Source organism: Rattus norvegicus, chromosome 10 (genome assembly GCF_021556685.1).
Source record: "Rattus norvegicus strain SHRSP/BbbUtx chromosome 10, alternate assembly SHRSP_T2T, whole genome shotgun sequence".
In the NCBI taxonomy this organism is placed as follows: domain Eukaryota; kingdom Metazoa; phylum Chordata; class Mammalia; order Rodentia; family Muridae; genus Rattus; species Rattus norvegicus.
Window position 1 is genome coordinate 13,039,360 of NC_141543.1, and position 71,190 is coordinate 13,110,549.

Genomic DNA, 71,190 nt, shown 5'->3' on the forward strand with positions numbered 1-71,190 from the left:
CACCACTAAGCAGACCAATTTAATTAAAAGAAATAATGGGTAGTAAAAATAGCAGTCATGTTTACTGAGCATTACTGAGCTTCAGGTCTGCTTCTGTTCCCGAGGCCTTCCCGTAAATCCCTCCTTTAACTCCCTCGACACTCCTGCATCCGACACTTCTGCATCCGTATGACTGTTGGCCCATTTGACAAAGGACGTATGCAGAGGTTCGCCAACCCGCCCAAGGTTTCTCTGCTAGGAAGCAGCTAAACTGGGATTCGAACCTGTAAACTGGGTTTAAGTGGTGCTCAGAAAAATAAAACCGCGGAGTAAGTGCCGAGGGAGGAACTGCAGAAACAATGAGCTGCTTAAACTCTCAAAACCACGTGGTTCTCCGTGCTGTCCTTCCCCGTCCCACAGAGGCAGATTTTAGGATGTCTCCCGCAGCCTCCTAACTCCTTGCCTCATAGCTCCACCTCACTCTCCACAGCCTGTCCTGCAGACTGGAACTCTGAGTGGTCCCGAGCCGGTGCTGCCCTCTGATTTCACTTGCTTCCCAGTGAGATTGATAACTGCTAAAACATATGCAGGGTGGGAGCTGAGAGAGTAGTAGATTGCGTACGGTGTCTTGAGTTTGATTCCAGCACCACTCAAAAAAAAAAAAAAAAAAAAAAAAAAAGAAAGAAAGAAAAGGAAAAATCTTCAAAAGAATAAATTCAAACCAAAAACCCTAAATATGCACAGTACATATGTGTAAACTGGAGGGAATCCCATTGACAGGCAGTTGTATCAGGGTCATACTAGCCCAACTAGTGTGTTATCTATGGGTTAGTGAGACAGGGGTCATGGGGAAACAGTGGACAAGGCACATGGGGTCTCTGTATCTCTTACACTTTCACGGCCATCTCAGTGTAACAAGTTTATAAGAAGGGCAAGTACTTGAAGAACATTTGGTGAAGGGCACACGGGGTCTTTGTACCTCTTATACTCTGATGGTCATTTTAGTGTGAAACACTTATAAGAAAGGACAGTACCGGAACGCAGTGATTCACACCTATGAGCCCATCTGACACTCGAGAAGCAGAGACTGCAGCAGGAATCCAAAGCCAGCCTTGCCTACAGAGCACGTCTGAGGCCACTGTGTGCTACCTGAGATTCTGTCTCAAAACAACAAGAAGAGGAGGAAAAGGCAGGCAAGGTGAAAGAAACAAGAAACAAGCTTGTCTGAGCAAACCAGGACAGCAAACATCAGAAGCATTAAATAACAATGTTTCCTGCTCATCTCAGTGATACTTTGACGCAGACCCTAGGAAGATGCCAGAGACATAGAAAGGGCTCAGACCTGCTGAAGCTTAACCTAAGAGATGTGTGGTCTCCTGCTAGGGACAGAAATGGACGAAGGATTATAACAGAGTGCTAAACTCACTATAAGGGGTCTGGGGAAATGACTTCCCCTCAAACCAACCAGGGTGGTGCTTCTCTGGACTGACATGCCTATTGTTTCTCCCAAATCCCTTGTGTTGGAGGATCGCCACCCACAGCCTTACTTGAGGTAGCTCTAATATTGAGTCACAGGGCCAGCCCTGCCCTTGGGCCATCTCTAATCAAATAGTTGGGGATTACAGAGATGTATAACTCAGGCTTCATATACGCCTCACTTTCCTTGCTTGTAGAACACCAACGAGCACTCTGGGCGTTGCTGCCGGGTTCAATGATTAATAGGTGTAAGGCCCCAAGTGCCCTTTGGCTCCCTATTAGAAACACAGTCTGATGTTCCCTCCAGATCCTGGGTGTGGCTCCCAGAGTCAACCTGCATGTGATAAGTTCCCATGTGAGGGGCCTCTGACTCCTGCAGTTTCCTTGCTCTCCTAAACCGAAGGACAGAGGGACAGCTGCAGGTCTTAGCTGACTCTCTGTAGGGACTTGACTGTCAGCTCAGGGGCAAAGGAATGTTCCCCCACTGTATGCTTTCCCCAGTTAAAGATTAGCAATTGGTGAACCCCAGGCGTTCTACAATCGCTTAGGATAAAGTATCTTTGGATCCTGAGCAGTTCTGTCTTCCCAGGCATTGGAGGAAGCGTTCACTTACAGAGCAGGTAGCAAAACACAGATCGGGAAATTAAAATACAAAAGGGAAGATGTGTGTGCTTGCTTGGTGCCCCCCACCTTGGTACAACTCTAATTAAATAGTCACTGAGAATTGGGGTGAGGAGGACCAGTTACCACAGCAAATAGAAAAGTAGACTCCAAACAGGGAGCTGACCTGGATAACAGCAGTGACCTTTTGAGCCATGATAAGCAGCGAGAATGCGAACTGCTGAACCTGCTCCATTCCAAGAAGGACTATCAGAACATGGCAGCTGCTACGGGTTTCTAGTCTCTGTGGGCACGATGTTCCTCTCAACCAATCTATCTCGGAATGGCAGTAGGGGAAATGTCTCAGAAAGCAGCATGCAGGAGCCAAGTCCCACTAGCTTCCTCCTGAGTGTTTGTGTGAAGGCTTTGTTTGAGATACAGTCTCACTGTGTGGTTGCAGCTGTCCTGAAAGACACTCTGTAGACCAGGCTGGCCTTGAACTCACAAAGATCTGCCTGCCTCTGCCTCCTGAGTGCTGATATTGAAGGGGTGGGCCACCAAGCCTGGCTGTTTGTTTTAAGTAGTGTCTTAGTCTGTGACCCAGACCATCCTGAGACTAAAGGTGATCCTCCTGTCTCAGAATTTTGAATGCTGAGATTATAGATGTGAGCAAGCATGCATGGCACTCACCTTTCTGCCTCTGTCTGTCTGTCTGTCTCTGTCTTTCGGTCTCCGTCTCTGTCTGTGTCTGTCTGTCTGTCTGTCTGTCTCTCTCTCTGGATAGGGTCTCGCCCCTCTCAAATTAACCTCAAATTTGCTAAATAGTTGTAGTTGAGGATGACCTTGAACTTCTTATCCCCCTGCCTCTACCCTCTGGTGCTAGCATTACAGGCGTGCATGCACCACCGTGTCTGCTTTCCGAGGTGTGATGTGTGTGTGTGCTGTGCTCACCCTCTACTGAGGGAGCTGTACCCTCAGTACACACCCCACCCCACCCCCATTTTATTACCCAGCCCAGGCTGGGTAGAACCATATTCCATGCTGACTTCCAACCCACAATTCTCCTGCCTCCGCTTCTGAAACACTGAGATTACAGCCATTCATCATCCCACGCAGCGGAATTTTTAATTACAATTTTTAAATTACTCGATATACTTGGAGATGCACATGGCATCGTGGCAAGCGATGGAAGGCAGAGGGCGACTGGCAGGCGTTGGTTCTCTGCTCCCGCTATGTTGGTCCTGCGGATCTAACTCCACCCTTTTTAACTTGTTGAGACATCTAATCTCACCAGCCCCATTTCTTTTTAAAATATTTTGACTCTACTTTTCTATTTATTGTAGTAGCTGGACCCCTCACCCCAGTTTTCAGTGACTAGAAACGTTCTTGCTTGAACTGACGGATGGGTGCCCTGAAGCCAGGGAGCTGCAAGATTGCCCAGAGGCATCCGTGTGGCTAGTGGACAGTGGGCGCTGCTCGAATGAACAGCCCTCTGTGGGGTCTACTTACTGAGTCTGTTTCCCAGGTTTGCACTCTGCTCAGTCCTGCCTCATGGGATGCACAAGTTCAGGGTAGGTAACCCTTAGGATGTCTGCCCTTTTATTGTTCATGAGTTACTGCCATGATAATGAAACTTGGTCTGGGTCCTTAGAAGGTTTGCTTCTCTTCTCAACCTGACAGCTGGCTCAGCTTGGACGCCTTCCTCAAGCCTGTCCCTAGATCAGAATGTCCACAATCTTGTGTGTGTGTTCTTTGAGCCTGGCTTGCGGCTCCTGGGAGGGTGTTGCACGCAGGGCTGCGCCGGGGCAGGCTGCCAGGTGTACACTGTGCGTTCAGCAGTAATTTGCACAAACACTTCTCGGGATGTTCATTTCCAGCCTGTCCCCACAAAGGAGCTCAGACTGCAGGGCCAGCAGAGAGCTATTTACAGCTGTGGACAAGGAGAGGGGAGGCTGCCTTTGTTCCTACTTGGGAACAGGCCTGCCTGTGCGGTGGTGCCTTGCTCTTTTGGCTGGCATTCCGCCAACCTTGCCCCCAAGGCGCTTTAAGGTCTTAAAAGCTCTTGGTACAAGGCCAGGATTGGCTGGTTCCAGTGTGGAACCTGGGCTCAACGGTGGAAGAAGATGGGTTGCCCCTCGCTGTGCAGTTACTTCAAGTGCTAATGAAATCACCTCACCACCTTGCTCAGAACCCCACTGTGATCCCCAATGGATCTCTGGGTCCAGTCCAAATTCATAAAGGGTCGCCCGGCTGGGAACCTCTCCTCACTGAACTCTCCTGCCTCTGTCCCACCAAGAGACAGAGAGAAATTGTTCGTCAATGACAAACTACACCAGCCTTTGGGTTATTTGATTCCAGTCTTGTTCCTTGCATCCAAGCTAGCTTGGTTTCTTTTTAAACCCCTTTAAGTTGCAGGAAACTGACAGATAAGCAAGTTCTGCCCCATCAGGACCATTTCTGCCTCCTCTTGTGATCCACGCCATCATTTCTCTCTGCATGCACGGCTGTGCTGTATTTGGCTTTTCCTTTGAACTTATAACATCTGCTTGTTAACCCAAGGACAAGTGTTTGTTTTTTTCCATTTCACAAGAGCCATGATTTTTCACCCTTCTCCCACTGCTTATTTTTCTGTTGTGTGCACATGCACATATGAGAATGAATGGGTAGGGCAAAGGTCACCTTTGAGTGGCATTATTTAGGAACACCCTGCCTTGTTTTGAGATACATTCTTTTTCGGGAACTTGAACTTGCTAGTCAGGCTATCCTGGTGATCGGTGAGCACTAGGGAGCCTTCTGACCCCACCCAGTGCAGGGGTGACCAGTACACCACGGTGCCTGCTCTTGATGCTGCGATCAAACTGAGGTCCTCATGACTTTGTGGCAAACACTTTACCTACTATGTGGAAGACCACATAGTAGGACTTTCCTCTCCCTCTTTTCCTCCCTCCCTTCTCTCCCTCATTCTCTCCCTCCTTTCTTTCCCTCCTTCCCTCCTTCCCTTCTCTCCCTCCTTCTCTCCCTCCCTTCTGTCCCTCTTTCTCTCCCTCCCTTCTCTCCCTCCTTCCCTCCCTTCTCTCCCTCTCTGTCTGTCTGTCTGTCTGTCTCTCACTGTTTCTTTTTCTTTTTGCTCTGAAGAAAGTGCTGGGCCTACGCAGGGTCTCTCATGTGGATGTCAGTGCTAGTGTGGGGCTCAGAGAACAACTTAGTGTCAGTCCTTGGCTTCCAACTTTAGAGTCAGAGTCACCTCATTCATTGTCATGGTGTTGTTGTTGGTGGTGTTTTATAGGCTCACCAGGCTGGCTGGCTGGTGGGCTTCTGGGATTATCCTGACTTCATCTCCCATCTCCTCAAAGAAGAAGCACTGGGATGCTTCTGACTTTTACATGGGTTACAGGGATTTGAACTCAGGTCCTTGTCTGGTATGACAAGTACTTTTATCCCCTGAGCATTATCTCCTCAGTCCAAATAAAGAGGTTCTAAAGCACAGTGGGCCCAGGTAGAAGACTCAGTGCAGCTGAAGGACTCTATGCTGTCAGCATGCCTCCTTTGTGATGTCAACATCTAATGAAGGGGTTGGCCGAAGGCAATGGGACTGCTGGGAATTGATACATTGGTAAGGCAGGGGTTGGTCAGGATTTGCAGAGGGCTTTGAGAGTAGTCTATCAGCTGGTGATTCTATTAAAGCTCAGATTCTGATGCGTAAGCTTGTGTGTTTTACAAAGCTTTCCTGGGTGTGCCCATGTTAAAAGTGTGAGGACTACCATGCCCAAAGTAGCATGTTTCAGTAGGAAAAGTGGATCCTCAGTACAGCCTCAGGAATATGTCCAAATATTATAAAGTACAGTCAGTTATCCATCCACCCATCCAACCATCCATCCATCCATCCATCCACCCATCCAACCATCCATCCATCCACCCATCCAACCATCCATCCATCCACCCACCCATCCAACCATCCATCCATCCATCCATCCATCCATCCATCCATCCATTCACACATCTATCCATGCATCTGCTCATCCCCTGATCCATGCATACAAGCATCCATCCATTCATCCATCCATCCAACCATCCATCCATCCATCCATCCATCCATCCATCCACCCATCCATCCATCCACCCACCTGTCCAACATCCAACAATGTGCTTCAAGACAGAAATTTTGGCTATCTATGTTTGTTCAGCCTCTTGAGTAGTTGTTTCCCCTCCTGAAGCAAGGACGAGGAGACTGATAGGACTCCAGGCCAAGGAAACTTACAAGCCTGTGAAAATTATTAGGTTCATGAGGGCTCTCCCCAGGGTTGTAAAAGCCATAAACAATTGCTCAGAAGACTGGTGAAACTGCAAGTCAGGCAGAGAGCGCCTTGGTGCTGCTTCTGTGAGTGTCACCCATGCTGGGGTGCGACTTCTCAGTGACACAGCTGTTTCAGAGCTACCCACCCCATGGAGAGAATCCTGGGTAATGTATTAGTTTACCAAGATTGATCTGGGCTAAATGCTTTCTTTGGTCTGTTGGTTGGGTGTTCCAACATGTCTCCAAGGAACACAGCACCTCTAAACTGGTGATTCTCAACCAGGAGCAGTTTTGTTCCCCACAGAACATTCGGTGACAGAGAGGTTGTGGCTGTCACCACTTGTGTGGAGGTATACTACTGACGTCTCAGAGAGAAGGATTAAAGCAGATGGCTGCCCCCTCCTATGAAGCCAGCAGTGTGGAGGCAGCAAACCTGATTTACACAGTGATTTCCTCGTGGGCAGGAACTGTTCTGAAGTTGCCTGTGTTCCAAGGTCACAGACAGTTCCTGACCTATACAGGAACTGTTTAAATGGACCAGGAAATAGCGACACAGATCACAACTTCATGGGCCAGCAAATGGCCCAGTGAGTGAAGGGGCTTTATGCCAAGTCTGGTAGCCTGAGTTCAATGCCCAGAACACACATGGAGGAGAGAACCAACTCCCAAGAGTTGTCCTCTGACATCCATATAAGCATGTGACCTGTATATACATGCATGCACACACCAATCAACCAAACAACCTAAATATAAATAATTACAACTTCAATCTAGAAAGACAAACACAGTTGACAAGCAAGCGAAGGGAACACAGGGGGCCTCAAGATGACTTGGTGGGTAAAGGCTTTTGCCACCAAGCCTAACAACTAGAGTTTGATCCCCAGAATCCACATGAAGTTGTCCTCTGACCTCCACAACCACACTACATGTGTGACCCCACAATAAATTAATGTAACAATTTTCTTTTGTTTTATTGAAACTTTAGCTTAATGAGACTAGCCTAGGCTGGCAGCTCTCTATTAGTCCAGGCTGGGTTTGAGCTCAGATCCACCTGTCTCTGCCTCCGGAGTACTGGGATTAAACAGGTGTCCCACCATGCTGAGTCTGTAACATTTTTTAAGAATAAAAAGGACTTGAAGAGACATTAACGAGCAGCAAGCACAGGAGCAGCTGATACTCAATGTCACAGTGAGAGCAGTTACCAAAATATAGGTCAACGCAACAATGTAGCAACATCGCCGTGCCCAGACAGGCTAGGATAAGACAGTAATTTACCGAGGATGTGTGGACACTGGAGCCCTCACACATGCAGGTGCGAATGTAAATCCTGTTGTCCAAGTTCCTTGGGTCCAACAGGGAGTCAGCCCCCAGATTGTCAGTTTGGCTCCTGTGTATAAACTGAAAGCAGGTTTTTCCTTCTCTTTTTCTTGCATGTCTAGGGTGTATGTCTAGTGTGGTGTGGTGGTGGCGGCAGCAGTGGTTCTGATGGTGGGTGTGTATGGGTCTAAAGTAGATGGGTGTCTTTTTGCTAGCCAGTTTGTTCCACTCGTCTGTTTGTCCAAGGATTACAAGTGGCCAGCAAGGATTACTGCCTGGCTTTTATAGAGGCTCTGGGGATCCAAATTCTAGTCCTTATGCTTGCAAGTAAAGCACTCTCCCGGCTAAGCCATCTCCCCAGCAGATGCTTTCCCTCCCTTTAAAGACATGGTCTCCACATACCCCAGGTGGGCTTCAAGCTCATTTGTAGCTGCAGATGACTTTAAAGTCAGAGCTTTGTACATGCTAGGCAAGCACTGGACCAAGTGAGCCGCATCCACGGCTCAAAAGCAGGTCTTTAAGCCAAGACCTGCACATGTATGTTCACAGTAGGCAAGATTTCTATCACCTTCTCATACCTATTGGCTCGCTGATAAAGGCAGGAGCAAGTCACGATCAACCTATATAACGGAATATTGCTAATTTCTAAAACAGGAAGAAGTACTGTAGTATGCGTAGTCATGGAGAAGCTAAACATCAACAGGAAGTACTCAGGACAGGCCAATCTGCAGAGACCGGGAGCTGAGGCGTGAGGAGTGACCACTTAATCTTCCTTACAGGGTGACGAAGATAGCTTAGAGCAGCACTGGAATATGTTTAACGCCACGGATGCTATCCTTTAAAGTAGTTTAAACACTTGCTTAAGTGTGCTGTCTGTTTTCTCACAATGAAAATTCAGAGTCCGACTCACCCTGGCCCTGGAAAGATGGCTCAGTGGTTTAGAGAACTTGCTGTTTTGGCAGAGGACCTGGGTTTGGTTTTCAGCACCCACATGTCTACTCACAACTGTCCATCCAGGGTACCTAGTGCCTTCTTTTGACCTGCTCAGGGCCCAGGCACACATATTACATCCATATATACAGGCAGGCAAAAACAGTCATGCACATAAATACAAAGAATTTCCCTTTTCTTTCAATGACTTATTTATTTTTATTTTATGTGCATTGGTGCATTGCCTGCATGTATGTCGGTGTGAGGGTGTCAGATCCCCTGAAGCTGGAGTTACAGAGACCTGTTACCTGCCATGTGGCTACTGGGAATTGAACCTAGGTCCTCTGGAAGAGTAGACAGTGCTCTGAACTGATGAGCCATCTCTCCAGCCCACGAATAATTTTTCTGAATGCAGAGACTCATTCAGCAATGTCGCTTGCGCTAGAAACTGGGCAGTGCATTTGGGAGGTGGGCACAAACAGGGCTGTCACAAGCCGTGCTTGCTAGGGAATTAATGAAGGGGAGAAAACCAGGCAGCAGTGAAGGAACCAAGGGAGACTGGGATGTGGGTGGGGGGAGAAATAGGTTTCTGGCTCAGGGTAGAGAAGGGTTAAAGGAATTTTCCATAAAAGTGCAGAATCTATAGCTGAGGACATGGAGCCTGAGGCTGGAGGACTGTTAGGAGTTTTGAGATCAGTCTGAGTTGACCAAATGCAAGGCTGGCCTGGGCTACATAGCGAGGACCAGGCTAGCCAGAGCTAATAGTAAGGCTTTGTCTCAAAATATTAAGGGGTGGGGGAAAGGAAGTGAGGGGAAGGAAGGGGAAGGAAGGGAATGGGGGGACATGGGAGGGGATGGGAAGAGAGAAAGGAGAAAAAAGGAAAACAAGATGGATCTTGAAGCCGCCTTTGAAGGACAATCTGCCCTTGGAGTTGGAGTTACTGAGGGAATGTGTAATTGGAGGCCAGTCATTAGGAGCTTAGCTTGTTAAAGAGAAGATAGTCAGGCACGGGAGGAGGAACTGGAGCATGGCTCCCCTCAGAGTCCTCCCCTGACTTTCAGCCAAGAACCCCGTCAGGCATGGTGGTGCATGGGGCTATCGATCCACTCTGCTGAGCGCTCTTGCAGGCCCCCAGGCTGCCCAGCTGTCACTTATGAGGGTTTTGTGGTCTGTCTCTAGCCAGGGGACAGGCAAGCAGAAGGAGGAAAGAGAGGAGACTGACAGTGGCTACATAAATTAAGCACCGACTGTTTACCAAGGGTAGGAACACAAGGTCCCATTGAATCCTCACCCTAACCAAGTCGGGTCACTTCTATTGTCCTCCCAACTCAGATTTCACTGTGTTTTTTTTTTTTTTCTTTTTCTTTTTACTGACACCTCACGTAAGGACAGGAAATCAGGGTCTGAGAGATCAGAGTGGCTGATATCCACGTGAGAGGTCACAGGTCTGGTAACTCCAAGATGTACTTCCATATCCTCAGCCAGGACAAATGATAGCTTTCTTTTTTTTTTTTCGGAGCTGGGGACCAAACCCAGGGCCTTGCGCTTCCTAGGCAAGCGCTCTACCACTGAGCTAAATCCCCAACCCCAGATGATAGCTTTCATACCTGTTTCTTAGCCTCAGAAGCCCCTGGAAGCTCAGAAGGTCTGAGCCTCTGCCATTGGCAACTTCAGGTATATATCAATTATCAATATCAATATCAATAATTAATAGTGGACACACAAAGTGTGGGCTTTGCTTGCTCCAGCAGGAGCCGCTGGCGGGCTCGTCCTCTTACCTCTCTCGAAAGGGACTGCCCCCCCCCCCCCGCGCCCGGACTTCTTCCTATCTATCGTTTTTTCTTTCTATAAGACTGATGAGTCGTCTTTAGTGCTCATCGGTGCTAAGAAGGTGATTCATCTTCTCAAAAATTTTAAATACATTTATCTGTGTGACAGTATCATGGTGTTCTCTCGGGAGCCAGACGACCAGCTTTTAGGAGTCGTTTCTTCCTTCGCTGTGTAGGCCCTGGGGATGGAACTCAGGTCATTGGTGATGAGTCCCTCCACCCACTCAGTCATGTCACTGGCCCCTAGCTACCCATTTTCTGTGTATTTAACTATGTTTTTAAAATAAAACCGTCCTCTCTGTATTGTTCCAGTGACTTTATTTCACTAAATTATACATCTCCGAGACCTTCCCAGGCTCAGGGCCTTAATCTACTTTATTCTAAAAAGTCACTGAAACATACCAGGATGCTGCCCCTTCCCACACTGGGATGATGTGTGGGTGCTCCTCAGTCATCCGCGTACATGTGGAGACATTGCTGGGACAGATTCCCTCATGCTGGGTCCCCATGGAGTTTAAACTGTATGAGAACCTCACATCCTTCTGAGAAAGTCTCTCAAACAAATTGTTCTTTCAAATTGCATTCAAAGCTCAGCAAGCAGGTAGAGGCACTTGCTTCCAAGACTAAAGACCTGGGTTCCATCCTGGGGGACCCACCAATTACAAAAGAACCAACCCTAAAAGGGTTTTTCTCTGACCTCAGTAGGCACATTATGGCGTGTACAAACCCCCTCACATTTAGAGAAACAGAGGTAATCAATTTCAAGCGCCTTCCCCTTGAGTCTCTCTTTGGCCTCTGTGGGGAAAGGTGTGATGCTCTCAGACCAGATTTCTCATCTTCAAGGTCTGTAAAATATGAATCCTAATGGTGCTCTGTGAACCGCAGAGTTCTCCTGAAAGAACAGGGACTGAAGGGACACGGATGTTGGGAGGCTAACCCACAGGGAGCCCCCTACCTTCCCATCAGGGAGAAACCACAGTGAGGAGCTGGTGCAAGAGGAGGCCTTAGCTCAAACACTGGCCATGTGTGAAGCCACACTAGGACAGCTGTTCCCAATGAGGAAGGACAGGAGGAAGACTTTATCCTCTACCAGATACTGAGTCATCTGGAGATGGTGTGTGTGTGTGTGTGTGTGTGTGTGTGTGTGTGTGTGTGTATGGTGTATGTGTAGTGTGTGTGTGTGTGTGTGTAGTGTTTGTATGGTATGCATGTGGTGCATATGTGGTATGTGTGTATGTATGGTGTGGTGTGTATGGTATATGTGTGGTGTGGTGCGTGTGTGTTGTGTGGTATGTATATGGTGTATGTGTGGTGTGTATGTATATATGGTGTGTATGTATGTATGTATGGTATGTGGTGTATGTGTGGGTATGTGTATGTGTATGTGTGGTGTATGTGGTGTGTGTGTGTGTGTGTGTGTGTGTGTGTGTGTGTGTGTGTGTGTGTGGTGTGGAGGCCAGAGGTCACCATTAGGAGTCTTACTGCTATTACTTCTTTGTGACAGGTTCTCTCATTGAACTGGGAGCTCATCCTTTTGGCAAGACTGGCTTGCTAAGGATCTACCTGTCTCCATTCCTCAGCTGCCTAGCCTGGCTTTTAGGTGTGTGCTGGGGATCCAAACTCATGCTCATACCAGACATTATACCCATGAACCCAACTCTCTATCCTAACGGGAGATATTTCCTTTTCTATCAACTGAAGTAGTATTACTGGCATCAAGTGTGTAAAATGCAACAAAGACGATAAAACTCACAGCTGAGAATCACCCAACTCAAAGTGCTAGTGGGGTTAAGAATAAGAAACCGCAATGCAAGCTACCCCTTACCAGATGCCCACCCCTTACCAGAAGCCCACTCCTTACCAGATGCCCACCCCTTACCTGAAGCCCACACCTTACCAGACGCCCACCCCTTACCTGAAGCCCACACCTTACCAGACGCCCACCCCTTACCTGAAGCCCACACCTTACCAGACGCCCACCCCTTACCTGAAGTCCACACCTTACCTGAAGCCCACCCTCCAGGCTAGAGAGAAGGAACAGAGGCTCAGATGAGCCAATGGTTGTATATATTGCTCCAGGCAGAAGTAGCCAATAGATGCTGGCCCTAGGTTCCAACTGGGTTTAAGGTCTGTGCATACACTGCTCTGTTTCCCTGCAATCCTAACTTTTCTCCCATGGCCCAGGGTTCTCGGCTGCCTTTGTCCTGGAGGACTGTCTACAGCACAGGTTCCCAGGCGCACCCAGAGGCACTGCTGGCACACTATCTGTTTTAGCTGACTCTTTCTGGAGGGGATGCTTTCCAGACTCTGTGTAGCTCTGGCTATTCTCGAACTTGTTCTGTAGACTAAGCTGGCCTCAATTCACAGAGATCTACCTGAGAATACAGGCATGTGCCACCACCGCCTGGCTTGAATGGACTCTGTAGTTGAAATCGTGACCACTGTTTCTACTTATTGGCTGTGTTATACTTTGAGGACCAACTTATTCCACCTTGAGGATAACTAACAGAGAGAGGACTTTCCCAAAGGTCAGGGGATAGAGCACCGCTGGTAGCGTGCCTGCCTAGCATGTAGCAAGCCCTTTGCCCTGGCCTCAGCCCTGCATGGACGCTGGCTGTAATGATGTGGTAAAGTCACACAATCCCAGCATTCAAGGGGTGAAGGCGGAAGGATCAGAAGTTCAAGGTCATCTTCAACTACGCAGTGAGGTAGAGGCTAGCCTGTCCTACACACTGACAAAAATAAAGAAATAAATAAAATAAAATAAAGAAAAGTAAAAGGAAATCTTCCCCCAGATCACACACCAAGAAGCAGATGGAAACCACCACTCTCTTGTCTACATTTTCACCTTGAACTCGGCTCTTGGTATGACAGCTACCCTCCAGCTGAGAGCTAGACAGAGAAAGAAGCAAGGAGAGTTGGTACCCCAGACTCTCCCATCTATGGGGGTCTGGTCACTGCTGCTTGGTGATCTCTAAATGGTCCCAGAAAATCGCCCATGTGCCAGGAAAGGGTGCAGGAATCTAAGCAGGGTCAAGCCTTTGCTGCAGAGAATGGGAACCAGAGAGAAAATGGGTGCACCCTCCTCAAGCACCCCTTCCTGGAGCAAACCCAGTCTGAGGTTCTCACAGTACTTTGGCTCTAGCATACTGTAACTGATAATATCCATTCTAGTGGCTTGGCCCGGATTTTGGCAAGTTTTACACAGTAGTAGGTACAAGACAGAAACCCTTAAGCCCCCAGGAACAGAAGCCTACGGAGTGTTACAGACATTTTCCAAGCTCTGCTCCTTCTGAGTTGACTTTCTCGGTGTTGCTGTGTCCTGTGATATGTGGACATGGTGCCCAGAGTGCCCACTGTCCACGTGAAGACTGGAGCTAGTGTTGGGGAGCTCCGGGGACCCTAAGGAACTACGCAGGTTTTGACTGACTGGGTGACCTTGAGCCAGTCCCTTTCTCTCTTTGTGCCTCAGTTTGATTAAGTACCAAACAAATGGTCAGTCTTAATGTACGTGTTCTTTTACATCGTAGGATGCAGACACCGTCATCTGTCTCTCCTGGAGCTGTCCTCTGGACTCCAGGAAATACATCGCTCCCCATTCCACATCCCAGTGTCCAGATCCAGAGAACAGGCCAGGATTCAGTGCTTCTCTGTCTCCTGATCTGACCCCGCCAAACCTCCTCGGGCTAGTGTGAGGGAGGCACACAGCTAAGCCAACAGTGTCCCCAGACCAGTGGACAACCCCAGCAGCATCCTTCTCTTGGCCTAATGCCCAGGGAATTCCATCAGGCAAGAGCCACAGGAGTTGATGGGGGCAGACCCAAGAAACAAACAGAGGACCCTTGGGAGTGGGCCAACGGCTCTTCTCTAGGTTGATAGCCCTTTGTGCGGGAGAGACCTGCGTCTGCAGGGTAACACTGACTAACAGCCTTTTATATTTGTGTTGGAGGTGGGGGTGGAAGGGGGTGCCTGCTGGTCCTGCAGTGCCAAGACCATCTGTGTTCTTAGAGTTTGGAGGCTCCTGGAAGAAGCTCTAGGCCTGGGAAGGAGAGGCCCCTAAAAGCCTTTTTTGGGGAGTATGGCTTCTATGGGTGGGAAAGGGTCTTCATAGGGACAGAAGAGAAGTCATCTGTCCCCAGAATTCAGAACCTAATTTCTGGGATAAATATTTAGGTGATTTGGCCTGGGATGTCCTTGTTGAAGGGAGGGTCTTACTCTCCGGGACTTTCACAGTCAGGGAAGGATAAGACCCTTCTATACGAGCTGTGACCTCAACATTCCAAGGAGACAAAAATGAGAGAGAAGCAAGAGACCCTAATTTAACTTAGATATTTAAGAAAGGGAGGAGATGGGAGAGGGTCTAGAAATTTGCGGAGGCAGGACTCCACTTTGGGGGTTAAGAGGGGCATTCTATTCCAAGGGCTAAACAAGAATGGGATTTTCCCCTCCAGCCAGCGGCCAGGGCGAACGGCCCCGTTTTTGAAGGTTACAGAAGCTGTTTTGCTTTCTGGGGCCTGGGAAGTGGAAGACCCTTTCCTTTCGGAGCAGGAGCCCGCGTCCTGATTAGATGGAGGGCCCGGATTCTAGAGGAAGATGCCCGTCTCTGGCTTCTCGGGTGCAGGGCTTCCTTCAGAAGGGCCGGCCACGCGCGTGCACACGCGTCGCACTTACCTCCAGGCCCGGGCCGCGATCTACAGGCTGTGATCCACGGGTCCGACTTGCGCGATCACCTTCCGATGCTCCCGGCTGCGCCTGGCGTCTGCTCAGCTTCCCCCAGCGACTCGCCAGGCTCCTAAGCTTCGCCGAACCGCCCTGGCCAATCAGCACCACAGCCTCTGGCCCTTGCTTGCGCCTTAGCCAATGAGAGCGCCCGCCATGGGCCACCGCCCCCGGGGGGAGGGGGAAGGCGGGGCGGGGGCAGAGTCCGACCTCCGTGGATAGGATGCGCCTGGGGGTCTCAGAGGAGGGTCTCGAGGGCCGGAACAAGGGTCTGGGGGAGAGGCAGCGGGAGGATCCCCCAGCAAGTCAGATCGGGGCTAGGAGTCGTCTCCTTACGGGCGGGAGAGACTTTAGAGTCTAACGCGAATCTTCATTGTACCCCCACCTCACATCACTGTTTTAAGATCCTGGGTATTGCTGATGAAAGGAGCTGACCCCCCTTCCCCCCAATCCTGAGTCCTGTGCTTCGGATCTGGTCTCCGGAACCTGAGAATCCGGGGCCTGAAACAGAGGGCTAAAGCACCTGTCAGCAGCGGCTCTCCATTCTTCCTTCTGGTCCATCAGTGATGCACAGAACGGGAACTCAAGGCAGGTCTCTTCCCCAGCCCCTCCCTCCATTTCCTTAATGGTAAAGGAAGGCAGAACTGCTTGTATCTCTTTTATGAGTAGAAACAAGATCTTTGATGTAAAATTGGAGATGCACTGAAAACTCCTTAAAACGAATATGCGAGTCCCGCACCTTTTCTTTCATTAAAAATGAAGATTTATTTTAATCATGTGTCTGTCTGTGTATATTCGTATGGATGTCCAAGGAGGCCATAGGAATCCTGGGATTGCCTAGAGCTGTAGTTACAGGTGGTTGTGAGCTGACAAAATGGGGCGCTGGGGATAGAATTCAGGGCTCCTGCAAGAGCAGTGTGTGTCCATAGCTATTCAGCCATCCACCCCCCACTTTCTCCTTTTCTCTTTCTTGTTTCATTTACTTATGTTTGTTTATTAGACAGGGTCTCTCTTCATAGCCCTGTCTATCCTGAAACCCACAATGTAGATCATCTGGCCTCCAGGTCATAGAGATCTGTCTGCCTCTCCTTCTGGAGTGCTGGGATTAAAGGTGCCACCATGCCTGGTTCTTTTTTTCCCCTTTCTATCTTCCTTCCTTCCTTCCTTCCTTCCTTCCTTCCTTTCTTTCTCTCTTTCTTTTCTTTCTTTCTTTTTTAAGGAGCAGGAGGATTTATTTTGGTTTGATGGGACGGAGTGTGTTGGGACTACAGTTGCTCACTCATTTCTAACGGTCTCACGACTTTCTAAAGTTTTCTGGACAGAAGGTGTAACCACTCATTGGTAAAATCAAAGAAACAAACATCTGACCATCTCTAAGCTTACCCCAGGCAACTGTGTCAGGGTCTGGTCAACTCTTATAGAGCCTGGGGGTCTCTCTTGAGTCTAGGAATCCAAGCAGCTTCATATCTAGTTATTATGGATTGTAAACCTAGAAATAAGGGGATCAAGACAGGCTTGAAATAAACAAACAAATAAAATACCTCCAAGGAAGCAATCTACTGTGCAAACCCTAACGGAACCCCAAGGAGACAATGCCTAGATTAACTGAAAGGCGCAGGTGAAGGCCCAGATTCCTGGTCCCTTGGGAGCCCAGGAGGTCCTGCCAGTTGCTTTGTCATGTTAACCCTGTCACCTGACCTGAGGAATTTTCTGGAGGCTGTGCTGTAAACCTAGCAATTTCTCCCTAAAACCTAAGCCTGCAGATGATCCATTTATTGCTTGCCCAAGATTGCAAACGGCCCACGAATACTTTGCAAAGGAAAGCAAGTTAAAGCAAAAGGACGGAACGTCTGGTTTTTTCAGCCCCCAAGATGGCTCCAGCCTCATCACTGTCTGTGAGCTTTCGAGGAACTGCACAGTTTCATCTACCGCTGGTTCGGCCTCATCTCGGTTATTCTTGAGAGAAATTGGATACTTCAATCTTAAAAACTTCCAGGTGTGGCAGCACCGGCCTTTAATCCCAGCGCTGGGGAGGGAGAGGCAGAGCTGCGTCAGGAGACCCCATCTCCAAACAAACAAACAAACAAGCAAGCAAGCACGATCTTATGGCGCATACCTAGAGTCTCAATATTCATGAGGCGGAGGCAGAAGGATCAGAAGTTCAAGGTCATCCTTGAGGAAAATCGAGGTTGAGGCCCACCTGAAATACATGAGATGTTCACTCAGTGAAATGAGTTTATACCTATAACCCTACCTCTCAGGAGCCTGAGGCAGGAGGATTGCCTCGAGTCTGAGGCCAGCCTGGGCCGTTTATCAAATTCTAGGTCAGCATGGCTACAATGCGGGATCCTGAGACTCTGTCTGCAGCACCGCCCCTGTTGCCCACTGAAAAGAGACAAAAACACAAAATGGGTAGCTGTCATATTAGACAGAAACGAAGCAAGAAGGTGGTCAAAGAGGCAGGATTGGTAAATAATATCACTAGTAGAAATAGATATTCTGCATATCAAAGTCATGAATTACTCTAATTTTACTTTGTTTTTAAAGTCGCTATTTATTGTTAGCCGTATAACCCAACCTGGCCTTAAGCTTCTGGCAATCTTTTTGGTGTTATTTTGAGGCAGGGTCTCTCTACTTAGCTCTGGCTGTCCTGGAATTTACCCTGTAGACCAAGTTGGTCTTGAACTCAGAGATCTGATTGCATCTGCCTCCTAAGTCCTAGGATTAAAGGTATACGCCACCACACCGGGCTAAATCTTGCTGATTCAACTTCTTGAGGGCTATAAAGTTACGTACACACATGCAGTTCTTCCTTTGCTAAGAAAAGTTAAAATTAAAAACAAAAAAACACCTAAGCAAAATCTAAGCATAGGTTGGCAAGCAAGCTCATGGGCCAATTGGGTCAAGAGATACTTGTGTGTGCGTGTGCATGTGTGTATGTATGTGTGTGTATGTGTGTATATGTGTGTGTATGTGTGTATATGTGTGTGCATGTGTATGTGTGTGTATGTGTGTTTATATGTGTGCATGTGTATATGTGTGTATGTGTGTGTATGTGTATGTATGTGTGTTTATATGTGTGCATGTGTATGTGTGTGTATGTGTGTCTGTGTGTTTATATGTGTGCATGTGTGTATGTGTGTGTGAGTGGGTGTGTATGTGTGTTTATATGTGTGCATGTGTATGTGTGTGTATGTGTGTCTGTGTGTTTATATGTGTGCATGTGTGTGTGTGTGTGTGATGTGTGTGTGTGTGATGTGTGTGTGTGTGGTTTTTGAGGCAGGGTTTCTTTGTGTAACAGTACTAGCTGTTCTGTACTCATTTTGTAGACCAGGCTGGCCTCAAACTCACAGATATCTGCCGACTCTGCTTCCTGTGCGCTGGGAATAAAGGCTTGCACCACTATGCCTGGCTGAGATAGTTATTTTTGACGAGGTCTCATATATTGTCCAAGTTGGTCCTGAACTGATTCCTTTTGCCTCAAACTTCTTAGTGTAGGGACTAAAGGCTCAGGACTCATCTATTTTTGAATGAAATTGAACTAAATCTAGGCTTTATATTTTAAGTGGCTGGAGAAAAATCTAAAAATAGCCCCCACGAGATCAATCGGGGATAAAATCTTCAGTGAGCAAGGCTTTACCGGGACATGGCCACCAGATCCATTTCCGCTTGGCCAATGATACTGTTATGGCAGAGCCTAACCGAGCAGCTGCAGTGTGCTCTTGGTCGAAAAAGTTTGCTTCATCCAGAGCGAAGGGCTTTAGAGGAAAGAGCCCGCGCCCATCTCATTCATCTGTTCTGTTTTCACTCAGCCAGGTCTGGAAGGCTCTCTGGGGCCTACCTCAGGCCTCTCTTGGGAGCGAAGCTTTCTCTCTGGCTAAGCAGGAGTGGGGAGGAGGCGTGTAGGGCCAGGTGCGTTGCAAGCTGATTCTCAAATCGCTTCATTCCGCCAGCTGTGAAGAAAACTGTGAGCCGCTGGAAGCAGCCCTTTGCACATTTACTTCAACAGTCCTGCAGGTTTCCTACCACTCAGGAAGTGGATGTCTTGGGGGTGCGAGAGGATGCTGAGCCCTTCTTTGGGCCTCTGCTATGCTCAGCGGCTGTCATGGAAGGCCACTCTAGCTGTGGCAGTGGGGGTAGGGGATGGGGAGTAAGGGTGAGAGGGTGGGGGGGTGCAGCACTGTGGAGATGCAGGTGAAGAGCGCAGAGAGTATGCTGGTTAAAGGGAATGTGGGTTCCGATCAGAGATAACTACCCCCTCTCCCTCAAAAGAAGAAGAAACTGAGGCCTGAAGAACTTGTCTGGAGTCAAGTTACAACACCCGTCTGTTTTCCAGCCTGTGCTTTGCACAGCACTCACTCCAAAGGCTAGGGGATCAGGGAGAATGCTCAGCAGTAAAGTGCCTGCCTCAGAAACACAAGGGCCTTAGTTCGATCCCTAAAACCTAAAAAGATCTAGCATAGCCTGGGATTCATACCTTTAATCCTTGCACTTGGGATACAGAGACAGGCAGATCTCTATGTGTAGGAAGCCAGCCCCGTCTTACACAGTGAGGTCAGGCCAGTTGAGGATACTGTAGTCAGGCCATGACTCTAAAAACAAAACAATCACCAATGACAGAAGTCCAGGTACGCTGTGTATGCTTGTAATTCCAGTACCAGGAAAGCAGAGGCAAACTGATTTAGGATCTAAAATGATACACTCGTTAGGGAAACAAACCAACAAAAGGGAAGGGCCAGATCTTCATGACTGAAATGTGAATTTGCAATGGTTTCTCCTGTTTCTCTACTTTCTTTTTCTCCATCAGTACCGTGAACCAAACTAACAGTATTACACCGTGAGCGCCAGACAGACACTCTAGCACTAAGCCTTTGACTGTGTCTTAGGTTTCTACTGCTGTGATAAACACCATGGCCAAAAGCAACCTAGTAGGAGAGGGCTTATTTCAGATTACAGAATAGTCTGTCATGAAGGGAAGAGTCAAGCTGGAACCTGGAGGCAGGCCCTGAAGCAGAGGCCATGGAAGAATCCTTAGAGGCTTGATGCCCATGGCTTTCTTGGCCTGCTTTCTTACAACACTCAGGAACACTGAGTGTCCAGAGATGGCGCTCCCGAAGGGCCTTTCCACAGCCCTCGTTAACTAAGAAAATGCTTATGTATGGGCCAGACTGTGACGGAGCGATTTTCTCTGGTCCTAGCTGGTCTTCTTCCCAGCAAACTCAAGCTTTTGTCAAGTTGACACAACAACAACAACAAACTAAAAACCTAGACTTCTGTTCTCATTGCCTCTACCAAGTGTTGGAGCTACAAGCACGCACCATTTCACTGGTTTAATGTGGTGCTGGGTATGAACATGGGGCGTCATGTTTTTGAAGCAAGCCCTCTACTAATTAAGCTACACCCATGACCCAATTAAAAAACAAAACCAAGGGGCTGGGGATTTAGCTCAGTGGTAGAGCGCTTACCTAGGAAGCGCAAGGCCCTGGGTTCGGTCCCCAGCTCCGAAAAAAAAGAACCAAAAACAAACAAACAAACAAACAAACAAACAAACAAACAAAACCAAAAGCATGTGTATGGTTGGGTTTGCCTGCATGTATGTCTGTGTGCCACGTGTGCACTTGGTGCCCAAGGAAGCTAGAAGAGGATGTTGAATTCCCTGGTATTAGGTTATGAGGCACCTTGTGGGTGCTGGGAATTGAATCCAGGCCCTCTGGAAGAGTAGCCAGTGCTTTTAACTAACTGAGCAAACTTTTACCCTTACTCTGCCTGTAGTAACTGCGTCTATAGTGCTCTCTCTCTCTCTCTCTCTCTCTCTCTCTCTCTCTCTCTCTCTCCCTCCCTCCCTCCCTCTCTCCCTCCCTCCTCTCTTCCCTCCCTTTCTTCCTCCTTCCTGTCTCCCCCTTCTTTCTCTCTCTCTGTTGTCTAGGGTGTGTGTTTAGAAATGAATAGTTATAGCTCGGTGCACAGCATTGTGATGTTTACAGAGCTCCACTGTATACTTAAAAATGATTAAAATGGTTAATATTGTTGCTTGTGGCAATAAAAAGTATCCAACACAGTGGGCCACTGATATAAAAGAAAACTATCTCCTGGCTCCTGAAGGACACAGACACATTGTAACTTTTGAGACAGGCTCTCTTTATGTAGTCCTAGCTGGTCTAGAGGCTACTATGTAGCTCAGGACGGCCTTGAGCTTGCAATGGTTCTTCTGCCTCTGCCTCCTGAATGTTGGGATTACAGGGGTGGACTTCCCCGTCTGGCTTCACACTGTGCACCTTTTGTTTGCATAGTTCTTCTAAATTGTCTCTTTGATTGGGAAAGATGACTAGAGTTCATTAATTAACTCACTGTCTTTGTTACTTTTTTATTGCTGTGCTAAGACACCATGACCAAGGTAATTTATAGAAGAGAATTTATAGAGAAGAGCTTCCTATTTCAGGAGGTTAGAGTCCGTGACTGTTGTGGCAGGGAGCATGGCAGTAAGACAGGCAGGCATGGTGCTGGAGCAGTAGCTGAGAGCTTACATTTTAAGACAGAATTATGAGGCAGAGAGAGAGAGAGAGAGAGAGAGAGAGAGAGAGAGAGAGAGAGAGAGAGAGAGAGAGAGAGAGCTAACTGGAAATGGCACGAATTTTAAAACCTCAAAGCCCATCCACACACCTCCTCCCATAAGGCCACACCTCCTAATCCTTTCCAAATAGTTCCACCGACTGGGGCCCAACTATTCAAGTGTATGAACTATGAGGCCATTCTCATTCAAATAGCAGCATTCACTTATAATTATCTTTTACTTTTCTGTGCTAGGTGCTAACCTGGGGATTTGAGGCCCTGCTTCCAGAAGCCTTCATCAGGAGTTGGGATACAGTGTGTTAAAAGTTAGAATTTTGTAACTAAGGGAAGTAGTTTCTCCTAAGTACTCAGAGGGACAGCTGGCTATAGTGGTACACTCCTAGCACTCAGGAGGCAGGAGGATTGTCTCAAGTTCAAGCTATGTAGTATGTTCTAGGCCAGTCTGGGCTAGAGAATAAGACTGTCTTGAAGAGCAAACTAAATCCAAATTTTAAACAAGTGCTCAGGAGGAAGAAACGATAAGAACTTACTTACTGGAGCAGTGTGACATTTTAGCTGAGGCATAACTATGAAGAGAGAGCCTTGCATGGGTTTCCCCTTCATTCCCATGCATCTTGCCTCTGTGCTGAGGTACTAGGAGATGGGGGCTGCCTCTCCCTTTCCTCATTTGAGAGATCCAGTGAGACCCGACACCATTTATAGTTGAAACTGCTAGGCATCTGACATGGCACCAATCTGGCATAACTTTCTTTTGCTGTCACTGTAATGCGAGAGGGTTTTCAGAGTTCCAAGCTTGAGAGGGACAGCATGGCAGGGGGCTGGGGGGCGGGGGAGAGGGAATCAGATGGCAGAGTCCTTCCTTGTCTAGCTTGTGTGATGGCCTGGGTTTGATTCTCAGCACTCTGCAAACCAGGTACATGCAATTCAACCACTCAGGAAGTGGGTTTAGGAAGTGCAGGGGTCACTGTCGAGTCTAAGGCCAGCCTGAACTACATGACACCTTGCTGAATTCCTCTTTCCTCTCCACTCTCCACCCAAACCTACAACTTGAGTGGTACACATTTCCTATAGTGCTAGAACTTGGGAGTCTGGAGCAGGAGGATTTCCATCAGTCCCAGGTCAGCCTGGACTATTGAGAGCTTCTTGAAAAGAAAGAGGGGAGGAGAGAGCAGGATGGGGAAGAACTGTGCTGCCCTCAGGCCAGCACAGAACACTCTGGAACAACTGCAGTTAGGCCGCACCAATGCTTCTTTCAGGCAGACAATGCACACGGCAGCCATGGCTGTCTTGAAACGTCAGTAAGCAGGTGGAAAATGCACATCAGTGTGTATGGAACATTGAAGATGCTGAACACAGCCTACGTCTTTTAGTCTTGAGCCCTGGGATGTCTTCCCCACACCTACCACAAATTCCTGACACTGCCATCAGTCTGCAACTTGCCATAGTTCAGTTTATAGTTTTTTAGCTTTATGGTTGGGGTCAAAGAAATGTGGATCCAGTAGAAACTGTAGCTCAGTTTTTGAATTTTGATCTATTTTTTTTTCCAAGTTAGCATGGTGTAATGGTCTCGTGGAGCTGAGCAGCTCCCAGACAGGATTGATGGCCCCATAGCTCTGACATCCTTGAGTCACAGCCAGTAACTTTAGTGCCTTTGACATTCTGCGTGGCAGGTTCACGCCAGCCGTGTGTGCTGAGGGTAAGCCCAGCACAGCCACACTTCACACTCAGTGCGATATCAAACAATGAGATGAGATAGGCAGCTCTTGAAACGAGCTTTGGGTGAGATGATTACCTGACTGTGGTCTGACATAAGGCTGAGATGTTTAAGGCAGGCCAGGTTTGGCCTCAGGCTGGCTAGGATTGAGGTGTGTTATTTTGGACTTATTGACATTTTCAAGTTAAGATGGGTTTATCAGAAGGTAAAACCCTGCAAATAATAACTCAGTGGAGGAAAATAAAATTCTCGGTTTATCTTTAAAACACTTACAGCAAACTGTGTGAAAGACTGATATCCCCAAACTATGTGGCTTGGAATATGGGGGTACAGGAGAACCCACCACACAGGGTCTGAGAATAGGTTTTTGTAGTTGAGAACAGGGCGGGGTGCGGGTGGCTTTGATAGGCCCAGAAACTGCTATTTGGGTGAACTGTTTTTCCTAATGTCACGGTGGGAGGTCAGTCAGATCGCCTGGTTTTGCAATCTCCATGCTCTGGGGTTTGTGACATTAGGGAGGCTGTTCTCCAGAACTCCACCAACAGCAGTTTTCTTGAAAAGTTGGGCTTGTTTCGTGGCCCTGGAGGTGGGGGTTGGGAGGAGGGAGTCGTCCTTTAGACCCCATTGTAAGTCTGGTGCCGTCTTTACATCCCCCTGGAAGTCTCGGGTCGGGTGGGGCATGATTTCCACTCCCACCTTCACTGCTGCAGGGCTGAGCAGGAGGCTGAGTGACAGAACATTTGTCTGGACACTTGAAGATCTTCCATCAGTCATTAGCAAGGCAAAACCAAGACTCAAAAGAGATGCACCACCATCCTCGCTGCTGGAGAGAACTGCCAAGCTGATGTGTCTGTGAGCTCCTGGAGGGCCTTGTTTCCGATGCCATTTGTCCTATATGGAATGGTCTATTTATGCTCCCCAATCCGTCTGCAGTCTCATCTCTCCCCTCCCTGGGGAGCCGCTGCCCCGAGGAGCTGTCCAGAACTACGCTTGCTGAAATTTCACCGTCGCCAAGATTCAAACCAAGTTGGAGCTTTTATTGCATTGGATCAGAAAATCCAAATATCCTTTCTTCTCCTCTTCCTCATTTTTCCTCTTAACAGGCAAGAAAAGACAAAGCACAAACAACCTCCCTCTTCAGAAAACAGCGGGACACAAAGGATATGCCCTCAAACTGTGTAGCTCATAACACAGCTGAGCTCATAATTCTAACTGCAACTATTAAGACTTCCATAAGGGGCTGAGGAGACAGCTCAGTGGTCAAGTCCTTGGAGAGAACCTGAGTTCTGTTTCCAGTACTCACACCTGGCAGCTCATAATTGCCAGCTACAATGTATCCAGAAGATACAATGCCCTTTTCCCCGTCCCTGCAGTTACCCAAACTCATATGCACATATCCATACATAGAGAAGCATATAAAATTAAAAATAAATATTTTTTTCTTATTTTTTTTCTTTTCTTTTTTTTCGGAGCTGGGGACTGAACCCAGGGCCTTGTGCTTGCTAGGCAAGCGCTCTACCACTGAGCTAAATCCCCAACCCAAAAATAAATATTTTTAAAAGCACTAATGAGAGGGGGCTGGAGAGATGGCTTAATAGTTAAGAGTATTGGCTGCTCTGCCAGAGGACCTGGGTTCAATTCCCGGCACCCACATGGCAGCTCACAACTGTCTGTAATTCCAGTTCCAGGGACTCTTACACCCTTACACAGACATACGGGCAAAACAGCAATGCACATAAAATAAAAATAAATTATAAAAAACACTTATGTGAGTTTACACTGGTCACCTAAGCTCTCTGAGCACCAGTGAGTTTTACAAAGTGGTTTTAATGCATGTGTGTGTGATGTTGTGAGTGTTGTGTGAGGGAAACACCTTAGAATTTGTAGCACGAAATGGAGTGCCTGACAGGCAGGAAGCTCTGAATGAGGCTAGTCAATATTGTGAGTCTTACCAGGGCCATCAGAATTATAATTTGTGTTCCTCAAAAATCAGATGACCTTGAGACAAGCACTTGAGGGCGTTATTTGATTCCCTAGCTAGTGACTGTGGAGGGGAACTGGGATCCCATTCCCTTGGGAATGTTGGGGCCAGTGTAGAGCACTCACTCCAGTCAAGGAGGCCATCAAGGAGGAAGGGAGCTGGAGGACTTCAGCTATGGCCCATTAACAAGAGCTACCCACTGGCTGATCATTCCTCAGCACTTCCACTGACCCTTCCAGTGGACAAAAAGAGCCCTTTGTTTGTTTTGATTGTGTGTGTGTGTGTGTGTGTGTGTGTGTATTGTATTGCTGCATCAAAATGCCACGCACAAGGCAACTTATAGAAGAAAGGATTTATTTCAGCTTAGGGTTTCAAAGGGACAGAAGTCCATCATGCCAAGGAAGCAAGGCAGTGAGAGGCTGGCATGGCAGCTGCAGCAGAAGGTTGAGAGGGTACATCCTCAACTGTGAGCAAGAAGCAGAGAGGACAAACTGGAAGTAAGGGGACCTCTGATTCTTAAAGCCCCAGTGACAGCACTGTGTCACAACTGGGGACCAGGTGCTCATGTATCTGGGCCTGTGGGGGAGCAATCTCTGTAATGCTTTTTCTAAGAATCTCCTGTCTCAAGTTTGTGTAAAGATTGCTCCCCATTTATTATCTTACGTGCAAAATAAAACTGATTGGCCAATAGCTGAGTAGAGGAGAGAATAGGGCTGGACTTCTCCTAGCCAGGAGAGGAGAGAAAAAGAGAGAAGAGAGCATTCTCCTTGTACAGAGGGTCTAGAGACACCATTGGGAAACACATGGAGCAGAGAGAGCCAAATGAAAAAAAAATGCATTCTTCTCAGGGATATTGGCTGGGAGGTAGCCAGATTATCTTAGAGGATTAGAGTAGATTAATAACTGCCCAGATATTAATGCTGTAAAGCTTATCAAATAAATCTTATAGGCTCTGTCTCATTTATTTGGGAGCTTGTCAGGATAAAGAAGAATTTCTACTTTTAAAATTACTTTAGCATGTGTGTGAGGATATACATGTGTGTGAGCATATACATGTGTGTGAGGCTATATATGTGTGTGAGGCTATACATGTGTGTGAGGATATACTTGTGTGTGAGGATATACTTGTGTGTGGATAAGCATGTGTGTGAGGCTAAGCATGTGTAGTTCAAAGACTGATGTCAGATGTCTTTCTGAATCACTCTTTACCTTAGTTTTTGAGCCTCTCTCTCTCTCTCTCTCTCTCTCTCTCTCTCTCTCTCTCTCTCTCTCTCTCTCTCTCTCTCTCCTACCTGCGGTTCAGGATGAAGCTCTCAGCTCCTTTTCCAGCACCATGTCTGTCTCCCTGCTGCTAAGTTCCCCACTATGTGGTCATGGACTAATCCTCTGAAACAGTAAGCAAGCTTTTGTTTAGAAGTAGCTTTGGTCATGGAGTCTTTTCACAGCAATGGAAAAATAACTAAGACACAGAGCTTTTCACTGAACCTGGAGCTTATTGATCTGGCCATTCTGATTGGCCATCAGGTCCGTGGGATCTGTCTCCATTCCCTAAGCACTGGGGTTATAGGCAAGCAGCATCACGGTGTTGGAGGATCTGAACTCAGGTCATCAGGCTTAGCAGCAGACACCTTTCTCTACCCACTCAGTGGTCTTGCTAGTCCTAGGATGAATTTTGAGCAACACAATGCCTCTGCCCTGGGGACACTCTGGGTGTCGCTATTACGATGCTGAGGGAAGGGAGTCACTCCACTGCCAATAGGTGGAGATGCTAAACATGATCAGTGTACAGGAAGCCCCGTAGCAGCCCAGCGTGATCCTGGGAAACCTGCTCCAGCCACACACCTCTAGTTTGAAAAGTAAAAATTCAAAGGTCCAGCTCACCAGTACTTGATAAGCTGACTCACCTTGATGAAGCTTTAACCTCTCTGAGCCTCAGTTTTTTCATCTGTAGGATGGGAATCAGAACCATAGCACTGCTCCATAGAGCTGTATCAGGGATTTAAAGAGTTCTGAATGAAGCATCTTACCTAGGGATGGAACAGCTGGGCTGGGTGAGCACAGCCAGAAACAGAGGAGTGGGAGGATTCCCATCTTGTGATTCTTCTAACTCCTCCCTGAGTGTTTGCCCTTCCCCTGGAACATTTAGGTGTGTGTTGTCATAGAAACCTTTCAGTGATAATGCTCTTAAGAACTTGGCAGGTTTTTTTCTGTCCCCAAAATAACCCACCTCATCAATCAAGAACGCTCAGGCAAAGCAGTTAGGTAAGTGAGCTCGTTTTACCATCATTAACTTCTGAGTGAGGCACCTACCTGGGGAATTTCCACCACCCAGAATAGGCAGTTAATAGAAATGAAGCAGGTGATGATGATGATTCTTAGGTTCTTGTCTATTGTGTGGCAAAACACCATGACCAAGGCAACGTATAAAATAAAGCATTTAATTGAAGGAATCACAGATCCAGAGGGTGAGTCCATGACCATCATGGTGGGGAGCATGGCGGCAGGCAGGCAGGTATGGTGCTGGGGCACTAGCTCACATCTGATACACAAGCACAAGGTAGAGAGGGCAGTTGAGGGGAAGAGAGAAAGGGAGAGAGGGAGAGGATGGGAGAGGGGATGCTGGCATGGGATTTTGAGACCTCAAAGCTTGTCCCCAGTGACACATTTCCTCCAATAAGACCATATCTCCCAGTCCTTCCTGAATAGTCCAACAGCTGGGGACCAAGCATTCAAACGTAAGAGCCTATATGGGTCTATTCTCATTCAAACCAACATAATGCTGCTGATGGTGGTTGTGTGGTGTGATGGTGATTGTTGTTATGGTAATGCCAATGATTGTCACGATGATGGTTGTGTTGGTGACAGTGGTGATTAGGATAGTGATGGTGGTGGTGTAAGTAAGCTACCATGTCTTTAAGTCCTTCTGCTGCAGCTCACATGCTAGGTACTGTGGTACATTACCAAATGCAACCTTGACAAGGAAGTCCTGGAGGCCAGGGTGCTGACAGCAGAGGGATGTGTGTTGGGCTGGGCTTGAGTTTGGATGCCAGGAACCAAGCTGTAGTTACTGAGCACTTTCGCCTCTCAGGAAACCCCAGAGGAAAGGGACATGAGGGGAGAGCTCATTTTGTCTTTTGCCCTCGCATCCAAGCCACCAATTGCAGAGTCTTGTCCAGGTTACCATCTGCTTGTGAGACCTGGTTCAAGACACTGCAGCTCTAAACAAACGTGTGGGGAAACTCTGCTAATTAAGGCTGAAGTCTACCATTGACCAGAGAGGCTTGGCGCATAACAGGGGACTCTCTTCATTAGTGGGGTTCCTCCTTCTCTGACCATGTTTGGGAAGTTCTAAGCCCCCACATATGCTTCTACCTGAGGAGTGTTACATAGCCTCAATTAGATCACAGAAGCAGTTTCAGTTCTCCTGGTAAGAGCCTGTTCAGCCAGTACTTGAGAAGCCCAAAATGCTTCTCCATGCTAATGAGGCATTTTGGTGCTCTAAGTCCCCACCCAGTGACTTTTGCCCATCTTGGATGTTCCTACCTTCAGTCCCCCAAAACCTTATAAGCCTTGAATCACCCTAAGTAAAGTTGATCTGCCTGCTGATAGCTGGCCCTGGTGTGGTCATTCATTGTAAGAACTCACAGGGCTTCCAAATCCCCCTCTCCCCCGTTGTTTCCGTTTCCACTGCCTTCATGGACTGTGGGCTGTATAGGGGGACGATCCATGAGAGTGGAGAGACCCACGCAAAGGCTCTTACCTTTCAGCATTTATTTGTCACCTGAATCCCAAGGAAGTAAGAAAAAGGCTGGGACCAACCACATCTTTTCCTTGGCAGGACTAGCCCTTCTACTTATTCTAGGACAATGGCATGGCCAGATCTCCTGCCTGCTTGGCTCCGACCTCTTGCCTCTTTCCAAGGCAGCCAGAATGAGGAAAACACTGCACTTTGGCTTTCCAGACCACAGACCTAGGTTTAGACTACTTACTTGCTATTTCTGGGCCCAGATGACCTTGGTTAGCCCATGCAGGTCTACGAGCCTTGGCTTATGGGCATCTTAAATGGGTATAGAGTGTGGGGATGTAGCTTAGAGCTAGTGCATTGCTTAATCTGTATAAAGCCATGGGTGCCATGCCCAGCACTGCCAGAAAGAAAATGGGTAATGAGTTATAATACTCAGATAACTGAGACCAACGGTCGGTAAATGCTTGGATACAGGAGTAGCTGAGTGCTAAGGTACACAGAACTAGTGTCCCACAACTGTACGATATGATCGTGCCCCTGAAGATCTCTCAAGAGTCCTTGGGGACTCCCTTCCGAGTGGTTGTCAAGGTCGAAACCTCCAGATGCCGGTCTCATGCACCCCATTGCTGATTCTTGAAGTTAGGATGCCACCTCGTGGTAAGAATTGTTCCAGGCGCCAGCAGGAATACAGTTGTTCTCCAGCCTTGGATCATAGTGGGAGGAGTCTCCTCTCCAAGAGTCTTTTCCTGGTGATTGGGAAGGTGGGATCAAGAACAAGTCGAGGACTGCAGTTCTGTTGCCTCGAATCCAAAAAGCCCTGGCTTCTATCCCTAGCACCACATAAACTGGATGTGCTGGTGGGTCTATAATCCTAGCACTCAGGAGATGGAGGCAGGGGGATTATAACTTTAAGGTCATCTTCAGCTATCTAGTGAGTTCGAGGTCAGCTTGAGCTAGATGAGGCTGCCTTTAAAAATAAATGAGAGATAACATATATCAAACTCTTATTTTACCAATGAAGGACTAGACAGGAAAATGTTCACCAAAGGACATGAGAACCTAGGGATTTTTATAGTTAATGGGGGTTGGGGCAAACAATGAGGCACAAACACTATGAGACATAAACCCAGTAAATGTCCTAGTGGGCAAAAATCATGGTTTCCATGGGAACTATTGACCAATGCAGAAAACAACTCGTGGTCTTGGTTTTATGGTGTTGTAAAACTCACACATTCTAATAAAAAATGTATAAAACACTCTTGTTAAAGGTTTTGGTCTAAGGTTACCTTGCACCTCACTTCTGAGCATCCAGTCACCCTTAAGCTCCCTGACATTATGTACAGTTAACTGTAAAGTCCTGTCTCCACAGACCTGCTGTTAGGTTGAAAATACATCAACAGAAAACACTTTGTAACACCTAATTTGCCCAATACCCTAACACTGTAGCAAAACAGCATACTAATCACCCTGTGGCAAGCTGGGCTGGAATTCCGTTAAGGACCATATCATCAGATGCTCTGTTGAGTGTAGCTCCCTGGTGAGAGGTGGAAGCCCCTCCCCCATGTCCATGTAGTTCCTAGTCAAATACCCAGCACATACAGAGATTCTGATAGACATTCGCAGAATGATTGCTTACAGCGTCAGGCTGGGAGATGAATGCAAAAGCCAGTCCCCCCCAGGGGGTGTCTCTATCTCAGGCTGGCTTTGAACACCCTAAGTGACGGAGGAGAGTCCGTGTTAAATCATTGTACATAGTTTGTTGTTGCTGAGTACAGGATCTTGTAGGTCCAAATCCACCTGAGAACTGGTCTGCCAACTTCTTTCTTCGAGTCTTTCTGGAATCTTTAGGCCAAACTTGTTTTGTCTTTTCTAAATTGGCAACAGAGCCATATTTCAAAAAGAATGGTTGGTTTAAGCCACTTGCTTGAGTCTTGTCACTTGGGAGAGGGCTGCTTTGATGCCTGTGCAGTGAGTTTATACCTTCCTTTCCCACCCTGCGCAGGGTTTCCCTGCGGAGCTCTGGCTTTCTAGGAACTCACTATATAGATCAGGCTCACCTTGGAGTCAGAGATTTGCCTCCCAATATTTTATCATTTTAATCAGTTAAAAACAAAGCAAGGCTGGGAGGCTGGAGTGATGGCTCAGTGGTTAAGAGCACTATCCGCTCTTCCAGAGGACCCAGGTTGGGTTCCTGACACATAACAGGATGTTTTGCAACTGTTTGTAAATCCAGCTCGAGGCACTGGATACCTTATTTGCCTCTGTGGGCACTGTATGCACACGGTGCTTAGCATGGATGCAGGAAAAACACTCAGACACATTAAAACAAAGCCACTTCAGAAACAACATACACCCACTATAACAAAATATGTGGCCTACGCCTTTAATCCCAACACTCTGGAGGCAGGAGCATACAGATCTCTGAGTTCGAGGCCAGCCTGGTCTACAGAGAGAGTTCCAGGACAGCCAAGGCTATACAGAGACCCTGGTCACAGTGACTTCAAAATAAGAACTAAAAGGAGCCAGAGAGAGAGAGAGAGAGAGAGAGAGAGAGAGAGAGAGAGAGAGAGAGAGAGAGAGAGAGAGAGAGAGAGAGAAGGCATTGGTATTACAGTTTCCTTGACTCTCTGTCTCTCTGTCTCTCTGTCTCTCTTTTTAAAGATTTATTTATTATATATAAGTACACTGAGGCTGTCTTCAGACACACCAGAAGAGGGCATCAGATCCCATTACAGATGGTTGTGAGCCACCATGTGGTTGCTGGGATTTGCACTCAGGACCTCTGGAAGAGCAGTCAGTGCTCTTAACCACTGAGCCATCTCTCCAGCTTTCTTTTTTTTTTTTTTTCTTTTTTTTAAGATAGGGTATCTCTTTATGTTGTCCTGGCTGTCCTGAAATTCACAATGTTGACCAGGCTGGCTTCAAATACTCAGATATCCACTGATCTCTGCCTCCCAAGTACTGGGATTAAAGATGTGTATCACTGCTTCTCAACTTTCTTTTGGAACAGGGGATTAAACACGAGCCATTTCATTTAGTGAGTGCTTGCCTTCTATATAGGAGGCCATGATGCCAAATGGTGAAATGCATAGATCACACAAGTCAATTGTGTGCAAGCCAAGAACATTTTACAGTAGCACAGTATCTGTCACCCACTGAAGTGTCCCCAGTGTCAGAACCTCAAATCACCCAATGAAGATCCTCACAGTACCCTGGAGAAAGGAGTCTTACTTCTTCACTGATGAATCTGATGCTAAAAGAGGCCTGGGCACTTGCCAGAGGCCACCTGGGTGGTAGGCAGGAGATCCAGGATGTGGACCTGAGTGTAGCCTATTAGATTTAGTATATATTAAGACAGGGTCTATTGTAGGCTGACCTTGAACTTGCTATGTGGCAGAGGCTGGCCTTGGTCTTCTAGTCTTCCTGTCTCCTTCTCTCAGATGCTGGGGTTGTAGGGGCAGGTATGTACATCACGCTCAGCTTATACATACGTGTGTGTGTGTGTGTGTGTGTGTGTGTGTGTGTGTGTGTGTGTGTGTATGTATGTATGTATGTTTTGGGGTGGTTGCTGGTGGTATATGTGTTCATGTTGAGGCCAGACACAGAGGTCAACCTTGAGCATTGTTCCACAGGACAGTTCCTAGCAGGTTTTTCTTCTTTAAATTTTATCAATCTACTCTCTCCCCCCTTCTCCCTCTTTCTGTATGTATCCATGTATGTGGGCATACATGTGCCGTGCACGGCATGTATGTGGAAGTCAAGAGGACAACTTGCAGGAGTTGGGTGTCTCCTTCCACCATGTGGCTCCTTGGGGATTAAACTCAGCAAATCCAGGCACCTCTACCACTAAGTCATCTCACTGGTCCCTATCTTGTTCATTTTAATATTAAATATTTAATTTTTGTACATACAAATGCCTTGCCCACATACACACACGTACGTATGTATGTATGTATGTATGTATGTATGTATGTATGTATGTATGTATGTATATGCAGCATATGTACACACTGCCTAAAGGAACCAGAAGAGGGAGAGGGCATCGGATCCCCTAGAACTAGAGTTATGGAAAGTTGAGAGATGTTGGGAATCCAATCTAGGTCCTCTGCACGAGCAGCCAGTGATCTTAGCTGCTGAGCCATCTCCCTAACCTTGTTTTTTTGAAATGGTCTCTCACTGGCCTGAAACTCAACAAGCAGGCTAGGCTGTCTGGCCCGTGAGCCCCAAACATCCTTGCACCTCTGCTTCCTCAGACCTGGGCTTACAGGTGAGTGCCACTGTGCCTGGGGACCAAACTCAGGTCCTCATGCTTAAGTATTACTGACTGAGCCTTCATTGCTATTGAAACAGGGTCTCATGCAGCACGGGGTAGCCTCGGACTTACTCTACAGTCAACGTTGACCCTGAATTGCTGATTATCTCCCCTCCACCTTTCCCCAGTGCTTGGATTAAAGACATGTGCCCAGTTTTACGCAGTGCTGGAGACTAAACTCAAGGCTTCATGCATGACAGGCAAGCATTCTAGAAACTGACTCAAATCCCAAGCCCTGAGTGTGTCTGTACCCAGGAGTGACACACTACAGTCTCGGTGTTGCCCACATGCTCTGGACCAGCATCATGGACCGCTTTGTGGGCAGAGTTAATTGCTGAGTGAGACCCTGTCTCGGAACCAGGTTCGCAATGGTCGCATCTGGACCCCTGCTGATTCTGGTCTGAGAAGCTGGTGGGGAGCAGAGGGATACAGCACCATGCTTTGCTGATTCGAACAAGCTTTCTGTTCAGGCCATGGTTGAGCAGCCAGGTCATCTCCTCGAGCCATATATTTCTCAGGGAACGTCAGAACATGTCAAGAAAGAATTGAGTCCAATGACCTGGGTTAATTACCTAGCATGTATCTCAATGGTTTGATGACTCTGAAATATCACTGCAAGTGAGCTCTGGCAGAGGCTGTAAAACAGAAGCTGGACTAGGATGGGAAGTTCTCATAGCGCAGTGAATTACAGCAAAGATGAATTCTGAGCTGTGCCAGGAAGAAGCTCTTAGGACAGCCTAGACATAAAAGTGGCCTGCCCTTGGGGGCTAAGTGAGGAAGCTGAGGGCAGCCTATTGCTTGGGGTTAGGGAATTCACTCACTGGGCCTCCTCTCTGACCCTTTGTTTTTAGAGATGGGGTTTCTCTGTGTAGCCCTGAAGGCTGGTCTCAAATTCACATAGATCCACTTGCCACTGTCTCCCGAGTACTGGGATTAAAAGTGTGTGCCACCATGCCTGGCCCTTTGTGAGGGTGGTCTTGAAGAACATTTTATCTTAGAGGGAGAAACTGGTGTGTTTTATGGTATATGTACTTGTTAGTATGGTAGATGTTCACCTGCACACACATGTGTGCACATCTATGTCAATGACTGTGGAGGCCACAGGTTGAAGCTGGGTCTTTCCTCTGTTGATCTCTACCTTTATAGCCTCTCTCTGAACCTGAAGCTCACGGAGTTGGCCAATTGGCTGGCCAATGAGCTTCTGCCGGTCTTCCTCAGTGTCCACTCAATACCTGTAGGGCAGAGGTTGCTATCAGGCATCTTCCTCAGTTGCTTCCACCTCGTTTTGAGATAAGGACTCTCGCAGAACCTGGCACTTACTTGTTTGTCTTGGTTGGATGGCCCATGAGTTCCAGGTATCTGCCCGTCGTCTTCGCCTGCCCCTGCTCCCCTGTGCAGGCTGTGCCTAGATTTTATTATGTAGGTGTTGGAGATTTGAACTCAGGTCCTCATGCTCTGCTATAAGCAGTCATTGCAGCAGTCCAACCTTCAACTTTCATTCTCCTGCTTCAACCTGAGTGTCTTGACCGTGGCACAACTGATCTCCACAACACAAGTACCATTCGGTCCTTGGAACCCGGCATGCAGACACCACTATCTATCAAAACGACAAAGACCTAACCCACCACAGTCCATAGTTCTGAGACAGTGCCAACCTTGCCTTTTGGTTTCTGTACATCCGCTTCTGGCTGTTCTTGCTAATGGAGGTGTGTCAACACAGGATGTGGCTTTTATGCTTAAAGACTCAGGACTGTACTTGGGTTCAGAAAACTTGCTGTAGTCACTGGCTGGCTAATTATCCATGCCAGGATTTCTCTGTGTAGCCCTCCTTGGGTGTCCTAGAACTCACTCTGTACCAAGCTGGCCTCAAATCCAGAGATGCTGCTGCCTGTGCTTCGTGAGCACTGGGATTTAGGATGCAGCAGCACGCCGTGTCCGGCAGTCTTCCCTCGTGTCCTTTACACCGGCATTACAGCCACGCACTGCCACATCCATTGTATGTGGTGCTAGGGAGAAATTCAGGGGTGCTGTGTATCTGCTAGACAAGCACCCCACCAACTGAGCTACATCTCGGCCCACCTCTATGTAGTTTTCAACGGAACCCAGGATCTCACGCATGCTGGGCGAGTGGCTAGTCCTGGGAGCAGAGGGAGCATGAAAGTGATGGCAGAGCCATGGCCCTCCCTGGGGAGTACACTGTGGAAATAACCAGAGCAGATAGACGGCGTTTGCTTACTCTGACCAAGTGGCTCGGGAGCACTTAGGAGCTGTGTGACAGTGGGAGAGAGCTAAGCCACCACGCTCTGAGCAATTAACTTTTGGGCTATTGTTATAGGCAGTGATGGGCCCCAGGAACCAGTTAGGGTCAAGCAAGGGCCACTCACTGTATTTAAAATGACAGCATCTCAGGGGCAAGATGGCTGAGGGTTTGTCTTTATTTGAAATACATTAAGATAATAGTCAAGAGGTCACAGAGGTGACTCATGCTGCTGGCTCGACCACAATCTTCCAGAGCTCCTGTAACAGAAACGAGAGAGTCTGAGGCTTCACAAAGCAGAGCCATACCACACCAGGGCAGGGCCAGGAGCTACTCCTTCCTGTCTTTGAGACTCTGGCCATTATACGGTGGCACAGTGGCTGGGTAGACCAATCTGGAACTAGCTACAGGATACTGGTTTGTCACATTGTCACAAGAGACAGGAATGGCAGCAAGTGGCCAGTCTTGCCATTTGGGGGCCTTAAGCACTGCAGTCTGCAGTACTCCACTTTCTAAGAAGGAACACAGGAAGCAGTGTGAGGAAGCTGGCCCTCTCCTGAGGACAAGGCCTGAGCTCCACAACCAAAAGGCAAAGGACACGAGATGCCAGATGGACTTCTGTGGACCCAGCTCCTGGTAATTTTCAGGGTAATTTTGGGTTTTCAGATTTACTCTAAGTGCTGGGTTTAGAAGCTGTAATAGCACGCGCTTTTGCTCTAAGATGCCATCCGACCCAGATCTGCCAGTTCCTGGCTGAGTGTGCTAAGACAGGGGACAAAGGTATGTGGCACTGACACATGCTGGCTACAACTGCAGCAGGATTATCAAGAGCTTAGTATGAGCCTTCGTGCTTGGCCAGAGGGGCAAGACTTCTTAGAGCAAATGTGACCATTAGCATCATGGTTAAAACCTTCAATCTGACAGGATCTACAATCACTGAGACAACCTCTGTGCGTGTCTATGGCAGAGTTTCTAGATTGGTAAACTAAGGTGGGAAGGCTCGTCCTGTACGTGGGTGGTGCTGTCCCAAGGGCTGGCCCTTGACTTGGTAAAAAGGAGAAAGGAACCGAGCGGCGTCAGTATCCACTCTCTGCTCTGACTGTGGATTAAGTCAGCAGCTGCTCTCACTCCTGCAGCTCTCATCCCGACTGTGAAGGGCTGCCCTCAAGGTGGGAGCCAGGTCAAAGTCTCCTTCCTCATGGTGAGGTCCTACCGTCCTCAGCACTCCAGATCCTTCCCTCTGACTTCCTGCTCCCCAACGACCCTCTGCCCTGTGCTGGTTTGAATTGGGAACGTCTCCCACAAGCTCATGTGTCTGAACACTTGGTTCCCATCTGGACACCCTGGTTAGGAAGCCTGTGAAGCCTTTAGGAGGTAGAGCCTTGCAGGAGGAAGAGGAAATGGGTCACTGTGTACAGGCTAGTCCTACTTCCTGTTCCCTGCTTCCTGAGACTAGACACAATGTGACCAGCTGCCACCTTCTCCTGTGGCCTAGTCTTCCCCGTCATGACGACTGTACCCTCTGGATATGAGCCAGAATAAGGCTGCTTTCTGGAGTTGCTTTGGCTACCCATGTTGCTTCAGTAGGGGGAGAGTAACTGGTGCTGCCCCCACCCCCACGCCTTCCTCTGGCGTCTTAACTGCCGTAGAGAACATGAGACTTAGTCACAGAGCTGCTGTGACCATGTGGCTGCTGAGAACAGGTTAACACCCCCTCCCCACCTTCAGAGATCACAGGGTTAGGCCTGCAGCTCCCCCGACCCTTGCTCCCCCTCAGAGATCGCAGGCCTAACCCCGTGGGGCAGACCGTAGATGGGACGGTAGGCCTGCCCCACTGCTTTGCTTCCCACCACCCTCATGGGGCTGCATCTACCAGCTGCTGGATGCGCTCATAGCCGAGCAGCTGCGGGAAGGAGGTCTCTACAGGCTCCACCAGGAAGCGCAGTCGGCCATCAGCCAGCTTCTCCAGTGAGTCCAGGGAGGCACGGAAGTGATCGTAGGCTTCACACGTGACGTCCAAGTGTCTCAGTGTGAAGTTGAACCTGTGGATGGACCAGCAACAGCACACACATCATGGCCAGAAGAGCTCAGCTCCATCCTCACAGCTTGCTTCCTGCTCAGTGCATGATCTTGGGGCTGCCTTAGGTGTCTACGCTGCTCGCATCGCCAGACCGGCTACTGGCTCTGCTTCACAGATCCACATTATGGGAAGATGACCTCAGCTGCCAAGATGGCACTCTGGGTACCAGTTCCTGCAAATGGATTCTGGGTGGATCTGCTGGCTGCGTGCTGAGGACTGGGCATGATTATGGGATTGGGAAACACCAGGCTGTGGCAGAGGGAGACACTGAACACACTGGGAACAAAGGCAGAGATGAGAGATGAGAGAGAGAGAGAGATGGGGGGCGTAGGGAGGAGGAAGAAAGACGGGGGAGGGGGAGGGGGAGGGGGAGGGGAAGGGAGGAGGAAGGGAAGGGAAGGGGAGGAGAAGGGAGGGAGAGGGAGGGGGAGGGGAAGGGAGGGAGAGAGGGAGGTAGCGCACACAGAGTTCTCTGGCACCACCATTTGTACCTTTGGACAGCAGAATCTGTAAAACAATTTACATTACATTCACCTTCTCCATTTGTCTCTCTTTTCTTTTTTTCTTCACATGTGTATGTAGCATACATGTGTGTGTTTCTATGTGTGTGTTTTCATGTGTTTATAGGGTATGTCTGTGAGTGTGTAAGTGTGGAGCCCAGAGGTTGGCATTCTCTTTTACCTTCTATGTTGACACAAGGCCTGCCTTGCACTTGCACCCAGGCTTGAGACCTGGAGGCCACCACACCTGCTGGCATTTTGATGGGTGCTGGGATGCTCATCCTTGTCTAACTAGTGTTCCACCTGCTGAACCAGCTCCATGACCCCTCCCTCCCTCCCTCCCTCCCTCCCTCCCTCCCTCCCTCCCTCCCTTCCTTCCTTCCTCAAATCTTTTATTGTGAAAAATCTCAAACATTCAAGCAATGGAGAACTGTGTAACCAGTTGCCACGGCCAGCTTCAGCCATTGCTGATTCTGGGCCACTCTGTCTCCCATTTTCCCAGAGTCCCTCCCATCTCACTCATTAACAAGCAAATGCCAGATGCCCCAGCAATTCTCCAGCAAATGTCTGCACATGTCTGGAAAAGATAACGATTCTTTCTTCAAAATGAAATTAACAACTTTTTGTTTGGTTCTTGTTTTTTGAGACAGGGTCTTTTGGCTGGTAATTTATTGGCCTGAAATTTACTATGTAGCTGAGGCTGGCCTGGAGCTCCCGACCCTCCGGTGCCATCTCCCAAGTGCCCAGCCAACTCTTTAAACATCATTTATAGAATTCAGGTTTTCCTGTCTGCCCCAAGTCTCTTGTTTACAAACTGTAGAGGGGGAATCAAGACAAGGGCCTCTCCTTCTTCTGGTCACTGTGTCTGAAGGAGAAGCCTGGTATAAACAAGCTGGGATGACAGCCCAAGGTTTAGCTCTGACTGAAAATCTGGTGTGGGAGCAGCAAAGCCAAAGTCAGGAGATGTTGTGCAGGGCCTAACACACGACACAAGGGCTGTGAGGGAATGCGTGGCTTCACAAGAGAACCCTCCTTCCTATTTTTATCACTAACCATTTCAACTTTTCATTTTTAAGTTTTGTGGAAGACACAGGAACACAGAAAACATCTTTCTCATAGAAAAACAGTAAAAGTGATGCTAACAACAGCAGGCCTTAACAACAACAGCCTGTGGGAGACAGCAGGAAGCAGGGCCAGTGGCCAGGGTACTGGCCTCAGGCAGGTCCCCTCCTGACACCATCTCACTGTGGCTTTGAGACCATCACCCTGATGTCTCACAACCTCCCTGCTCCATCTAACAATAGAGTCCAACAAAGACTAAAAGAGGGGAGGGAGAGGAGGGAAGAGTCCCAGGCCGGCACACAGTAGGCGTATGACACACACAGTGACTGCAGCCATACCGCAGTGAGGGATGTGAGGGGTGCAGCCGCGGGGCAGCATAGCTCACCTTTTTTCCACTGACAAGATGGCGGTGCAGGCATTTTTCAGTCTGTGGACGAGTCGGGAGAATGTGTGAAACAGAGCATTGGTTAAGTCATCATCATAGAACACTGTGGAAAGAAGGGGTTAGGAAAAAGTGAACTTTTGGGGGAGATCCATTCAAAGCCAGTCATGGAGCCACCACAGAGTGGCTCCTTCTCACCACAAGCAATAGCTTCTGAGGAGGAATGTTGTGGACAGGTGCTTCTAGGGTGTCTCTAAGAGCTCTCTGAGAGTGAGGCTCCTTCTCCTTAAGTCCTGCCTAGAATCTCTCACAGAATGCTGCTGTGAGCTGTTCTACATGGCAGGCCACAGAAAATCAGAGCCAGCCTCTTCACGGTTGGACAGTTTGCTGAGACACTCAGAAGGGCGAGGATGGAGCATGCATGAATATTATGGTCTTCCTAGAATGCATGTGTGTGTGTGCATGTGTATATATGTGTGTGCGTGTCTGTGTATGTGTGTCTGTGTGTGTGTCTGTGTGTGTATATGTGTGCATGTGTGTGTGTATATGTGTGTGCGTGTGTGTGTCTGTGTGTGTATATGTGTGTGCGTGTGTATGTGTGTGTGTCTGTGTGTGTATATGTGTGTGCGTGTGTATGTGTGTGTATATGTGTGTGCATGTGTGTCTGTGTGTGTATATGTGTGTGCGTGTGTATGTGTCTGTGTATATGTGTGTGCATGTGTGTGTGTCTGTGTGTGTATATGTGTGCATGTGTGTGTATATATGTGTGTGAGTGTATATGTGTGTGCATGTGTGTGTCTGTGTGTGTATATGTGTGTGCATGTGTGTGTGTATGTGTGTGCATGTGTGTGTGTCTGTGTGTGTATATGTGTGTGCGTGTGTATGTGTCTGTGTGTGTATATGTGTGTGCATGTGTGTGTGTGTCTGTGTGTGTATATGTGTGTGCGTGTGTATGTGTCTGTGTGTGTATATGTGTGTGCATGTGTGTGTGTGTTTGTGCGCTCGTGTGTGTGTTTTACGCGTCTGGGCCTGAAGTGACCTTCACTGCAATGGACACAGGTCTTCATCAATTCTGCTGTGAACTGACAGGCTTACAAAATAGGAGCTTGGTAAGTTGGGGGTAGTGACTCTGAGGGCACACAGAGGGCCACTGTTTGTCAGTAAATAACTCCCACCAAACTCATCTTCTTTATTGAGATGAAGTTGAAAGAACCATTCTCTGGCTGCTGGTGCCTCCCTCTGCAGGGCAGGTGCTAAACTGATACCCCCCTGAAGAAATCACTCCGAGGAGGCCAGGGGTTGGGGCTCCCTGCAAACACCAGGGCTGGCAGAGTAACGACCCATGTGAGCAAGAAGGACATCCAGTTCATCAGGACTTAGTTAGCTGGTGTTGGTTCAGATGTATAAGTCTGTCACTGGGTAGGTTGTTTTAGACATATTTCTTTTAAAAAAGATTTATTTATTTTATGTATGAGTACACTGTCACGCTCTTCAGACACACCAGAAGAAGGCATCGAATTTGATTACAGATAGTTTTGAGCCACCATGTGGTTGCTGGGAATTGAACTCAGGACTTGTGGAAGAACAGTCAGTGCTCTTAACCACTGAGCCATCTCTCCAACCATACTTAGATATACTTAAGTACAGTAAAACTTTGGGAAAAGGTCTCCTGGTGGCAATTATCTCAATAAAGCTTAAGGTCTGACTGCATCAAAATTCCTCTGCAAAGGACATGTGATCTCTTCCATAAAAATGGGTTCTCTACCTTCAGAGCTTACAGGAGGATCTGGGGTGGTCTAGGTCATTCCAGATGCCATCAAGCTACTAAGTATATGTGCCATCTCTCTATTGACTGAGAAACAAAATTGAAGATAAAGTCTAGGGAGGGAAAGTCCTGGACAGACAAAATACTCTGGGGGATTCCATGTGGCCTGGCCCTACAGATAGCAAAGATCACTGGGCTGTTAACTACATCCAGACTCCTGGGTGGAAAATAAGTGTCTATCCCAGAACGTTTAACATTCCTGCTTTCCCTTGTATCGCCTACCCCAGGGGATGCTGTGACACACACAGGTGATGACAAGGACACAGGATGACAGAGGGCCGTCTCACCTTCAGCTGCAAGCAGCACAGTGGTGTGGTCATACAGGTCAGCGATTTCTTCTTCCGACCAGCTGAAGGGGACTTTGGGATCTACCAAAGAAGAGAAGACTGAGTGGCCTGTTCCTTCCTGTGCTGGCCACCAGCTCTTACTGCAAACTGACTGAAGGAAGCTTTGGGGCAAGAGACCAGGCTGAGCTGTGTGTGGTGGTACACCCTGGTAGTTCCAGCACTCAGCAGATCTGGGAGTGCCGGGTCAGACGTGCCTACTAATGAGGCTTTGTTGCACAAAAGAAAGAAGGAAGGAAGGGAGGGATGGAGGACAGGGAGGTGGGGGGTGGAGGATGAGGGCTGGGTCTGAAGACAGGTTGACTTGTACCTAGGGACAGCCACCCAGGTAAAGGGTACCTCCCACCAGTGAGGGGCAAGTAGGTTCTCTCCTCACTTGCCCCTTCTCAGAAGCCCTGTGAGAACATTATCTGTCAATCACCATCCCAACCTACTCACTGTGTGACACCAGGAAACTGGTCAAGTCACTCTGAATTTCAGTGTTTATGTCTACAGAAAGGTTACTAAAACTTCTCTCAGAAGATGTCTGGGAAGGCCAAGGGTCAAAGGGTCATTGTACAGTGTGCTTGGCAGGGGACAGGCACTTAGAGTTTCCTCACTGACGGGGGGGTGGGGGTGGGGGTGGGGGGCAGGAGGGGGAAGAAACTGCTGTATCAAGCATCAGGTATGACTTCGTCTGTGAAGGATTTAGAAACTCTTGCAGCCACTCACTATGCTTTCTGGGAAGCAGTTTAGGCCCAGGTCACTGACCTGGGATTGTGCCCTGGCCTCTCTGAGTGCTGGTCTCTCTCTCCACTCCCACTCAGAACTGATTGCCCCACAGTGACCTGGGAGGTGTGTACAGCAGGCAGTCAAGGGCCCAGCAGCCTGTGGAGGCCTTCCACAAGATGTGGGGCTGTGGAGGTAGCCAGGACTCTGGCTCAATTAGGTCACAGAGCTGAGAGCTCTAGTGCCACAGAGGAGCCACTGAAGCAAGGGGACACAAGAGGCACACACCCGTGCAGAGGTCGTCCTTCATCCAGTCTAGCTCCTTGACCTTAACCACGCCACCTGCAAAAGCAGAGACAGAACTCGTGGACTGCACACAATGGGTATAAAAGCGCCCTGACTCCCCACCATCCTCAGCATCTGGGCAGGCACTGGGTTGGTGGATGGCTTAAGACTGTGTGATTATGGTAGTACTAATGGGGGAGCCGAATGCACAGAAGAGGGGCAGAACGCATGTCCGTCAGCCCTGGGATGTCAGGAAGGCTTCGCAGTGTCAGGGCAGGCCATCTATGCGCAGAAGCTGTGTTACACCAAGGAAATACCTGGCATCTTCCCTTCATCTGATGTGAGGGGAAGCTACCACCAACACTGGGCCTGCTGGGTGGTCCCCACTTGACCCCAACCCCCTGTTCCCAGCCCTCACCTCCAGTGGCAGCCAGGTGCCTGTTGAGGGCAACATTTCGTTGGCACATGGCCAAGAGGTCTGTGCCGACATCTGGAATGACAGAAGGGCATATCGTGACACATGGGTTATGACACCTGTCTCCGGCAGTTTTTCATGGCGAGCCATCACTAATGGCCAGTCATTTAAGGTGATGGCATCTATGGAAGCTGAATGGAGGATAAGTGACACACTCTGAGTTATCTTAGGAACTTCTCTGTGAGTCTGATGGAATTTCAAATTTAAATATTAAGGCAGGACTCATCAGATGAGGCGTTCACTGCTGCAGTTGACAATGGCAGACAGAACAGGATGGTTGGTGTGCGTGGCAAAGGGCTACACAGAATGGTGAGGTGACCTCCTTACTCAGTCATTTAGAATAACTGTTAAGGACATAGGAACATGATCTTAGAAAATACTTTTCAAGATTTTGGCTGGGTGTGTGTGTGTGCATGTATATGTGTATACGTGCATGTGTGTGTGCACCATTTATATTTATATAACTATTATAGAGATTTCAGTTATTCCTTAAGAGTATGCACTAAAGTGTGATGGGAAGATGGCTCCAAGGTTAAAATGTCACACTGTTTTTGCAGAGGACTCAAGTTTGGCCCTCAGTACCACAGGTGGCTCAAAACCAATGGTAATTCCAGCTCCAAGGTATCTTATGCCCTCTAGGGCACCTGTACTCACATGTACACACACACACACACACACACACACACACACACACACACACACACACAATACAATACAATGATGAGCTGGGCATGGTGGAACACACCTCTAATCCCAGCACTTAGGAGGCAGAGGCAGATATATCTCTGAGTTCAAGATCAGCCTGGTCTACACGGTAAGCTCCAGGTCAGCTGGGAAACATAGTGAGATTGTCTCAAAATTAAAAACAGAAAACAACCTTTTTTAAAAAATAGAATATAAGGCCTAGAGAGATGGCTCAGTGGTTAAGAGCACTGGCTGCTCTTCCAGAGGTCCTGAGTTCAATTCCCAGCAACCCATGGTGGCTCACGACCATCTGTAATGGGATATGGTGACCTCTTCTGGCATTCATGCAGGGAGAACACTGCAGACACTGGGGGGTGGAGAGAACCTGGGAAAGTTGGGGATATCAGGAGCAGCCAGTGTCTAGCCCCTGGTGACCTTGTTCATTTTTTCAAGCTGGTACAAATCATGGAGACCACCACTCCCTACTGTACAGATCAAGAGTTGTTACCTGTACAGTAAACGGTGTGGGCCATGGTGGCCGCCACGATGCTGGCGAGGCCTGTGCCTGCCCCAAGCTCTAGCACGGTGCATCCCTGGAAGAGATCCCTTCGGAACAGGATATAGTCTGCCAGGAGCAGGGCGCCCCGCCACACCTGCAGGAGAGGACAAAGCAGCACAGTTGAGTCAAGGCTCAGGAGAGACCCTCAGGGGCCACAGGAAGTGGACGGGGCCTACCCACCTGCTTGCCTACATCCTCCAGGGGCGTGGCCATGGTGTGCTCTGGACAGGATAGAAACCAAGAAAGAAGCGTCCATTGTGAAACGGAAGTAGACAGAAAACAGAGGTGGGGTAACGTGTCAGTCTGCTCTCCAGGCTCGATGGGAGGCAGAGTTAAATGACCAAAAGAGAAGCAGAAACAGAACTGCACTGATAGATGGGAGCAGGTGGGGGCAGGTGGGGGCAGGTGGGGGCAGGTGGGGGCAGGGGGAAACTGACCAGACGTTTAGGTCACTGGGTGACTGCCATGTTCCCAGGGACCAAGGCACATCAGGTCTGAACCCAGCTAAAGTACACATCTATATCACATGACCTGAACGAACCTCCATTCTAAAACTGAAGTGTATGCACATGCTAATAATACATACAGCTCCTTCTACAGTATGTTCTTATGCCAACAACTGCACCAGGAGCCAACACAGTTAAGTTTCAATTAAAAAAAGTTCATGAGAAGGGTGAGTAGTACACACTCTGAAGATCGACATATCCCGGAACAAGATTCTGATGGTGGTTAGGAGTGGAAACATGAGATGAAGGAGAAAAAGAGACCTTGCAAAGTACTGTCTGTGTATTAGAACTCGACATTAGAGCCCCTTTCTTGGGACTTCTCACCTCTCATCCTCCGTGCTCCCAGCTTCTGACCCATTTGATTGGCCACTCCAGGCTGCTGTGAACTGATACCTCCCTCCATTCAAACTCTGGCTACTGGATCTCCCATGGCTTCCTGTCTCCCCGGATCCAGCAAGCATCTCACAAACTCTGTCCTAAGCCACATACCAGGTGAGGGAGCAAGGGAGCTGAGGCAGGAGCGGGGAGCTTTCTGGAGGAAGCAGTATTTGAGCTAGGACCTGGGCAGTTAGGAAGGTGCTACAGAGCGGAGGTTGGTAGCAGAGAATGAACGCGCAGCCCAGCAGAGATCCAGAAGTGAGGAGAGTGCAGAAGGGTCTGAGGCTCAGTGCTGTTGAGAGGTGAGTGAGGACTGTGTCACCCAAGCTTTTAAGCTGGGTCATTTGTATTCTGTCCTGAGGGCAATGGGGAGCCTCTGAGGAGTCTCTAGGGGGAGATCTATAGGATTTGAAGACTGCTGGGTGTGGCACTGCCCGCTCCCAGCTCACTGAATTCAGAACTGATATCCACGGCTCTACTGTGCCCCGACAGCCTCTGTGACTGCCTTGGTGGCCACAGCACGACCTTTATTTACCTATTTTGATGATGCTGTAGGGGCAGCTCTCTCGCGCTTGGTCTCCCACGAGGTCATCTTCCTCCTGTTCTAGAATCATGGGGTGTACCTTGTCTCTTGCGGGCTCTGCTGGGTTGGGATCTGAAGCAGCCCGTGGTCTCCGCACCACATCCAGGTCCCCATCCTCGTCCAGGGGAACACTCAACCCTTCCTGGATGGTGTTGTCATCCTCAGCCTGGAGGGACAAATCCTCATGACTGTGGCCACTTCCCGACCCAGCAGGAGGCGTCTCCTCTGTGGAGACGGCTCTGGGACCATTGTCCTCAGCCCCTGAGTCTGTCCAAGAGTCCTGACTCCACAGGAGCTTGAACTGGGACAGGAAGACTGTAAGCGAGAAACACAGAGTGAGCAACACCAAGGCTGTCTGTCGTCCCCACCTCTGCTTTGAGAAGTCTGGGTGCCGACTAGGGATACTTTAGTTTTTCTTTGGAGAAAGGGTCCGTGTAGCCTAAGCTAGCCCCAAACTCATTATGTAGCCCAGGGTGACCTTCCGATCCTGATCTTGATTTTACAACCCAGTGTTTGGGTCATACACAAGCACCATGACACCCACTTTCATGTGTTGCTGGTGTTAAAAGTCAGGGCTGTGTGTGCTAAGCAAGCCCTCTACTAACTGAGCCACACACCCAGCTCAACTGGAGAGACTTGGAGAGGCCAGGTGGGGGCGAGCAGGCTAAGCAGCAGAGGCTGCTGCACTGAGCAGTGACCATCTGGGCAGCAGAAGCCACCAGAGCAGCAGCTCCTGATGGAGCAGCCTCTGCTGAGTGAGCACTCGTGTAGGCATCGGGCCTGAGTCACGTGACTAACTGCAGAGTTACTGTGAGGAGAGCACACCGGTTATCTCATAGACATGGACACTGAGGCTCAGGGTGAGTGAGCTTGCTAAGTGGCCAAGGCAGGATATGAATCCCATCTGCCTGGTGCTTCGTGTGCTTCTTAAGGATGCTAGGTCAAAAAACCCGAACCAGCCAGCCAACCAACCAACCAACCAACCAACCAACCAACCAGACAACCAAACAAACACTTGGACTATCCCTCACCTCCAGGTGGCCAGAGAGTCAGAGGCAGGCTTCAGTATGAGTGCATGTACCAGGGGAGGTATGTCAGAAACAAAAGGAGCGAGGGGTTCAGCGTGGTATCAGGAGGCTGGGTCAGGCATCTGTCCACTCTGAGCTTCCACACTTGCATCCCAAGATTAAGGAATAATCTACCCCAGGCCAGCCAAGGCCAAGGCCAGTGTACAGAGGTGGCTCAGAGTCCCAGTCCTCTCTACCTCTGTTCCCTCTCCTGACTGTACGTCAGGCACAGCTCACTGCCATTGCCTTCTCACACTGAAAACATCACTGAGGAGCAGGGAACACGGGACGACCTGGTGACAGCCCTTGCTGTTGTGTGCAGCCATTTCCTGTTCCTGGGATGCTTTCCCTAGCTCTTTACACAGAGCCTTTCTAGCTGTCAGTGCCCAGTCAAGCGGCTCTGCTTCTGTATCACACCCAGTATCAGGTTGTCATCCACCCACCCACACGCCTACTCATCCACCCATGCATCTTACTTCTCCATCTACTCAGTCATCTACCCACGTATCCATTTATCTACTCTATTATCTATCATCTACTCACTTTCCCAACTACCCAGCATCTATTGCTCTATCTGCCCATCCATTCAGTCATCTTGCCCATTCATCTACTACTGCATCCAGCTACTTACCACCCATCTGTGTATCTGTCCATCTACCCATCCTGTCCATTCATTCATTTCATCCATCCATCCATCCATCCATCCGTCTGTCCACCCATCTACTTACCCACCACCCATTCATGTATCAATTCGTCTATCTGCCCTGTCCATTCATTCATCTCATCCATTCATCTGTCCATCATCATCCACTCATCTACCCTCTTTTCATTGACCCATTTATCTATTCATTCATCTGACCCACCACCACCCACTAATCCATTCATCTATCCACCCACCCACCTGCTCAACAAACATGCACTGACCATCAACGGTGCTGGGGATACAAACCAGAATGTAGCATCTTAGGGACTTATATCTAGGGATTGTAGTGGCCAAACATTGAAGTAAACATGGTAATTACAGACTGTGAGGCCCCTGTCACTGACACAATAACACTTTATTTTGTATGGCATACAGTGGCACCATATAAGGGCCAGCCAATCTTTTCTTCAGCAGGTTAAGGAACAAGTATCGTAAGCTCTTTGGGCCATAGGATTTCTGCTGCAACTGCCTAACTGTCTGCGGTCATAAAGCACACAAACAAGCAGGCCCAGGTTTTGCCACACAGGCTGTAGTTTGTCAATGCCTGATATGATGTGTCATCTAACTGGGACAGTTATTGAAGGGGGTCGCAGAGATCATGGAGGAAGGATTATAGGCTGGGCACACTGGCTAGGAGAGGCCCAGGAGACGGCCACATGTTCCCTAGAACCATGGGGAACTGGTGGGGGATCCCTGTCAGGGCAGTGCTATGGTTGGGTTTGTATTTTCAAAAGCTATGCTTGGCTGCAAGATGCAGGAAGAGGAGTTAGGAAGCCTGTGCAGAAGAAAAGACAGGAAGCTGAGGGAGGAGGAACAGAGCCAGCCTGAGGCCTGGCACAGAGCTCTGGCCTCATTCCTGCAGGAACTGTGGGCTCTCTCACTTTTGCATGTCTGTACTAGTCAGGAGGTGACACTCAGCAGGTGCTCAGGAAAGCACAGGCACGTGCTCAGTGAAGGAAGGACTTAAGTGCCATGCTGAATGAAGGACACCTGATTCTCTAAAGAACACAAAACGTTGCTGCTGTTCTAGTTCCAACTGGATCGTGGAATTTTGTTTGTATGGTTTTGGTTTTTTGATGGAGGATAAAGAAAACATTTAATAGCGAAATCATAAAACCCAGTGTGAGATTCCACAGTTTCAGAATGGCTACTCTGTACAGACGTATATAAAATGGCTAACTGTATAGAGGTTGACTGAGACATATAGGCTTTTGGGTCTCATTAAATTTTGTAGGTGAATTTTGTTTTCTTTGTCCATTTTTTTTCAATAAAGCTTCAGTTTAAAAAGGTGGGGAGGGGTATAAGAATGACAGATAAACAACCCAGTCTTTCCCCAAAAGACATATGTGAAAAAGAGAAGGCAGCAAGCTGCTCCACGCAGCCTGGATCTTACCTGGCTGCCCCATGCCATTCAGCCGCACCATGAGGTGCCTCTGGTTGGGGGTGTACAGGTGGACATCTGACAGCACAGTGTCGCTTTTGAAGGTGACCTCATCCATGGCTGGACCCATGTTATTTCTGGGATGCACCTAAGACAGAAGAGCAAGTCCAGGTGTCCAAGGGAACCCTGGAAGATCTTCCTGGATGACACCTTTCATACACACACACACACACACACACACACCCCAACACCTCTTCTGTGACTGAGGATTGTTCCAAGACTTTGCACCGGCTTGGCAAGCTCCCCATCGCTAAGCTGCACCTCCAGCCCTGTTTTTATTGTGAGATAGACTGGCCTTGACTGATTCTGTATTTCAGACAAGCTTGAGCTTGTGGTCTTAGTGGGATAACAGGCCTGTACTGCCTGCACTTTTCAAACAGCCAAGGAAGCTGGGGGAACAGCACAATAAGCAATCATACTGGATTGATGGTCATGTGCAGTTACAGTACCTATCTAATAATATATAGCACCCACTTAATAACAGGGAACATCTACCTATGAGTAATATAAATATCGAACCCAATACTATCTACTCAACAGTAGAGACCATCTACCTGGTAATGAGACCATCTATCTAACAGCAGAGATTGTCTGTTTAACAATAGAGGCCCAGCTAGGTGGTGGCGGCAGCACTCAGGCTGAGGCAGAGCTCTGTGATTTGGAGGCCAGCATAGTCTACAGAGTGAGTTCAGGACAGTCAGGGATACACAGAGAAACCGTGTCTCAAAACAAAACAAAAAAAACAAACAAACAAAAAAATAGAGACCAAAATATAACATCTGTCTAATAACAGACCATATTCCTAATAATATCTATCAAATAATATATACCCATCAATCTAATAGAGACCATCTACCTAAGAGACCATTTATCTAATAGCGTATTATCTAGCAATCATCTATCAATACATATTATCTAGCTTATCTAGTAAAGCATATTACCTACTATCTATCCTATCTATCATCCTATCTGCCATCTATCTATCATCTATCAATCATCTATCATCTATCTATTATCTATCTATCTATCTATTATCTATTTATCTATCATCTATCTATTATCAATCTATTATCTATCTATCTATCATCTATCTATTATCTATCTATCATCTATCTATCTATTATCTATTTATCTATCTATCATCTATCTATTATCTATCTATCATCTATCTATCTTTCTATATCTATCTATTATCTATCTATCTATCTATCTCTATCTATCATCTATCTATCAATCATCTATCTATATCTATCATCTATCTATTATCTATCATCTATCAGTCATCTATCTATCTATCTATCTATCTATCTATCTATCTATCTATCTATCCAGGTTTCCTCCCTTGAACCCTCTAAGAATGAACTGCAGACAACTTGTCATTTTACTACTGAATTACTTCACTACCTGTCTCTGAGGAATACTTTCCTATACAACCACAATTAGAAAGCCATATCCAAGTCAGGATGGTTGCAAACAGGAAGGATTTCCTTCCAACAAGCTGTTCTACCTCATCACACAGCACTAATCAGTGGAAGTCTGAAGGCCTTGAGGCTGGGCAACTGGGTGTAAATTCTGGCCCCCACCGCTCAGCTATGGACCTTGGGGGTTAAATCACTTTCCCCTCTGAACCTGTTCTGCCCACCTTGCAGGAGTATGGGAGTGGGGAGAGGTGTGGGTAAAGCTCTGAGCAGAGTCCTTCAATCACAACAGGTGTAAACTGGCAGGTGACTTTGCCATGAGGAGGTTGGTTTCAAGTGTTTGACCCAAACCTGCCCTTATCCTCTGCCTACAGGGACAATTCCTACCTGGTTGGTGTGCTTACTAACTGTGTGTCATCCAACTCTTAGGGACCGCCATTGGTTTTCCAACTGGAAGATGGAAACATCTTAATTTTACTATCGTAATTCAGATGTCTTCATGCTCCAACTACCCCCAGCTGGAGCTCCTGTACATAAATGAGTGCCAGGGAATGGCAATGATACCAACCCAGAAAGTTCTGCTCCAAGCTTGCTTTATTTCCTTCATAAAATGATAAGCCAGCAAAAAAAATGCAAGCAGGTGTGAACTGGGGCTGGGAATCAAACCGATGCAAGATTTCATGTGAATGAAGTCAAGGAAGTACTCAGCCATCGGCAAAACCACTGGCAACAAAAACCAGACATGATTTAGGCAGAGGAAACAGCTTACCCCTAACCATCAAATGGTTCGAGGTAGACTGGCTCCCCTAGTTCTGAACGGAAGACAAGACTCCTGCCTATAGTGTTCTGGCTTTGTTTTTGGTCCAAAAATCTTCTCTGCCATTTTTGGGAGCATGAATAAGAGGACAGAATGTATTGTTATGGTGCGCACCTCAGAGAATGCATGCACACTGCTTTCTGTAAGTGGGAATTATATAAAGACCAAACTGTCTTATATATAGATGGAAAAAAAATTCACTACCAATTTCTAGTCGATTTCTTCCACTTAAAAATACCAGCTAAGCGGGTTTCCCAAAAAAATGTGGCCTGAGAGAGAAGACCACAAGCGGGTCATGAGTATCTCCTCTAAGAGTTTCACCTGGAAATCAGAATTCTGAAAAAAGGGCGGCATTCCTGCCTCTTTTGGGGCCTGTAAGGATTAAACAAGACCATCGTCCCTTTCAGGGATCAGTAGTAAACAGTAAGTGACTGTAAGATCGTGTTTATAGAAGTGTGCTGGGATGGTGGATAAAGACCTTGAGCCAGTTTCTCTACTTAGAGATAGCAGAGGCAGTTTCCACCAGAAAATGTCAGCTATGGAGAGGTGTCCAATTCTTCCTGGATACTGCTGAAAAGCAGACGCAGGTTACAGGCTGCAAATTCATTCCTGCGAGGGAGCTGGCAGGTCGTCTAGGCAACTCCAAGACGCTGGAGTTGGATTCCCACGAATTCTTTAAGGGCCCACAGCCACTATTATTCCCAAAACCAGTCTTCCGGGATCATGGGTTGAAAGAACTCCCCTCCTCCCTGGCAAGTGAGACGCACTCCCATTGGACAATCACAAATTAGGAGCTGGGAAAGGGAACGCTAGAAAGCTGGAGAATTCAGGGCCCAGAGGTGCAGGAAAAGGCTGACATGCGCGCAGGGCGGCGTCAGGGGCTTCAGGGATCTCCTCTCTTCTTGGGCAGTCGCTCTGATTTGTGGGCTAGCCACTGCACTCTGAAGAAACCAGTCACTGACCCGGCCTCTCCTTCCCCTCCGAATTCCACACCGAGTGGGGCTGCCTCACCCAGTACGGAATCCGACAAGTCCCAAACAGAGGGGGAACTGAGACTGAGGGAGGAATTGGGGTTCAGGCATCAAAGCCAAGATGCTCCCTGGCTTCGGCCCGGTCCCGCACCCTCTCCCGGGCGCTTACCAGCCATGACCCTGGTCTGAAGTCCCACGCGGAACCCTCGCCGTAGGGCTCAGGAAGCCGCCATGACGGACTGTCTGCGCAGGCGTGGCCCAAGTACTGGCTTGAATCACGCATGCGCTGCCGCGGCCGCTAGCTAACACCTGCTGCTTTCGCTCACAAGAGGCACAGCTGTCACCTCCTTGGATTGCTCATTTGGCCAGCCAGAGTGGGGACAGCTCTGCGCTTTGGTGTCAGGAATCCCTCCTGTAAAGAATTTAAATATGGCTAAGGATCTCAGTGGTGTAGAGAGCCCAGCACAGAAAAAAAAGTTAATTTGTTAGCAGAGTCATTAAAGGTCAGAGCCCCCAATAAGCCAGGTTTGAGCACTGTTCCTAAGTATGCCAAGGAAACTATTAATAGGCAAAAGCAGAAGACAAAGACATACAATGACCCACCCAAGTACGTCTTCTGGGCTCTGATTGGACATTTATGTTTAAGTAGAGAGCCACAGTTATGCATAGCTAAGCAGTCCTGGCCAAGGTGTGGTCCCGCCCATCATTGCGTTTTCTCTCTCTCTCTCTCTCTCTCTCTCTCTCTCTCTCTCTCTCTCTCTCTCTCTCTCTCTCTCTCTCTCTCTCAAATTTCATTATTGGGGCCGATCTCTCCTGCAAGGCGTTTTGAAAAGTTGTAAATCTCTTTCTGAAAGACAGTGACCCCTATGTTTGGTCCCCGGCACTAGCCTTTATTTCCTCCCAGCTTGAGATTGTTGGGGGAATTCAAAAGTTTGAGGTTAACCGTTTGAATAATCCGATAGCCAATGGGAGGAGCACAGGTGTGTCAGATCGAATATCCTCATTCCATCAAGGCAGGCAGGCAGGAGGTCACTCAGCCACTAAGTGGTGAGGATTCAAATGGGAGGTTGAGGGCTCCAGAACCTGTGTGTTAGCCGGCCTGCTCCCTGCTTCTTCTCACTGTGATGTACACCCTGCATGGGCAGGTACTAACGGGCCCAGCCATCAAGTCTCCAGTCACAGGGTGACTCCAGCTCATGGTTTCAGAGGTCCGACATTATTAGCTCCATTGCTTTGGATCTGGGTGAGGCAGAACATAGGTAATAGGAGGTGGGGAACAGGCCAAGAGCCAGACCCCAGAGACATAATGGTGTATCTCCCCACCTTCAGAAGGCTCCACCAATTGGATTATAAATCAATCAGTGATGAATCAATTCATGCAGGCATCTGATCCCTGTGATCCCACACAGGGACTAGCACTCAGTCTCACACTGAAATCCCACCTCTGAACACCACTTGCATAGGGGACCAGGCTTTGAATACATGCTCGTTTCTGGGGACACGGAGATCTAAACTGTAGCTGAGGTAAATGTGAATCTCACCCCCGATTATCAGTGCTTCTGAACACCAGGGCTCAAAGAGGAAAGAAATGTGGGCAATTGCAGAAGAAGACAAGGCAGAGAGAGCCCACGGACACCTCAGGCCTGGGTGAATGCTCATCTCTTTTCCCTAGAAGCAGAGCAGTGCTGGCACAGGATGAAGTGACCACCAAGGCCACATCTTCCTGGTAAACAAAGCATCTAATTTCTGGGCTATCCCAAACTTCCTCGACCAACTTTGCAGAAGTCACTGCTTTCCGTTGCTATTTTGCTGATGTCTGTAAAACCCTGAGCAGACACCGCCCCACACCAAGACACATGGATGTAGAGAGTCAGGTAGGCATAGCAACACATGTATATGAGCACACATGTATATTCTTCTGCCTGGATAGAAGCCCACTAGTGTGATCGTGGGAGACATTTATTCTAAGCAAATATCCATCAAAGGCAAGGTGGGTATCAGGATGTCTCCTAGGTGTGGGGCACGAGGGAAGAGATTACAACAGACAAGTCCCTGCTCTCATGATACTTTGGTTCTCTTGGGGAAAGGCCAGGGAGGAGGCAGATATGTTTTTAAATGTAAAATACTGGATAGAGAGTTGGGGAATGGAGAGTGGTCGGGTGGCCTGGGAAGTGTATGTCAGGAGGAGCAGAGACTGAAGGAAGCAAGGAATGAGAGAGCTGGGCAAAGTGTTTAGCAGAGACAATTCTGATTGTTGTTGTGTTTGAGATAGAGTTTTCCTGTGTAGGCCGGGATTTTCCTGGAACTCATGATGTAGCCCAGGCTGGCCTCAAAGTCACGATCTTCCTGTCTCAGCCTGCCAGATGCCTGCTTTGGTGGAAACATTTTATAGAGAAGGAAAACCCGGGCCAAGGGGCTGGAGCAGGACTGTGCTAAGTGTACCTGTGCCAGCATGGAAGTCAGTCTGGCTGGAATGGTATGAGCCTGATGAGGAGGTGTGAAAAATACAGATACAAGGGGGCCAGGGTCAGAGCTTTTGGTCTGTTGGTCTATTGTGAGAACTTTCTCGGTTGTTTCTCTGAGTATAATGGGGAACCTTTGAGAATTTAGTTTGCAACAACAACAACAACAACAACAACACACACACAGAGAGAGAGAGAGAGAGAGAGAGAGAGAGAGAGAGGAGAGAGAGATAGATAGAGAGAGAGAGAGAGAGAGAGAGAGAGAGAGAGAGAGCTGGACCCACCCATAGACCATAGGTCAATGAACACATGAATACACAGACATACATACCCATACAGGACCACGTGTAAAATGCACGCTCCTGTCTGAGCGTGCACATGCACACACAGGAGCTATGTGCACACGTGAGCACCCCCCTGCTCTTCCTCAGCCTATCTAAACTAAGATGTGTTCTTTCAGAGCAGAAGTGGGTCAACATCAATTTCATGGCTCCTGATGATAAAACGTGAGAGTTGAGAGGTGAGCCAGCGACACAAGCAGGAAAGAAGAAAACTGACCACGCTTTATGGAATATCCCAATGTGGCAGGCCAGCTGTGTGACTTGGGATCAGATTCCCGCCCTGCTTCTCTCTGAAAGATCCTTTATTTTATTTTTAGTCATTAGTGACACGGTCACATTTTAGGTTTAGCTCAGGCTGGTCTCCAACTCACTATATAGCCGAGGTTGCTCTTGAACTCATGGTCCTCATGCCTCCACCTCCCAAGTGCTGGGATTATAGTGTACATCACTGTCCTAGGCTGGAGTGAGTCTTAACTCTAACTCTAACAACTCTAACTCTAACTCTAACTCTAACTCTAACAACTAACTCTAACTCTAACTCTAACTCTAACTCTAACTCTAACTCTAACTCTAACTCTAACAACTAACTCTAACTCTAACTCTAACTCTAACTCTAACTCTAACTAACTCTAACTCTAGCTATAACTGACTCCCTCCCAACTCACCTACTCTTCCTGCTGCAGCAACACTGCACTTGTTGCCTGTCCTATCCTGGCCACGGCCTCCTCTGTTTCCTTTGCATTGGCTGAGGAACTGCATCCCTTGACACCCACTGGCTTTGCTTGGTCCTCCACCTTCTCCAGGCCTTGCTTTAGCACCGAGACCTCCCCTGACCACCATACTTGGAGCTACATTCCTACCTAGGTGTTCATTCCCCACCCCCTTTATTATTTTCCATAGCACATCTACCCTGGCAGGACAAGTATCTACCAGCTGTGGTGGTCTGAATGAAGGTAGCTCCCATAGGCCCACAGGGAGTGGTACTATTTGGAAGTATGGCTCAGTTGAAGTAGGTGTGGCCTTGTCAGAGGAATTGTGTTCTCTCTCTTTTCCTGCTGCCTTGGATCTGGACATAGGTCTCTCAGCTGCCCTTCAGCACCATGTCTGCTTGCTTGCCGCCATACTTCTACTATGACAATAATGGACTAAACCTTTGAACTGTAAGCCATCCTCAACAAAATGTTTTTCTTCATAAGAGTTACTGTGGTCATGGTGTCTCTTCACAGCAATAAAACCCTAAATAAGACATCTGCTTACGTGCTGTGGTCTGTTTGGCCTATCAGAATGTAGGGTCTACCAAGAAGGGGGTCTTGGACATCATTTACTGGTCCATCGGCAGTGCCTGGGTTGGTGCCTGGGTCCTCTGCAAAGATTTATGGAAGGAAGGAGGGAAGGAGGAAGGAAGGAAGGAAGGTAGGAAGGTAGGAAGGAAGGCAAGCATGTTCACAGGTGTGCAGAAACTGTGGAGAGCAGACTTGGCTTTGATAGTTATATCTGGGCTGCCCATGTGTGTTAAGTAGTTGAGCAGAGAAACTTTGGTGGTTTGGGCAGCATGCTAGTATGACCTTGAGGTGTCTAATACCTTTACAGCTTCCTGTCATTTTCAGATTAGCCCCAACCTCTCCCCCCATCCCCCATCCCTGTTGACCATTCCAGCTTTACTCCTTTTTGTTCCCAAGGCATGACCAAGGTCTGTTTCCTTTTCCTTCCGTAACTGTGTAAGACCTCCCCAGAGTTTAAAACTACATTTCCCTGCCCCGCCCCTTGCAACTAACACGGCCTATAGCTCATGGGGATAACGGGAAGCAAGAGAATGTGCCATGGAATAGTTCTCAGGAATTTTCCCTCAGGAGGAGAAGGGGATGGCTGAGATTAAAGCCTGGCGAAGAGCACTTGCCGAGCATACATGGGGCTCTGGGTTCCCTCCTCATCACTGAGAGCTGGGGAAAGGGTGGAGGCTAGGAGGGAGGAATTGACTTAATGTTTGCTTCCCCCCTCCCTCTGTCCTTTCTTCCGGTAACGGCGTTTGATCCGGTCTCATGCATGTCAGGCACATGCTTTACTGGTATGCCCCAGCTTCCTTCCACTTTATTTCCAGACAAGGTCTTGTGTCTTGAGCTTGTGGCTCTCCTCCCACAGCCTCTCAAGTAACTGGGATTAGAAACTCAGACCAGCTGAGAACTCTCTTTTCTTTTCTCTCTGTCTGTCTCTGTCTCTCTGTCTATCTCTGTCTCTGTCTCTCTGTCTCTCTGTCTTTGTCTCTCTGTCTCTCTGTCTGTCTATCTCTGTCTCTGTCTCTCTGTCTCTGTCTCTCTGTCTCTCTGTCTCTCTCTGTCTCTCTGTCTCGGTCTCTCTGTCTCTCTGTCTATCTCTGTCTCGGTCTCTCTGTCTCTCTGTCTCTGTCTCTCTGTCTCTCTGTCTCTGTCTCTCTGTCTCTCTGTCTGTCTATCTCTGTCTCGGTCTCTCTGTCTCTCTGTCTCTCTCTGTCTCTCTGTCTCTCTCTGTCTCTCTGGTCTCTCTGTCTGTCTATCTCTGTCTCTGTCTCTCTGTCTCTCTCTGTCTCTCTGTTTCTCTCTGTCTCTCTCTCTGTCTGACTCTCTCTCTCTCTCTCCCTCTCTCTCTCTCTCTCTCTCTCTCTTCCTCTCTCTCTCCCTCTCTCTCCCTCTCTCGGTTGTTTGTTAGATAGGGTCACATAATACTCTCTATTCTCAAACTCACTGTGTATACCAAGATGATCTTGCCTCTGGCTCCCTGTTGTTGAGATTAAAAGTGTGTGCCACTAGGCCCTGAAAGGTTTTGTTTTGTTTTTGTTTTTAAAAACAGGATCTTGTATAGCTTAGGTTGACTTTGAACTTGGTATGTAGCTGAGGATTACTTTGAACTCCTAATCCTCCTGCCTCTACATCCCAAGTGCTAAGAGTATGGCTGTTTGGTTTTAAGATTTTACTTTTAAACAATTCCTTCCACATGTCTTGTGTCTATTCTCATGTGTCTTAAAGACCCCACCCGAGGGATGGCATAGCAGGTCATCTGGGAGATTCCTGAGGACTTTACTCAGTCTCGACTCTGTATAGCTGTGCCTCTCACCCCTAGGCCTTTAAGCAAGGCGACAATAACTGCCCGTGTGTACAGAGCACAGCTAAAGCATTTCTATTGCTTTCTGTCACAGCCTCTGCAGACTCATTCCGCCATCTTCATGTGGGGAGTTCGACTAGCTCTTCTCACCCCTGGAAACCCAATTTATTGACCAAGCAGCTCTATGGTTGGTTAGCACCACTTAATCCAGTAATTGATTCCTCATTGGAAGTCCACTCTGTGGAGAACTCCATGCTACATCAGCAATACCATGCAGGTATGCCCATCCTTGTGGGACAACAGGGGAAGCAACTATGTCATAAGAATAGAATTTCTCTACCCCCTTATCCCCCTCCCCCTTTCCCTCTTACTTTCCCCTCCCCTTCCCCCTCTCCTCTCCTTCCTCCTCTTTTGCTTTCTGAGTTTCTCTGTCTAGCCCCTCCTGTTCTGGAACTTACTTTGAAGAGTAGGCTGGCCTCGAACTCATACAGCTTTGCCTGCCTTTGCCTTCTAAGTGCTGGGACTAAAGGTGTGTGCCACCCCACTCATCAAGAGTAGAGTTTCAACTGAGCTGACAAAAGACAAGTCCTGTGTGATGTTTACCACGTGCCAGACACCATTTAGTTCAATGAGCTTCATGCCTGCAAATTCATTTAATACTCGGGAAACCAATCAGGCTTATAAACCCATGCTAACATCTTTACTCTAATATCTGGAAGCACAACAAGTCTTAGTAACTTCCCCAAAGGCCTGCTTCCCTGGCTGCATCTCACAAAGGACACCTCTCCTTCCCATTATGTGAGCATACTCACCCCTGACTTGCAGGAGCCATTTGTGAGGAGGAAGTGGACATCCTCAGAGAGATGCAGTCCAGTAAGGTGGCTGCAAGCCATAGGTGGCCAGAATATCTCAACTTGAAGGATCAAAATGTAGTGAAACAAAGAACTCAGTTCCATTGTCAACGAACTAGTCTCCTGTCATGGACTCAGTGGCCACATATGGGCTGATGGCTGCCACATGTCACAGCTCCTCTTTAGGGCATTTCCATCAGCACAGAAAGATAGCCCTGTTATTCATATCCTATGGTTTCTTGAGGCATTTACTGGAAAGTCAGCTGCAAGCATTCATCTCTCAAAGACATCTTCCAACTCCAACTTAAAAAGTAAGAGGCCCATAGGGCTGGAGAGATGGCTCAGCGGTTAAGAGCACCCGACTGCTCTTCCAGAGGTCCTGAGTTCAATTCCCAGCAACCACATGGTGGCTCACAACCATCTGTAAGGAGACCCGATGCCCTCTTCTGATGTGTCTGAAGATAGCTACAGTGTACTTATATATAATAAATGAATAAATAAATCTTTAAAAAAAAAAAGAGGCCCACAAGATCTATGATCTTAATTCCTAGCCCTTCCTTCCCAATTTCCAATTTCCGTGTGTGTGTGTGTGTGTGTGTGTGTGTGTGTGTGTGTGTAGGTCAGAGGACAACATTTGGAGTTCTCTTTTCCGCCGTGTTGGGGCAGCGTCGATGCTGTTTCTGCTACTGCTTTGCTCGCTCCAGGATCAGCTGGCCTAGGGAATATCTAGCCAACTCTCCTGCCTCAGCCTCCCATCTCCCTGTGGGTGTTCTGGAATCCCAGATGGGAATCACTGTGTCCAGGGTTTCACATGGCTTCTGGGGACAGATGTCAGGACATCTGGCTTGGCAGTAAGCATTTTTACCCCCTGAGCCATCTCAGCGCCCCCAAGTTATTCTGCCCTCAAACTTCTGAAACACAGCGTGGTGGTGTCTTGCTCAATCCCCACTAGCAAGGAGCAGAGCTGGGTTGTGGACACGAGGCTCCAACATGACCAGGCATGACTAGTTTTGGAGCTCTAGGTCCTCTGTCTGCCATAGGCACATCTTGCAGCTTCCTCAGGCTTGGCAAGGCAAGAGTTAAAACACACACTCAAGGCTGAACTGCCCCTCACTCCCACCATCTGGACGGATTTTTGCTGTAGCCTGTACAGGGCGGGGGAAGGAGGCATAGACAAAAGGGCAGACGTGAAGCGAAAACCGGCTTTCGGGAAATTGTTATCAGGTGACTGGTATTAGCTTTGTTATTCCATGGTGACCTTTCTGAAAAGCCCTTCACTTCCTGTCAGCCCAGGGAGTCTGTGCCTCCCGGAGAACAAGCTTGTCCCCAGAACTGCTGAAGGCAGGTGGTTGTAATTCTACACGCTGGCTGCTTCCTGTAGCTGCTTTAAATGTGCAGTAATTGTTACCTTGGCCCCTCATTGCACATGGAGAAGTGAGGAGCTGTAGGTTCACTTTAGATGCACAGACATGGGTTCAAATCCCCTACTCGGCCACCCATGAACTCTATCCATTGCTTCAAAACCTGATTATCGAGATCTTTTCACATGCAGACACTCGGATCATTACTTCAAGTCTTCTTGAAACTTGTCTTCTGGTTTCTTGGGAGCAACTATCTTGATATAAGTCAGAGAGTAAATAGCACAGACATGCATGGATCACAGACAGTGCAATTTGTTGTAGTAACCTCTCCAACCCGAATATCCCTGTGCAAAGAAAACACAACTCCATTAATATGAGTACAAGCTCACGCCTAGATTGGGCAGATCTACCACTACACTACCCTATTTCCCAGCTCTGAAATCCCTCGTCACTTGCGGTTTTTCCATGCCATGTTTTCAGCTCCCTCTTCCTCCTTCTCCTCCGACCCCTTCTCTCTCCTCCTCCCCTCCAACTTCCCCTCCTGTCTTCACTGCACAGGGTGTGACCTACAGAACCTTCTCTCACTTCCCTGAGTCATGCTGGTCTACCAAGAAAGCAAGTTACGGTACCATACAGTTAAAAAATTGTTATAGATATACATGTGTGTGTAGTTTAGTTGGAAAAGTGCTTGCTAGGGCATGCATGAGTCCCAGGGTCCTATCCCCAGCACTGCTTAAACCAGGACGTGGCTCTGGGCAGACTGAGGAAGGAGGATCAGGAGTTCGTCATTCTCAGCTAAATAGTGATTTTGAGGCTAGCCTGGGCTACATGAAACCCCGTCTCAACAGACAAAACACAACAAGAACAACAACAAAGAATCTATATGGACAGTGTGTGGACAAATGCTTGCACACAAACCTTGGTACTCATACTATTCTACTCTCCTGAGTGGAAGCAACTCAAATGCCCACCAACTGACGAAGGCTGGATAATCAGTGGTCCTCACTGTGTGAGCTAGTCAGTTTTTGTGTCAACTTGACCCAAACCAGAGTCACCTGGAAAGAAGGAACCTTAATTGAGATGCCTTTATGTGACTGGCTTGTAGGCAAGTCTGGGGGACATTTCTTGATAAATAATTGATGTGGGAGAGTTCTGCTCACTAAGGGTTGTGGCACCTCTGGTCAGGTAACCCCAAGCTGTATCAAAAAGTAGGCTGAAGAGCTGGATAGATTTGCTTGGTTAAGAACAGAGGCTGCTCTTGCTGAGGACCCAAGATAAGTTCCTAGCACCTACCTGGGGGCAACTCCAGTTCTAGGGGTATCTGATGCCCTCTTCTGGCTTCTGTGGGTACTGCATGCTTTTATGCACATACATATATGCAAGCAAAACATCCATACGTCTATACATCTATCTATATATCTATATTTACCTATCATCTATCATCTAATATGTATGTATGGTCTGTCTGTCTGTCTGTCATTTACCTATCATCTATCATCTAATATGTATGTATGGTCTGTCTGTCTGTCTGTCTGTCTGTCATTTACCTATCAATCATGAAAGCAAGCTGAGCAAGCCAAGGAGAACAAGCCGGCAAGCAGCTCTTTCTTCATGGTCTCTGCTTCAATTTCTGCCCCCAGATTCCTGCCCTGAGTTCCTGTTTTGGATTTCCTCAATGATGAACTATAAGCTATAAGACAAATAAACACTTTCCTCATCCGAGTTGGTTTTCGTCGGTGTTTTGTCACAGCAATAGATCAAAGTAAGATCAAATGGTGTGTGTATGTGTATGTGCATGTGCATGTGTATGTGCATGTGCATGTGTATGTGTATGTGTATGTGTATGTGTATGGAGGAATGGAACCTCAATTCACATCACCACAACCTTGAAAAGAATATGCTGACTGAAAGAGATCAGGCCCAGTAGGTCACGTCGTGTAGGGTGCCATTTGCAGGGCGTGTACAGGAGAAGCAGAACTCCATAGAGCTAATAAGCAGACTAGTGGTTATAGAGGGGTAGGGGAAAGAAAAAGAGTGGGTGACTGCTTATTGGAGGCCGAGTATCTCGGGGAGATGAAGGCAGAAGGGATGGCTGTTTTGTGGTGTGAACGTGATCAATGGCACACAATTCCCACTGTCCAGTGCTGATGGCTATGCTGTGCAAGCCTTTGCTCAGTTAGAAGACAGAGCATGAGTTCTAGGGAACACGATACTGAAAAGGAGCCTTTTGAAAACGGAAGGGAAGACTCAGTGAGTAGTTAGAAGAATGAGCAGAGACAGCGTCTATGGGATGATGACAGGGGCTGGGGAGATGCTCAACGGTGAAGTGCGTGCACGAAGATCCTAGTTCCACCCCTAGCACCAATATTAAGAGTCCGGCATGCCATTGTGCCTGTGAGTCCACTCCTCGGGTGTTCACTGGCCAGCCAGGATAGCCAAGTGGGTGAATTCCAGGTTCAGATCTCAAAAAGTAAGGCGAAGGAGCTGGAGAGATGGCTCAGCACTGAAGAGCACTGGCTGCTCTTCCAGGGGCCAGAGTTCAGTTTCCAGCGTCCATGTTTGTCTACTTACAGTTGCCTGTAACTCCAGCTCCAGAGGATCTGGTAGCTTCTCCTGGCCTCTACATGCACCTCCACTCACATGTCTATACCACATGCACACGTACAATATATATAATATATCTTTATTTATGTATATGTTATTTATATACTCTCGTTCTATTTATCTATATAGATATATTGAAGAGTGATGAAGAGGACACGTGATGTCGGCCTGTGGCCTCCACATGCACATGCGCACTGGTGCTGTTCCTCTGACTGGTGCTGCAATCTAAGTACCAGGGTTTGCAGAATGAAACAGACCTTGGAGATACCACCACATACCACTGGGGGCGCTGCTGCCTTGGAGACCTCTAGACAGAGAGGGGCATCTTTTTTTTTTTTTTTTTTTTTTTTTTTTTGGTTCTTTTTTTTTTCCGGAGCTGGGGACCGAACCCAGGGCCTTGCGCTTCCTAGGTAAGCGCTCTACCACTGAGCTAAATCCCCAGCCCCAGAGAGGGGCATCTTGACCAGCTTAGTGGGAAGAAGTTTTAGCTACTTATTGACATCTCGATCAACGTGTTCCCCGGAGAAACAGGAAGAAGTCATCCTGTTCCTTCCCGAGCCTGGCTTTGGGAGAATAATATCCACTTCCAATTGTCACCAGCCAGCTCTGCGTTCTTTCCTGGGTTATTCCAGGTCCCAGGGGAGCTCACATGTACTGGTGGAACACTGTGAGTACCTTTGATCATTTTCAGTCATCTCCCGCTACCTTCCCCATCTCCTGTCAGATCTCTGCATAGTCTTGGGGGTCTCCAGAGCGGAGACACATCAGCGGTGGATGCAGAGGCAGGGAGGAGCATCGTGGTGGACTGGGGAATGCTTGACTCACATTCATTAACATTCACAATCTAACAGTCATTGACAGCTATCCCAGCAGTGATGCTCACACCAGCCTTGTTACAGGGAAGCTTCCTGACACGCTGCCATCTCTCAAATCCATGGTTTACATAAGGATGCTCTCTTGGTGATGTGCATCTTAGGGTTTGGTCCATGTGTGGTGGTACCTGTCTACCATTCTCACACAGAATACTGTCACTGCTCTGAACGTCGTCCTGACTCTGCCTAGTTCTCTCTGCCTCCCCATAACCTCTACATGATACCCTATAGAGGAACTGTGCACAATGCAACCTCTGAAGGATGGCTTCTTAAGAGGCTTAGGCACTTGTATTTGAGTTTCTTTTCATTTCTTTTCACGGTTTTGTAGCCCAACCCCTTTCCGTGCTGAGTATCTCCCCATTATTCGGAAAGCCACCATTCTATTAATTCTCCTCTGAAGGATACTTTGCTTTCTTTAAGGGTTTGGTGATTATGAAAAAAAAAGCTGTGATTATGAATTTTACTGTGCTAGCTTTTGTGTGGAAATAAATGTTCATTTGAGTAAAAACCAAGGGGCACAACTGTGGGATCATTGGGAAGAATATGCTCAATTTTGTAAACAATCAACTCATCTTCCAAAGTAGCTGTACCATTTCTCATTTCCCCGTAGCGATGATCAGCGATTCCCACTATCTCTCACCCTTGCTAGCACATGATGTCACCAATATTCTGGGGTTTGGCCATTCTAAAGGTAGGTTGTGCTATTTCATGGATGACTTAATTTGCAGTTGCCCAGTGACACTCTGGACATGTGTCTACTGTGAAAGATCGAAATGACCTGTGAGTTCCGGGCCAGCCTAGACTACACAGCAAATGTTAGGCCAGCCTGGGCTATACAACAAGATTCTATCTTTGAAAAGCACAACCCAAATATAATAAAGTGTTACAGAGTGCGCCCGTGTATGGTAGTTGCAAAATAAACACCCCTGTAATTGAAAGTCCCTCTCAGAGCCCTCTGTTTATTCCTATGTCCTTTCTAAAAAGTCACCCAAGGTTCTCAGTTGCTGGCAGGTTTTCATACTATTGGTGTGCATGTGCACCTATGCATGTGCACCTATGCATGTGCCTCACAGCTTAGCATAGCTTTGCTTGTTTTAACTTTAAAAAGAATCACACATGCACATTTTCAGAGGGTTGGAGGTTTTTGGTCCATCTTTCTGAAATTATCCTACGTTGTGCCCTGAGTGGCATTCCTTTTCACGGCAGTATGGTGCTTCAGGGGGTGGCCATAATGCAATTATTTCCTAGAAACATATGTGTTGGGTGCTGGGCAGACTCATGTGAATTCTTATCTCCCCCGCCTTCCACTGTCTCAGGCTGTGTTGACCTCTTGAGGAGCCAAAAGTAATATAGATATAAATGATGTGTTCAAATCGCCTTAACTCCCTCCCTGTGGGCCCAGACCCAGCAACATTCTAAACACTATCCAGCTCGTTCCAGTGGAGTGGGAGCACGAAGCTGTCCCAGTTTAGACGTTCGAGAGAGTCCTGGGTCCAAGGTTGACATTATCAGATCAGGCAAGGAGGTTTATGGTCTTTGTGGTTTGGGCTGGTGCTGTGCTTGGGAAGCCTGTCTCCAGAAAGTCTGCTCTCACTCAGCAGCGTCGGAGATCTCCAACCCCTGGTGGTCCCAGCCGCTCAGGATCCACTGCTTATGACCGCTGGTGAAGTCTACAAACCTTGCCGGGAGAGGGACACTTAGAACATTTCACAGAACGGATCTAGTTACTATATAACTTACATAGCTGACAGTCATCCTCCTGCCTCTGGACCTTACCTTGCCTGCAACCCTCTTCTCCATTGAGGGTTCTTACACCTGCAAGTTTCTGAGAGGGATAGACCACCCCCTCCACCTATGTCACATGACAAAAATATTTATTTATTTTTATGTTTCCATGTATGCTATGCATATGTGAGTCTGTATGCTTCACATGTGTGTGGGTGCATGTATGTGAGTATGAAGAGACCTGAGGTTGATGCTGGTAATTCTCCACCGTCTTTCTACTTTGTGCCCTGAGGCGATGTCTCTTGATCAACCCCAGAGATTTTGGGGACATTTGGTCTCACTCCCCAGCTCGCTCGGGGATCCTCTGTCTTCTTTTGAGGTTGGACTTACAGGCAGGCCTCCATGCCCACCCATCGTTGATGTGGATCCTGGGGCTCTGAACTCTGGTCCTAACGCTCCGTTAGGACACTGTAGCTGCGGAGTCATCACCTCAGTAAAAGCCTTTTCAGCTTGGCCCACTAGCTTCCTAACCCATATGCCATCACCCGAGCCACATGCCCACCTTTAGTGGTCCCTTGAGACTCTGTGCAGCGGGATCCTGATACCCAGTTACCTGGCAGCACAGTGGATAACTGAGCATCTGTGGCCCCTGTGCGATGGTGGCAAGGGATCTCCTTGGAGAAGCTTTCTCGTTTTCCTCTTTTTTTTTTTTTCCGGATCTGGGGACCGAACCCAGGGCCTTGCGCTTGCTAGGCAAGAGCTCTACCACTGAGCTAAATCCCCAACCCTGGTTTTCCTCTTTTTATTTTATTTATTTTATTATTTGAGAATTTCATATGTGCATGCAGTGTGCTTCGCTCACATTTGTCTCCCATTCCCTCCCATCCAGTTCCTCTCCTATTCCTCCACAGCTCCCTCTCAGCGTCACATGTGCTCTCTTGCTCTGTCTCTCTCCCTCTGCCTCCCCCAAGCCTCCCGAGCTACTGAATTCACTTAGAACTGGCTGTATACATGGATTTAGGTCATCTACTGGAGCATGGGAAGCCTCTCAGGGGATGAATCCTTGAGGAAGCTGCAGTCCTGTCAGTTATCCAGCATACCACTGATTCTCTAGCTACATTGCGTCAGGAATAGGATGAGGTGTATGTGTGCGCATGTATGTATAAAATGAAGCAGAGTTCAGGACGGAGAAAGGACAAAAATATGGTCAGGATGACCCTGAGCAGCAGATCTGGCCTTGGGCCTGGAGTTAGCTTTACTCTTGCTGAGTGCCAGCTTCCCTAGGTGGGAGAGATGGACAGGCTAACACCAGGCTTTCACCCTGCACATCCCTTCCCCCACCTATACTATTCAGAGAGTGGGCGGGGAAGCTTTTGCTGAGCCTCATCCTGTTCTGTGGTCTTCTGTAATTTCCTCTTCTCTCTCCACCTCTCATTTTCTCTTGCTAGTCAGTGATAGGCTAGGAACTTCAGGTCACAAAGAAGCTTTGATTATCTGGCTCCCTGGCAGTTCCTTTCATCTTGGGAACATTTTGCAAGCCAAATCTAATCGAAGCAGGGTGGCAGGCTTGCCGGGGAGGGTCACATCTAGGGTTAGCTCCTAGAAGGGATCGGCTCTTACTTCCACCGGACACATAGGCTCTAAGCCCAAGACCCAGCCCCTGCTGTGTTCTAAGGAACGTCAACTCTGTTTCTCCCAGCTTCCTGAAGGGCTCCTTTCTGGGGCCCACTTGTTTATGGGTGGGGAAGGGGGGGTCGGTCAGCTCCAATCCCCAGATGCCCATCTCATGCCCCTCTGTCCCTAGCCAGGCCACGTCTGGCTCATGGTGCAAATTCAGTAAACACAGTACCGGGAGGTCAAGTTCCCAGCCTGATTTCCAAATGGCTTTGGATATTACAGCTCTGTGGGAGGATTTTAGCCATGGGTGAAAAAGGTGGCTTGTGCAAAAACAAAATTTTCGATTTCCTCTTTCTCAGTTGGGAAACTATGTTCCAGACTGCAGTACTGAGCTCCATGGGGAAAGCAGAGGAGCAGAGGAGGAGCTTAGAGCCCCCCCCCCCCGGAGGCTTTGCGCAGGGAGGCTGGCAAGGAGGACTCAGGCAACCAGGATTCACATCATAGCCTCACGGGAGGCTACATGGAGGAGGCTGGAATGATGGGTTGTATGGGTTTGGGGAACCAGGGGCCTGTAGGGAGCAGGCCTGGAGCAAGAGCAGGGTCCAGGCAGGTTCAAACTTCGGAAGTCTGATGGGCAGGCGGGAGTAGGATCACTCTCACCTCCTGCCCTGCCCTGCAGGTCCTGGCGCACTTAGCCCTGCGCCCCTCCCCCCTGCCACCTTTGCCTCACCGTTGGAGATGTCCTAGCTGGTATTCAGGGTAAACTTCCTGTTCCCTTATAAGGTCATGTCCAGTAGTACTTGTAATTCCTCCTCATGCAAATGAGGCAATCCCAGCACCCTGGCCTCAGCCAATGATGTACACTCACCCCCCACAGGTGTATATACCCTATGTTCCCCCTATTAAAATGAGTTGTCTCACAGAAGCCTGTCTCCAGAAAGTCTGCTGTAGTCTGCTCTCACTCAGCAGCGTCGGAGATCTCCAACCCCCAGTGGTCCCAGCCGCTCAGGATCCACTGCTTATGTTTGCTGGTGACCACACCACTTCAGCAGAGCCTGAACTGTAAGGTGATAAGGTTTCAGAGGACCTGAGGCACCTGGAATGGGCGCCTCATAGATTCAGGAGGGAGAGCATGGTGCCAGCACAATGTTTTCGGTTTTGGAGTCGGAGACTCCTAAATATACAAGCTATGCAGTTTGAGGCGGGGCTATGCAGTTTGGGGCGGGGCCAGCAACTAGAGTCTCAGAGCCTGTTTCCTCATCTACAATGGAGTCAGTCGAACAGCACCTGCCTGTCTGGGGCTCTTTAGGAACTAAGTGAAGTAGCAGCTTAGTGCCTCTCTTAGAACCTGGACCCTTTGGGTCCCAAACGTAATGGGGTGGTCAGGCCCAAGCCCCATCTTTGATGCCACAGGAGCAGGATTGGAAGGCAAGTACAGGCCCCTGCTGATGGGGTCTGAGGCTATGTGAATTGTAGTCATACCAGTTCACCCCATTCCTCTACTTGGTGTCACCCTAACTCAAAGCATTTGCATAGGTCATGTGTTAATTTGGGGCCATTTCTCCCTTAGGAACCTTTAAGATCAATTTTCTTTGTCTGGCCTGTTGTGAGCCATTTTGTTGCTTCTTTGAAGCAGAGAAAAGAGAGATGGGGGTGAGGGTGGGGATGGGGGAGGCTGCCTGCCAGGCAGAGTCAAGGCAGGTCAGGGTCTGTTGGCAGATTTCTCAGCCTGCCGAGGTATGGAAAATTAAGAGGAGGTGTACCTTAGGCTCAAGGCTAGGCGCTGAAGGTTCTATTGACTTTGGTGAAGGAACAGAAAGGTTCCTGGGATAGGATCACATGTCTTGTATACATTTTAGCAAAATTGTTTCTGTTATCTAGTGGCTTTGTTTCCTATGGTCCTGTAGTATAACATGGCTATGAGAAATACACTCACTGCTAGAGTGGTGATGACCTGCAGCCCTCCCATATCTGTCTCCTGCATCTTTTTTCTGTCTTTCCTATAATCATCCTCACTCCCCCCTCAGAGGAATGTTTGACTTCATAGTGGCTGGGCCAGTACACTATCTGGCTGGAGTCATTAAAGACGTTTTATCTAAATCCATTTCTGTATCTCTCTCAAACCTGTTATCTATCCCAAAGCCCCATCCCCTCTCAGCCCTCTACCTAACAATTTTGGTGTAGAAACTTAGGATGGAAACAGGGATCTTTAGATACCAAAGGTTATTTGCTCAACCAATGTATTTTCCCTGGAATTCTTAAGCAGAAGCTCTGGAAGAAGGCACAGTGCACAGAAAGTCAGAGTCCCTGGGCCATGCTGTTTGTGAGTAAGCATCTATCTCACGGTCTCTTTGGAGCTTGGTCAGCTTGCTCATTTCTAGTTTCCGTTAGTCACCTTTCCACTGCTGTGACAAAATACTAGAGAGAAATACTAGAAGAAAAGTTTATTTTAGCTCATGATTTTAGAGGTTTCGTTTAGCCCATTGCTAAGTGAAATAGGAGGATGCAGTGACAAAGCAGCTCCCACCTCTGTGGCCGGGAGGGAGGGAGGGATAGAAGGAGAGAGGGAGGGGAAGGGAGGGAGGGAGAGAGGGAGAGAGGGAAGGAGAAAGGAATGGAAGGAGGGGAGGGAGGGAGGAAGGAAGGTTATCAAAGGTCACCATCACTACTCTTACCTCTGTAAGAACACTTCTTTCACTCTGCTTGACCATTTCTTGGGGACCAAGCCTTCGAAACACAAGCCCCAGGGGGAGGTAACATCTCAGATTTCAGTATAGCAATGCTTTGGTGGCCAAAGTCAGTTGCTGGGACAGAGATGCTGGAAGATGTCGTATATCTACTGTCTGGTTCTTTAAGAAAAGTTGGCCAGGGGCTGGAGAGATGCTCTACATTTAGGAGCACATGCTGCTCCTTTAGAGGACCTAGGTTCAATATGCAGGACCCACTTGGCTGCTAACAGCTTCTGCAGCTCCAGTTTGTGGGGGTCTGGCACCCTCCTCTGGCCTTCACCGGCACTGCACACATGTAGCGCACAGATGCAAGCAAAAGGCCCATACTCATAAACTAAAAGTAAACACATCTTAAAAATTGGCGATTTCTTTCTTTTTTTTAAAGATTTATTTATTTATTATATATAAGTACACTGTAGCTGTCTTCAGATACACCAGAAGAGGGCATTGGATCTCTTTTACAGATGGTTGTGAGCCACCATGTGGTTGCTCGGAATTGAACTCATGACCTCTGGAAGAGCAGTCGGGTGCTCTTAACCGCTGAGCCATTATCTCCAGCCCCTGGCGATTTCTTTATATAAGATATATACTTTATTTGTGTGATGCATTATTGAAGACCCTGTCTCTAAGGCTCACAGGGCCTGCTATGTGGTCATGATGATGATTGGTTTGCTGGTGTGAACACTTTTGTAGATGCATAGTTTTCTCCCCCACCCCCACGCCCACTGTGCTGTAGGCAGACTCTGGGGTCCTGCACGTGCTAGGTAAGCACTGTGCCACAGAACTACCTCTTCAGTTCTCTATTTATTTATTCTGAGAGGGTTTCACTAAGTTCTAGCTTTGAACTTGTTTCCTGCCTCAGTTGCTGGGATTACAAACCCTGGTGCGCCATCAGACTGAGCAGGACTTATTTGTTTTGAAACGAGGTTTTCCATGTATGACAGAGATCTAGACACTGACTTATTCCCTTAGGAGCACTTGCTGAATGTATTCTATTTGCAGTGGAAACTACAGTTAAGCTGTCAAAATCACAGTTAATGT

At 48.1% G+C, this 71,190-nt stretch overlaps 2 protein-coding genes and 1 long non-coding RNA gene across 4 annotated transcripts in view; 1 reads left to right on the forward strand and 2 right to left on the reverse strand.

The window, feature by feature from the left end:
* The window catches only part of Abat (4-aminobutyrate aminotransferase), a 97,429-nt gene extending 82,275 nt beyond the window's left edge, over window positions 1-15,154 (reverse strand). The window contains 1 exon segment of the mRNA NM_031003.2: window positions 15,098-15,154. The gene's annotated coding sequence lies outside the window, so the exon portion shown is untranslated.
* A 12,464-nt stretch (window positions 15,155-27,618) lies between these two features.
* Window positions 27,619-42,309, forward strand: LOC134480750 (uncharacterized). The gene is made up of 2 exons (XR_015631140.1): window positions 27,619-27,672; window positions 41,801-42,309. It is a non-coding gene; the product is annotated as an uncharacterized LOC134480750 (long non-coding RNA).
* Mettl22 (methyltransferase 22, Kin17 lysine) lies at window positions 35,885-52,772 on the reverse strand. Of its 2 annotated transcripts, none has more exon segments than NM_001398557.1 (11): window positions 35,885-35,984; window positions 37,598-37,766; window positions 39,752-39,854; window positions 41,861-41,941; window positions 42,914-42,967; window positions 43,329-43,400; window positions 44,578-44,722; window positions 44,809-44,849; window positions 46,048-46,410; window positions 49,259-49,394; window positions 52,682-52,772. In NM_001398557.1, coding segments are annotated over 10 exon segments (1,182 nt in total). In that variant the 5' UTR covers window positions 49,377-49,394; window positions 52,682-52,772; the 3' UTR covers window positions 35,885-35,948.
* Window positions 52,773-71,190: the final 18,418 nt, after the last annotated feature.

Excerpts from the sequence above, each read along its gene's own strand:
- Mettl22 (XM_087570127.1), bottom strand. Across the intron at positions 37,767-39,751 it reads ATCTTGTCAGTGGAAAAAAG|GTTCAACTTCACACTGAGAC; the intron begins GTGAGCTATGCT and ends GTCCATCCACAG. Across the intron at positions 35,985-37,597 it reads ATGAGCGCATCCAGCAGCTG|GAGCTCTGGAAGATTGTGGT; the intron begins GTAGATGCAGCC and ends TTTCTGTTACAG.